Genomic DNA, 51,481 nt, shown 5'->3' with positions numbered 1-51,481 from the left:
GTCCTAAAAAAAATAAGTAAACAAAATACACCTTACCGTATCATAATCATAATATATACAAACCAATTTCCCTCTTCCTCTCTCCCTCCTTTCCTCAGTAAGCTTACGAAACTTCTTCTTCGCTTCTTCTCTGCAAATGAATCCCGAGAAACCTCCCAAACCCTTATCTTTTTACCCTTTTTCACCTTCTTCTCCATCACCAAACTAACGTTTCCGTACACAACGAACAAAATCAAAGCAATGGGTAAAGCTTCCAAGTGGTTCCGCAGCATCCTCGGCTTCAAAAAACCCGACCCCCATAACCAACCTTCTCCTTCTTCTTCAAAACCAACTTCCCATAAAGACAAACGGCGTTGGAGTTTCGTCAAATCGTACCGTGAAAAAGACTCCTCCACGAACAGTAGTAATGCGAAGTTGCCGTCGTCTTCGCAGCAACAGAAAGACTCTGTTTCCTTCGTTGAAAGGAAAGGTGACAATGAAGTAACGGATCCTAGCAAGCACGCCATCGCTGTTGCTGCCGCTACTGCCGCCGTTGCCGAAGCAGCCGTTGCGGCTGCTCAAGCTGCCGCTGCGGTGGTTAGGCTCACTAGTAACAGTGGTAGGTGCGCGCGTGAATCGGCAGCGGTTTACGTTTGCAACAACAATAGCTATATAGCACACGATGAGTCATCCGCCATTAAGATACAATCTGCATTTCGTGGATACCTGGTTAGTTTTTTTTTTTAATGAAAATTTTCCGGGATTAACAAATGATAACGTTTTAATTGCTTGACACGTGTCCTTCTTCCTCAGCTTAATCACCCCCACTTACGGTTCCAAGGCGTTGAATTCGTTGAACATTGCTGTGATTGCAAAAACCCAAAATTCTTTTTCCATATTTTCATATTTTTTTATTCAAATGGCCATAAAGAAAAAGAGCAAAGCACGAAAACGTGTTTTGTTCCCATTACTTAATTTAGTTATCTGCAAGATTCACGTTTTTACACAAATCGTGTCGTTTTCAAGTTCATCTTCCTTTCCCATCAAGTAGATAGCAAAAGAAATTACCCACCAAGCTTCCATTTTCATACATCTGAGTTGTTTCTCTTTATATGTATATGTATTGCCATGCTTTACTTTGCACAATGCGCACCCTTCTCCATAAAGAAAACTACCCTGTTTGATCTCTGTCAGTATCACCTGCAAGCTTTTACCTTACTATTTCATAGTCATGGCGTTTTCAAGCATTTAATTGTTTTTTTTTTGGGGGGGGGGGGGAGGCGGAGAGCATAGTTTTTGAGGTTTGGTGATTTGAGTAATTTGATACTATTTCTGGGGTTTTTTTTAGGTAGTCTTTCATTTTATAGTACTACTGTAAGTATAGCAAGTTTAATAGAATTATTTGAGATTGGGTGGTAAATAAAGTGGATTAGTTAGTTTATTGGTGTCTAATTATTGAAAAGCTTTGAAGGGGTTACTCCCCCCCAACTACTCTGTTGCCAGGGTCAATAATTATGCAATAATTTATTATCTTACTGAATAAAGGATCAACCCATTTGTCAGCATTTTCTGATCACAAGACTTTGAATGCAATTAAACTTTTTTTTTTTTTGAGAATTTGGACGACTTGGTTCTTTGCCTATCCTTTTTTTGAGGGTGGTTTTTTGCATATATTGGGTTGAACTTTTCTGGGTAATTGCAAATTTTGATTTCTGAAAGGGGTGGGTCCAAAACCAGTGAAAAAGTTTTTTGTGGGTAATACTGAAGATATATGTGGCAGAGCTTTTAACATAGATAAAAGGGTTATGATTTGGTATAGTTTTTCAACCTTGTGGGTTGAAAAACTCCATTTATCTTTGTATCCAATATATATTTGTTTGAATTCATTTGTTATCTAGTAGTCACATTGAGTTTCGATCTAATCTCAAAACCAGGAGGTGTCACTTAACGGGTCGAATTTCGTACCATTTGATCCAACAAATGTTTATGTTTATCTAAAGTAACCCTAATGATTTTGTATGATTTTTCTAAAGTAACCAAAATGACTTTGTATGACTCTTTATGGAGATGATATAGAAAGCTTGGTGGTATTAGTTGGGGTACCAGAAGTGGAATGCAGAACCCTTTAGCCATGGTCAGAGCATTATTGGGAAGGCTTGTACTAGGGGTCTGGGGTGGTAGGGCGGCTAGTGTGAAGTCCTTTTCCCATTTCATATTACATCAGAATTTTGAATATTTTGGGAAATTTTAGTACCACTTGTATACTACTACGACTTACCTATTATCTTCATGGCGCCAGTGACCATTTAAAATTTTCTTGTTGCTAGTACTTGGTTTCTACATTTACCATGGCGCCAGATTTTTAAAATTTCGTTTTAATTAATTAGTTTAATAAATGATCCATTGTGGTCCTTCTACATTGTTTTTTGAACCTTGGGTTGCTACATACTAGGCCTTTGTGAACGCCCTTTATTCATGGGCACCTGGTTCCTTCCCTTTTCAGGTGCTTTTATTTGTCTCTGTTGCTTGCATCCATAGTCATTAGCATAATTACATAAAGCTCTTTACTTGATAGAAAAATGGAAGATTTTGCTTGAGTGATGCCCTTTGTATGTTTCTGTTGTTTGCCTGATTATACATTTTTTCATTAATGTAACCTTTGAAGGCAAGAAGAGCATTGCGAGCACTAAAAGGATTAGTGAGACTCCAAGCATTGGTTAGAGGTCATATAGAAAGGAAGAGAACTGCAGAATGGTTAAGAAGGATGCAAGCATTATTGAGAGCACAAGCACGTGCTCGTGCTGGCCGGGCCCAAATTTCCGAGTCTTCCCAATCAAGCTGCAAATCGTCTCACTTCCATCATCCGGTAAAAGCCAGAATCTGTTCTTCCTTCCTGTGTTTTTCCTTGAAATTTCTCACGGGGTATTCTTTTTGCCAAAATACACCTGCTTCATGTACCATGGGCTCCTTTACTTTATACCTGTAGACAACTTTCAAAGCTCAAGAAAGAATTTAAGGCTTTTAATGAAGTCGGTTGATGCTGGATAAAAGTCAACTTTGTAGGAATTATGACAAATGTGATGCAGCAATATATCAATAAATATATGCTTAAATTTAATTTTCTTTGAAGAAAACATGGTCATGGTGGACACTAAAATGACTGGTAGCTACTTTATTGCGAAAATTATGGGACCAATTGAGTTATTTTGACGAAATGACACTTCCTGCACTTAAATCTTTAACATGGAAACCTGTCATTTTCTTTGATGTATATATTGCTTGCCACTAATCGTAAGCTGCCATTTTTTTATGTTTATCTTTTGAGTGGTATGATCTTGAAGCTTGTTGCTGAAAGGAAATTTTTTGAGAATAATTATCAGCCATTGCTTTCATTTCTATGTTGATTGACATGATTGGATTTATTGCATGGACATACTTTTCTTTGTATATTAAATTGATGTAAACTTGTCTATTTTGCAATTGTCGGTGACCATGAAATCTCTTTTTTTGTATAGGATCCAGCAACCCCTGAAAAATTTGAACATGTTATTCGATCCAAGGGTACAAAATATGAACAATCATTAATGTTGAAGGTATGTTCTTCACATGTTTGATCTTTATGTGTATCGTTTGCCATTGTATATTCGTGTTTAATTAACTTGATTCAACAATATCAGAGAAATGGATCAAAGTCAAGTGGAAGGACTGTTGATAATCAAGAGAAATTACACTCAGGTTGGTATCGCCGTGTTGATGAGCAAACATGGGTGCATTCAACAAGAATTGGTCCTAATGATGATGAAAAGAATGACAAAATCCTTGAAGTTGACACTGGGAAACCAAATTTCATCTCTAAACGGAGAAACCTCTTTCATTCAACACATCTTTCTCTGAATTCTGATTTATATAGCTGTAGTTTCACTAATTCGAGAGACTCACACCAAACAGCTCCTAGTCCTTCATCTGGTGAAGTTCAGTCTTTAACTCCATTGATGCTGTCTCACTCTGAAGCAATACAGGAAAGCCCTTTCTGCGGTGCTGTTGATGATAATAGTCCACAATTCTATTCTGCATCATCAAAAGGAGCTAGTTCCAAGAGAAGCCCCTTCACTCCTGCTAAGAGTGATGGCACTAGAAGCTACCTAAGTGGTTATTCAGACCATCCAAATTACATGTCTTACACTAAATCGTCAAAAGCTAAGGTAAGGTCTTTCAGTGCTCCAAAACAAAGGCCTCATTATGAAAGATCTAGTTCAACAAAGAGGTACTCCATTCATGGTTTTGGTGAATTGAAATCAACTACACAAAGGTCTGCCATGCATGCAAACTTCGCCAGCAAAGCTTACCCCGGTTCGGGTAGGTTGGACAGGCTAGGAATGCCCCTTGGGTATAGATACTAAATAATGGTTTTACCATTTGGCTAAGGAATGTTATGTAGTTTATGTTTAGATGTTAACGATGATGACTCTCACCTACCCTAATGTATCCATCCTTTAATGTTTTAGTGCATGTGAGTTCCCAAGTTAAAAAGAATAGTAGCTGCTTTACAAGAAGTTAAATTATGAAAAATATGATATGGGGTTAAATCATAGTTTTGTCATTTCATCCTTTTTCTTATATTCCTTTTAATTAAAGGGTGATTAAACTAATGCAAAGCTTTAGTCGCTAACAAAACTCAAAAGGGTAGCTATGAACTCTAGTTGTGAAAAGCCATTTTAGTGAGCTCATCATTGTCCTTTTCAAATAGCAAAAGTCATATTATGGCTATGGGATTTATAATTATGAAGCAAGAGGGGGTGGTGAAGGTGTGCCCCCACTTGGATTATGTGGGGTAAGGAGGTATATGTACGTGAAGATATTGGGGGGTAGGGATGTCGGCGGTGGGTGGAATAGATGTGCTAAGCTGACCTAGAAAAACTGAAGATACCAGTCAGGTTACGGTAATACGGTATGTATGAAGAAGTCAAAGATAAACAGTACATATTGTCTTGAAATGTCTCTATTGGGCTGGCATGTAGGTGTCAAGGTATTATTCAAGAAGTATATAGGTGTTGATCTTCTCTTTCATCTCTCACGTGTTTTTTCTATTAAAATTATGAAACATATATATATATATAGGCATAACTATAAATTTGGGCTCTAAATGTTAATTTTTTTGTTAATTTTTTAATTAATGTGATGTTTGAATTCAACTTTTAAAATTTAATTGGGTGGAAAACCTGAATTGCCAATCCCTTCATCATACAATTTTTCCTTATATCTCTATCTTTTGTTATATCCCCATTTCTATGCAATCTACTAATTTCTTATATGAATTAGACTTCTTCAAAGGTTGACTTATTTATTAGGTCTGAAGGCTGGTTCGAAATTAGGAAGGATTTAGGTTAAGGATGGCAACAAGACGAGATAGGTTTTTGCTTGCCTCGACCTTGGCCTGAAACTTGATTAATTTGCCTCGACCTTGAATCTTAAGAAAAAAAATCAGCCCAAATCTTGAATTCGAAATTTAATAGCAAACTCGGCTTAACTCTGACTCAAATTTAATTTGATTGTTTCATTTTGAAGCAAATAAGTTTATTTTAATATATATTTATTTATTGAAATAAATAACTTAACATATTTATATATTAAGGGTATTTTTGTAAATATCTCGAGTTAGGGTGGATTTACTTCAAATTCGACTTGCTTAGCCTAAACCTGATTTTCCAAAAAGATTGACTCTAACAAATTGGGTTGGATTGAAACCTGTGGGATTTGAATTATTTTACCATCCTTAATTTGGACCAAAATATTAAGCTCCAAAAATGGGATTAGTCAAGATAATAAGCTTATTTAAAATATGAATCGAGCTTAAATATTCAAGGTTTGAACTCATTTTCTATATTTGTAATATATTATGTAATTTATAATGCATAAAAAAAATTAAATCTATAATAATATATATAATGCTAGTATAAAATTTCAATAAAAAAACATATTAAAATTTAAAATTAATAATATTGGGAAACTTAAAATAGACATAAATTAACTATTTCCATGTTTTAATTGATTCCATACTTTACCAACCGAATAATGCCTTTGTATGTTTCCATATTTGACAGCAGCTACTAACTACTTCGACAAAACGTTCATTGCAGTCACAGAGAGATATGATGAAAGCGGATCTCCTTTATGGACACCCCACTAGTCCTCCATTTACTATAAAAGAAAATCTAGGAGTGGTGATACATGCCGTAATCCAAGAAATGAACACAGGATGAAACCCCATAGCAGACAAAACAGTAATCATGATAAAATGTTTAAATGAATAAAGCATTATTGTTTTTAATTTTAATTATAGACATGTATTATTTTATAATAATATTTTAAAATTGAATTTTAAACTCATATTTTAAGTTGAATTGAGTTTGAACAATTATGAACCTATTTTAAGCAGGCAACGATGATGTAATATGAAGTAGGTCAAAAGCAGAACAAGAACAATTAAAATGGTGAACTTTTGCACAGTTAAAACAGAGAAAGATGTAATATGAAGTAGCCCAAAAGAAGCCCTCCAAGCTGGACTACTTTTATGATCATGCACATGCTTCATACCTCTGCACCAAAAAATGATGAACCAGACATTAGCTAAAAAATTTGTACAGGCACATCACACTGATATACAGAAGGGTTTAGAGATGCACACACCTGGGGAAGGTTTAGTCCATTTTCCATTAATCCAGTCTTGGTGTAGCCTCAAATCAGAGTGTTTAAATTCCATTTTCTCTTGGTTGTCCAAGTAGACCTCATATTTAGAACCACCAGAAAGGACCTGTATAATCACACCCATACACCACCCACCTTTGTACAAAGCATTAACGTTATCAAACATTTTAAACTGGTGAGGCACTGGAATATGTGGTGGAGGAGGCCTAATGTGCAAGCTATTCATCTCTTTCTCTAAGAAACCTGTATCACCTTCGGTTCCCAAGGTCTCATACCGAATGAGGTACCTATTATTCCCCACTGGTTTAACAATAGTTGCAGACCACCAAGTTTGGTTAAAATCATCTTCATCATTGGCCACCTCAACAAGTTGTCCCTCACCAAACACTTCTTCTTCTATTGTTATCTGACCAGACCCCTCCAATATGTTACCAGTCCCTGATTTGCTTGCTTCTGCATTGTCAGCCTCAGACTCCAGTATCACACCTTTGTTAGAATCCATCTCCGTCACTTTCTCCGTTGAATCTTCTGCCTATTCCAAGAAACGAGAAAGAATTGCATATACTCAAGATTCAAGATGAAAAGACTCAAGAAACAAGAAAAACCCAAATAGAGTTTATACCTCCACAGCTAGCTCAGATTCATCCAATGGCTGTATCCAATTCCCATTAAACCAGGTTCTATGAAGCCTCAATTGATTCACTCCAACCAGTAAGCACATTGGTGACATCTGAAAAATATAGGTGTCATCATGCAACACTATAGCAATCTTGCCTTCGTACCAGCCGTCACCGCAATAAGCCTCCACTATGTCACCCACCTTGAACTTTCTTGGTGGCAGTGGAGGGGGCAGAGGGCGTATATCGACGCTGTTGTACTCCATGAAGGGTTTTGTCTCCCTATTTCTTTCTTGGAAAAGATCGGTGCAGTGGACCACGTACCTCTTGTGGTTTGTTGAAGTAGCGCGCCGCTCGATGATTATAGCGGTGTACCACGCACGCGGGCAATCATCGTCTTGGGGGTTGACCTCAACTATGGAACCTGGTTGCAGGTACGGTGGATCTTCTGTGGCAGGGGCGTCGATGGCCTTGCCATTTTCTGACATATTCCTTCTTTTGGCGGGTGACTGAGAAATAGAGAATGATGAATGAAACTGCCAATCAATGCTTATATATATATATATATATTCTTTGAACCAACTGTTGGATTGACTAACGGTGCATGAATAATCATTTAATTCTTTTATTTTGTTTTCAATTTTATATTCGGAATAAATTCTTTATGAATTAAGATAATTTAAAATTGGTTCAAATATAATAAAATTACTAATAATATAATTATTAATATTGTTAATTGCTTATACAACTTCACTATTTTTCTGTCCCATATTATTATTTATTCATTTAAAATAAATTTAACTAATTTAATTCTAATCAGGTTAAAGTTATGAAGCTTCAGTGTACGGGAATCTATAAAAAATTAATTTAATTAGCTCGTTTAGTGGGAGCCCGATGACTAATTAATTTAATTTCACCCCAAACTTTAATTATTTAATTATAATAATTAAATAATAATTCAATGAGATTCATTTATTTTTTAAGTCATCTCTTGTATATTGTGAGAAAATGCATTCACTGCGATCTATTTCTCTAACTCATTGCTTTTAATTCATTCGCTTTGGTTCAGTTTGCAAACCGTTTAGAGTTTGTATCGAGCCAGCGGAGGAACCAGTTAGACATATATAATTAGACTCAAATAATTTGTAATTAGGTTCTAACTTTTCGCATATTAATTACAATATTATTTAGTTATGTAGTCATTCCACTAAAGTACCATGGTTGAACCATTACGAAAGCTGCTTATTAAGAGCTCGCCAAATGACTTTATCATACGTGTGTTGTTCTTATAGGATATATCGTTCTTCCAATATGACATTATTTTATCTAATGATAATCCTATCTTCTTTCACGAAAAAAATCAATGACTAACCTACAATAATTAAATCAAATTTAGACCAACACCATTACTTTCTATCATGTAATGCCAAGCATCTTCAAATAATACTTTTGGAAGCCTAGAAATAAGAGTTAAGTGATCTTCAAGTTGGGTTATTGTGAGAAAGAATATGACATATGATTTAAGATTTACATCAATTTTCTTCCAAGATGAAACTAAGCATTAAGAGAAAAAACATTAACTCGATTGCTTCATCTTTTACTGACAAGAAAAACTAAAACACTAAAATAGGAAATCAACGTCAAAATCAAATTTGAACAGGTAACAACAAAGTAATGTAGCCAAAATAGCAGAAAAAGAAACCCTCCAAGCTTGACTACTTTTATGATCATGCACATGCTTCATACCTCTGCGCCAAAAAATGATAAACCAGACATCAGTTAAAAAACTTGTACAAGCTCATCACTCAAGAACACATATCTACTGATATACAGAAGGGTTTAGAGATGCACACCTGGGGAAGGTTTAGTCCATTTTCGATCAATCCAGTCTAGGTGTAGTCTTAAATCAGAGTGTTTAAATTCCATTACTTTTCCGTTGTTATCAAAATGGACCTTATATCTAGAACCACGAGGAAGGACCCGTGTAATTATACCTTTCCACCACCCACCTTTGTACAAAGCATCAACGTTATCAAACATTTTAAACTGGTGAGGCACTGGAATATCCGGTGGAGGAGGCCTAATGTGCAAGCTATCCATCTCTTTCACTAAGAAACCTGTATCATTTCCGGTTCTCAAGGTCTCATACCGAATGATGTACCTATTATTCTCCACTGGTTTAACAATGGTTGCAGCCAACCAAGCTTGGTTAAAACCATCTTCATCAATATTGGCCACCTCAACACGTTCTCCCTCACTAAACTCTTCTTCTTTAGTTTTCTGATCAGACTCCTCCAATATGTTACCAGTCCCAGCTGTGCTTGTTTCTGCACTGCCACTGTCAGTCTCCCACTCCAGTTGGTTAGAATCTATCTCCATCATTCTATCTGTCAAATCTTCGTCCTGTTCCAAGAACCAAGAATATTAATTAAAGGAGAAACCCCAAAGAAACAAGAATAGCATATACTCAAGATACAAGATGAAAAGAATCAAGAGACAAGAAATACCCAAATAGATTTTGTCACATATAAATTTAATGGCGGTATCCAATCCCCATTAAACCAGGTTCTATGATGCCTCAGTTGATTCACTCCAAACAATAAGAACCTTGATGAAATCTGAAACATACAGTTGTAATTATCCAACATTAAAGTAATCTCCCCTTCGTACCAGCCGTTCTGGTAATAAGCCTCCACCATGTCACCGGCCTTGAATTCTCTTGGTGGCAGTGGAGGGGGCAAAGGGCGTATATCGACGCTATTGTACTCCAATAAGAGTTTTGTCCCGCTATTTTTGTCTTGGTAAATGTCGGTGAACTGGACCACGTACCTCTCGTCGTTTGTTGAAGTAGGGCGCCGCTCGATGATTGTGGCGGTGTACCACACACGCAGGCAATCATTGTTTTCGTGGCTGACCTCAACCACGGAACCTGGTTGCAGGTAGTCAAGATCTTCGGTGGCAGGGGCGTCGATGGCCTTGCCTTTGTGCGACATACTGCTTTTGGCGCGAGACAGAGAATGATAAAAATGAAAAGAAAATTTACTAACTAAAAATATTAATTCACAACAACTTTATCTTTCACTCTTTATTACTTTTTATTTTTATAAAATTTTAGTTTTAAATTATATCATTTAATAATTAAATTAATAGTTTTAATAATTGACATAACATCGATGGTTTATAGATGTAATTAAAATGCTTTAAAATTTGAGAACCAATTTAAAAAGAGTCATAATTTAGAGATGTTCAATACAATTAAATCTTACTAATATGTAGGTGTTTATGGTATACTTACAATAAGATTTGAATACTTTTGAACTCTCACGAGATAGAAATAAGTTTTTAGTTTGCACAAGTGCTTCGTAATGAAAAAAATGATAGTAGGAAAGGAGTCCGAGAGAATCATAAAAATTGTATGCTTCACTAACTAGTCTTCGATATCATGCAAGTTGGATGTGAATATCCACATTTATATTTTTATTATTTTTTTAATATGTTAAAAGAAATATAAGTTTTTGTAATTGCAATTATTGAAGATGCAAATCAAAGACCAAACCCTTTCTTTTTTTCTTCTTCTCATTCACTCCACATGTCTTCTCTCTTTTCAATTTGTAGATCTATTTTGTGGGTATCTTTATTATCTTCACTAAATGATTTCACGAGTCGATTTGGACTCGTGTTGTCTTAAGTTTTATATTTTTTTTGTTTGTTTTTCCATTATTTAATAAGCTTTCAGCTTTAGAAGTTTTTGTCTGCTCTAGTAGCACGTTTTTAGTCTTGCTTATGCATGTAATCTTAGTTTTACAAGTGATTTTAGGGATAGTTTTTTTGTCATCCTCTCTAGTTTGGTGAATGCTTGATTCTTTTGTCGATTTTTGCTCCCTGCTTTAGAGCATCTGGAGTTAATTTCCTTATCGTATTAAGTGCTTGTAATCACTCTAGATATGTTGTGCTTGAGTTATAACAAAGCCAATTGTCAACATGTCTTGATATTCTATTGATGCTAAGGCTAAAGCATTTGTCATTCACCATCTACGACGAATGTTTGTTATTTTTTCTCCCTTAAATTGTATGGTTCCATTCATTGAATAAATCAATGAATTTACCTTTCAAAACAATTGTTAAAGAAATATGAATGTCCAGGTTTAAAAGATGGATATATTGTAAATCTACAAAACTAATGTACATAAAATAATAAAATAATTTAAAAATAAGATATTTCTTATAGATTAAATTAAATAGTTTAAATTATAATAAAGTGTAATTAAAGATAGACTTCAAACACTTATGAGATTTAATAAAGGTAAAAGAATAAATTTATCTTAAAATTTATGTAAATATCTTAAATGTTCAGATATTTAAAGTCGCTGCAATATATTAAGGGAAGTGCTCATTTCTTCCAATACCGCAACAAAATAGCAACTTGTCATATTTGATAGATTGACAATATATTGAGTTGTATCTTTAGGTTGTGTTGATATCATGGAATGCTTCAAACCCATCAATGAATGTAACATTTCAAAACTTTTGATGTCAAAATTCATATCATATTGGTGATCGAATAAATAAAATTTCGAGTACAAGTGTCGATTAAATGTGGATTATTTATCGATTAAATAATACATCGGGGAAGACATCTAAAATTGAATTGAAACACCAATAGTAAATAAATTATGAATTAAGTTGCAAGAAAAAGAGAATGGGCATGCCAAATGTGTGAAGGAAGGAAATGATGAAATTAATGGAAAAAGACTTGATGCAATGAAACCAAGACTTGAAAGTAATTATACCATCATTTTATAGTTTGTTAAAGATTAAGTATTAATCTTAATTTCTAAAAGAGACATAAAAAATATGAGAACTTAATAAATAATCTGGTATTGGTTAAAGATTTTTAAAATTTCGGTTAACGGTTAATTCGGTTCGAAATTGATTCATTAATCGAACTTAATAAATAATTTTATATATTATATGTATTAGATTGTTACTAATTTAGTCACATGAACATTATCAATCTATTTTTTGATATGTTTTATATTTATTTTATTACTAATTTTGATTAATTTGATTAATCGATTGAAACTGAAATTACGCATTTAGAACTTTCAAAACAAAAAGAAATTAAGCATTAAGAGAAAAAACATTAACTCGATTGCTTCAACCTTTTACTGACAAGAAAAAAACACTAAAATAGGAAATCGACATCAAAATCAAATTTGAACAGGTAACAACAAAGTAATATGAAGTAGCCAAAATAGCAGAAAAAGAAACCCTCCAAGCTTGACTACTTTTATGATCATATGCACGTGCTTCATGACTTTATCATACGTGTGTTGTTCTTATAGGATATATCGTTCTTCCAATATGACATTATTTTATCTAATGATAATCCTATCTTCTTTCACGAAAAAAATCAATGACTAACCTACAATAATTAAATCAAATTTAGACCAACACCATTACTTTCTATCATGTAATGCCAAGCATCTTCAAATAATACTTTTGGAAGCCTAGAAATAAGAGTTAAGTGATCTTCAAGTTGGGTTATTGTGAGAAAGAATATGACATATGATTTAAGATTTACATCAATTTTCTTCCAAGATGAAACTAAGCATTAAGAGAAAAAACATTAACTCGATTGCTTCATCTTTTACTGACAAGAAAAACTAAAACACTAAAATAGGAAATCAACGTCAAAATCAAATTTGAACAGGTAACAACAAAGTAATATGAAGTAGCCAAAATAGCAGAAAAAGAAACCCTCCAAGCTTGACTACTTTTATGATCATATGCACGTGCTTCATACCTCTGCACCAAAAAATGATGAACCAGACATCAGTTAAAAAACTTGTACATGCACATCACTCAAGAACACATATCTACGGATATACAGTAGGGTTTAGAGATGCACACCTGGGAAAGGTTTAGATCAGTTTTCATCAATGCTGCCTTGGCGTGGCCTTAAATCAGAGTGTTTACATTCCAATTTATCATAGTTAGCTAAAAAGACCAGATATTTAGAATCGTCAGGAAGAACCTCTGCAATCACGCCCTTCCACCACCCACCTTTGTACAAAACTTCAACGTGATCAAACATTTTAAACTGGTCAGGCACCGGAATATGTGGTGGAGGAGGCCTAATGTGCGAGCTATCCATCTCTTTCTCTAAGAAACCAGTATCATCTTCGGTTCTCAAGGTCTCAAACCGAATGAGGTACCTATTATTCCCCACTGGTTTAACAATAGTTGCAGCAAACCAAGCTTGGTTAGAACCATCTCCATCAATATTGGTCACCTCAACATGTGCTCCCTCACTAAACTCTTCTTCTTTTTCTTTTGTTTTCTGATAAGACTCCTCCAATATGTTACCAGTCCCTGCTTTGCTTGCTTCTGCATTGTCAGTCTCAGACTCCATTATTTTCTCTGTTGAATCTTCTTCCTATTCCAAGAACCAAGCATATTTAGTAAAGGAGAAAGAAACCCCAAAGAAAAGGAAAGAATTGCAATATACTCAAGATTCAAGATGAAAAGAATCAAGATACAAGATACAAGAGAAACCCAAATAGAGTTTATACCTCCACAGCTAGCTCAGATTCATCCAATGGTGGTACCCAATTCCCATTAAGCCAGGTTCTATGAAGCCTCAATTGATTCACTCCAAACAGTAAGAACATGGATGACATCCGAAAAATATACCTGTCATCATCCAACACTTGATCAATCTTGCCTTCGTACCAGCCGTCGTCGAAATAAGCCTCCACTATGTCACCCACCTTGAACTTTCTTGGTGGTTGTGGAGGGGGCAGAGGGCGTATATCGACGCTGTTGTACTCCTTGGAGAGTTTTGTCCCGCTATTTCTATCTTGGTAAAGATTGGTGAATTGGACCACGTACCTCTTGTCGTTTGTTGAAGTAGCGCGCTCCATGATTATAGCGGTGTACCGCGCACGCGGGCAAACATTGTCTTCGTGGTTGACCTCAACTATGGAACCTGGTTGCAGGTACGGTGGATCTTCGGTGGCGGGGGCGTCGATGGGCTTGCCTTTTTGTGACATATTCCTTCTTTTTGCGGGTGACAAGAGAAACAGAGAATGATGAATGAAAATGGAGAAATGTGATTCGTATCTGAGTTGATGTGAACTGCCAATCAATGCTTACACATATATATATAGTCTTTGAGCCAACTGTTGGATTAACGGATAACGGTTTATGAATTAATTGTTTAATTCTTTTATCTTTTCATTTTTATATTCGGAATAAATATATTAATTGTTCTAAAAATAAGTAGTTCTTTTAATATTTTTATAGTATTAAAATAATATTAAAAATTATTCTTGATAAAAATAAAAGAAAAATCTTCTTGAAAAAGCTAAATTATTCTATTCATATTGCCTAGCAAGAAAAGAAAGAAAAAAAAATTTCTTCATCATTTCTCCTCCAAATTGTAAGAAAAAAAAATCTCCATAGTTTTTTACTTTATCAAGTATATTGATAGAAGCTTATAAAATTAAGTGAAATGTGTATGTTTTTGGATGGAAAATGGTTGAGAGACGATTTCTAACTTGTTAGAAATGTTATAGTAAGTTTCGGCCAAAGTGAAGGAAGGAAGAAAATATTGATCACTTTGTTTAAAATTATATCAAATGATAGCTTGTGAAGCGACGAATATTTTGGTGAAAACGGAATAAGAAATAATTAACCGAGTCGAAAGTTATGTGAATTTCAGATTAGGAAACTGTGAAAAATATACTTATTTTTGGATGATCAAATTTGGTTGATTTTGGATGCCTTATTTTGAATCGATTGTTACCATTGCCCCAATCTTGTTGGTTTGGATATTGGCAGAGTGCCATTATGTTACCATTGATGGATACATTTTGACATGTCCATATCTGTATATCTAAGCCATGAAGGCATATATCTCACCCCTTCAATATGCTTTTCCACGTCCAAGAGTCGGGTGATCATCCCTGCACGTCTAGAAAAATTTTATTAGATCAGTATTTAGTTAAGAACGTAGCATGAGCCACATAATGCAGCCTTGTGAGTATTCATCAGGCTTGTTTGCAAAGAAGTGCATCGTTCACTACTTCAGCTTAACGGATGTCCAATCCATCCTTTTGTTTTGGCCAATACAATTGATTCGAGTTACACATGTGAAGCTTTCTATTATTGATGTCATGGCTCCACCAGATGTCCCTAATAATTTCGTGAATCTGGTTAGTGACTGACTTAGATGCTTTTGTGCAAGAGGGTGAGTAAATTGGTGTTGCCGATAGAGTAGACTGTATTAAGACTAATGTATCACTGGGTCACAGAAGTTTCCCCTTCCATCCTGGAAGTTTCTGCTGCAATATACGTTCTAAGGTGGATTGGAAAAAGAGCTTTCGTTGATTAAATTGACCTAACTGACATCCAAGATATTTCCCAGGCCTATCAGTGCAATGAACACCTAATATGCCAGTAATCCATTTCTTGTTCTTTGCTTTCCCGAATTTGCTAAAGAAAATCTCAGATTTGATATAGTTCCCATAACCCTGAGCATTTCCAGTATTTCTTAATAATTTCTTTCAAGGCTCTGGTCGAGTGGATAATGGCATTGAAGAATAAATAAGCATCATTAGCCAACAACAGATTGTTCATCGAAGGACAATCTTTGCTCAGTCTAATCATTAGCCAACATTTGATGTACGTTCAGCTTGAAGAAGTATGAGGATAGCGAGTCGCCTTGGCGAAGGCCACTATACAGGTTAAGGTTGAACTAAATTTATCATGATAAGTGAATATTGAAATATCATTATACCTTGCTTTTATTGATATTTGTATTATATTTTGAAAATATGAATAAATTTGTCTATGATGAAACTAAGAATTAAGAAAAAAACATTCACAAAGATTGACTCGATTGCTTCAACCTTTTATTGGCCAAAACAAAAACAGTAATATATGATATCTACATCAGAATCAATTTTTGCACAGTTAAAACAGAGAAAGATGTAATATGAAGTAGCTAAAAAGAAACCCTCCAAGCTTGACTACTTTTATGATCATATGCACATGCTTCATAACTCTTCATCATTGGCCTCCTCATCATGTTCTCCCTTGCTAAGCCCTTCTTCTTCTATTGTTACCTGACCAGACGCCTCCTGTATGTTACCAGTCCCTGCTGTGCTTGATTCTGCACTATCAGCCTCAGACTCCATAATCCCAGCTGTGTTAGAATCCGTCTGCTTCGTTTCGTCTGTTGAATCTTCTTCCTATTCCAAGAAACCCCAAAGAAACAAGAATTGCATATACTCAATATTCAAGAAAGCTCAAACACAAAAAGAATCAAGAGACAAGAAATAGGCAATGGACAAGAACTGCTTATACCTCCACAGCTAGCTCAGATTCATCCAATGGCGGTATCCATTCCCCATCACGCCAGCTTCTTTGAAGCCGCAACCGTTCCTCCACAAGTTCTAAGCGCTTTGACGACTTCAACTGACAAATATAGTTGCCATTATGCAACTCTTCAACAATCTCCCCTTCGAACCAACCGAATCTGTAATAAGCCTCCACTAAGTCACCCACCTTGAACTTTCTTGGTCGGTGTCGAGGGGGTAAAGGGCGTATATCAACGCTGTTGTACTCCCTGATGGCTTTTGTCCCCGTACTTATGTCTTCGTAAAGAAAGAGGAGTTGGACCACGTACCTGTCGTCGCATGTTGAAGTAGCGCGCTCGACGATTACGGCGAGGTACCACGCACCCAGGTAATCATTGTCTCGGGGGTTGACCTCAACTAAGGAACCTGGTTGCAGCAGGGATGGTGGATCTTGGGTGGCGGGGGCGGTGGTGGCCTTGCCTTCTTGTGACATGTTCCTACTTTTGGCTGGAGACTGAGAAATATAGAATGATGAAAATGGTGAAATGTGATTACGAGGCTGAGCTGATGTAAACTGTCAATGAATGCTCTCTCTCTCTCTCTCTATATATATATATATTCATTAAACGAACTGTCAACTAACAAATAACGGTTTTATTTTTATTTTAAATATCAGTAGAGTATAAGAATTAAAGCTGAAATTTGATCATTATCTATAAAAAAAATCGGAGAAAATAAAATAAAACACGTGCCAAGATTCCAAGGATTGCTCGATCATTTATTTTTCATTTGCATTATTGACCAGTGATCAACTTTTGGTCAGAGTGTATTTTTGTAGGTAAACTCAAGAGAATCACCAACAAAGCTTTTAGGTGAAAAAATTTAATAGAAAATCATCACTTGTATGTATAAAATAATAGTGGATGAGCTCTTTAGGCAACACCTCACAGGTATAAGAGGAATTTAAGTATGACCAAGTTTTTGGTGTTCATCTTTTTCTTTATCACTTAGTTTAGTTGCAACTTATCAAATATTTGAATTAATTTGTTTTTCTGAAATTAATACGAGTTTCACCCTTGACACACTAAATAGTGATCCTTTGTTTAATTTTTATTCAAGATGGAAAGATCTTTAGTGTCTCGACCCCTATGCTGGATTGAGCCAACTATGCTTGCTAGAAAGCAAGGTTGAAGGCATTCATAAAAACTATTTATGAGAAGGCATATGATGATTTATCATCGCAAGCTAAAAGCCTCCAACTAGTGATGTTTCAAGTGCCGATACTTCAAAGCCAGAGAATACTTGGACTACTGAGGAAGAGAAGCTAGAAAATGCCAAATCCCAAGCCTTACATGCCATCTTATGTGGTGTAGATATATAAGATTTCAAAAGGATCTCAAAATGTACTACTATTATAGAAGCTTAGATGATCTTTGAAACAACTCATGAAGAAATCAAACTTTGTTAAGCGATCCAAGCTGCAACTGTTGACTACTAATTTCGAGACACTCAGGATGCAGAAGAGTGAAACTCTTGGTAAGTTTTATGCTAAATTATGTGGTCTGTCTATCAAACTTCTGCTTTCGGAGATGAATAGTCCAAGTCAAACATAGACGGAATGGAAATTGATAAGCCCATTGGGCCATTACAAGTACATTTTAAATGAACCTAGATGAGTCTAAGAAAGAAATTCCAGAAGATAAACGAACATTTCCCTTTTAAGTTGTTAACCTGGTTAGAACCGAAGGTGACGCTACTATTGAAGATCTTCAAGAACAATTGATTTTACTCACACAAACTTCAGTAGAGCATTCAAGAAAATGTATAAATACTCGAGCTTTCTATGGAGTAAAAAGACAAAACCCCAACCAAAAACAATAAAAGATGTGTTGAAAACCTATCAAGAACATTGTTGAAGAGCTCTTGTATTAGTCTATAAATAGGATGTTGGTTGAGTTCCTCATTAGTCGTTTGGAGTGTATTTAAATACTCCTTGTTTATGTATTTGTATGGGGAGATATCGAATGTAAAGTGAGATATTTGGGGAAAGTGATTTATAACAATTTGGGCTCGACTTTGATTATCCCATTTGGAGAGGATAAATTGGGCTTTAGCCAATAGTTATACCTGATGGATTATTATTAACTAGAATCATTTTCCTAGTGAGACTCCATAGACAATCGATTAGTGAATCTGAACAGCGTTAACAACTACTATTTATTGGTTCTCTCCTTTATCACTTTGAATCTTTATCGATTTTTATTTTGGAACAAAGTGCAAACCGAATTCTTTTTCATTTAATTACATAAAATAAAAATATTTTGTCAAAAATAGTAATAACTAAACGTATGAAATGTTTATATCATTGTACTACACGTAAGTTATATATTTAGTTTAATTATATGCTATAATTTGATCATTTTAGTCTCTCTATTTTTAATTTTAAAACTTTAGTCATGATTAAACAATAGTCAATAAAATTATTAAGTTAAATTCTATTATTGTCCAAATTCATAGGTTACAAACATATTATATTATGTCTAATGTCATGTCAATTTGTTATTTTCATATGATACTCTAAAAAAGACATGTCATTTAAGCTAATAGATTTAATGGCTACCATTTGAGTTGAGACTGAAAAACAGTTACCTCTTTTAAGCAGGCAACAATACAGATTATATCAACAAAAAAGAAAAGAAAAGATGTCTTATTGAGTAGCTATGATCATGCACATGCTTCATATCACTGCAGCAAAAAATGATGAACCAGAAATCAGTTAAAAAACTTATACATGAACTTCATTGAAGAACACATATCTACTGATATATATATATATATACACAAAAGGGTTTAGAGATGCACACCTGGGGAAGGTTTAGTCCATTTTCCATGAACCCAGTCTTGGTGTAGCCTTAAATTAGAGTGTTTAAATTCCATTTCTTCATGTGTAGCCAAATAGACCTGATATTTAGAATCATTAGAAAGGACGTTAATAATCACACCCTTCCACCACCCACCTTTGTACAAAGCTTCAACTTGATCAAGCATTTCGAACTGGTCAGGCACCGGAATATCAGGTGGACGAGGCCTAATCTTCACGATATCCATCTCTTTCCCTAAACCAGTGTTATCTTCGGTTTGCACGGTATCATACTGAATCATGTACCTATTATTCCCCACTGGTTTAACAATAATTGCAGCAAACCAAGCACGGTTAAAACCATCTTCATCATTGGCCACCTCAACAAGTGCTCCCTCACTCAGCTCTTCCATCTCCATCGTTATCTTTGTTGGCTCTTCTTCCCTTTGTACTTCCTATATGCCAAGAACCAAGCATATATTAAAGGAGAAACCCCAAAGAAACAAGAATTGCGTATACTCAAGATTCAAGATGGAAAGAATCAAGAGACAAGAAATACCCGAATAGAGTTTATACCTCCACATCTAGCTCAGATTCCAGCGCTGGTGGCATCCAATACCCACCAAACCAGGTTCTATGAAGCCTCAATTGACTCACTCCAAATACTAAGCACTTTGGCCACTGATACTCACTGTGAAACAAAAAAACATAGTTGTCATCCTTCAACTCTACGACAATCACCCCTTCCCACCAGCCGTTCAGGTGATAAGCGTCCGCGTTGTCACCTATCTTGAACTTTCTTGGACGTTGTGGAGAGGGCTGAGGGCGTATAAAGACGATGCTCATCTTCTTTAAGGGTCTTGTCCCGGTATTTTTATCTAGGTAAAGATCGGTGAATTTGACCACAAAATGGTTAGAGTATATTGGAGTGTCGCGCTTGATGATAATGGCGGAGAACCATGCACCCCGGTAACCAAATCCACGTGGTTTAATCTCAACTCTAGAACCTGGTTGCAGGTGTGGTGGGTCTTCGATGCCGAGGCCGATGGTGTACTTCCCTTTTTGTGACATTGTCCTCCTTTTGGCTGGAGATGTGAACAGAGAAAGATGTAAACTGCCCATGAATGCTTTTTATATATTCATTGAACGAACTGTTGGATTAACAAATAACGGCGCATGAATTGGTTTGAGAATCAATTCAATTATAACGTATATAGTTTATTAATAGTATAAGTATTAATATTTAGGTTGTTTACATCAATGTTTTCCGGACCGAAAATTGGTGTTCTAATTAATTCGACTACTAACATATTTTTTAAAAAAATAGAAGAGGTTAATTAAAATTTACAAAAAAAAAATTCCAAAATTTTTGGGGGTATTGTAGCTTGCTAGTACTGCTATTGAACTTTTCAAGCACAAGTTTAGTTGTTGCAAGCTCATTTTGGGTCTTCACCAGGTTGTCAAGTTCTTCAGCTATCAGGGATTCTTTAGCCTCAACTTGTTTTATCAATTTAGAATTTTCCTCCTTCAAACGAATGTTTTCATGCAACAAGTTGACATTTACATCACTGACTTGTTCCCATTTACCCAACATGATCTTGTAAGTCTTTAGAAATTCCTCATTAGATCCATCATCTGTGTGATTTATTACTTGTCATATATTATTCCCAAATAAAACTTACTAATAGTTGTTGAGCTAATTTTAGAACATGATGTATTATGAGTTTTTTATTTATATTATTTCAATAATTTTTATTGTTTTATATGGGATTTTTAGTAATTCTTCAATTAATCTCATTAACTTGTGATACTAATACAAATAATATAAATATTTAAGAATAAAATTGTACTTGCAAACAAGGTCAAGCGTAAACATTGAAAAATATTAATTTGATGGGATAGCAAACAAGGTCAAGGAGTTTCGAGATCAATGCTTGGACCAGTGTCATCTGCGATAGCATCGATGACTAAGAAAAACTGTCATGATTGTGTTGGCAAATTTTAGCAACAAATATATTTAGATTGTATTTTTCGTACCTGATTGAGATCCTTGCCAGCCCGTCTCTTATATCCAAACTCCACTTAGCAAGAGATTGTAGACATTTTTTTAGATTAGATCGAATCAATCATCATCCCTTATGGATTGGATCAACCCATGTTGTTGAAGGAAGGATATCCAGTTGATTTAAGTCCTATCTCATGCTATTAAACGATATTATTTGTGTTGTTTATCGTGCTTATTTAGAGGGATAATTTATTGTAACAGGTTGAGTATGTTAACAAGTCTCACTAACTTATATATTGTGAGAACTTGTATAGGTTTTCTATAGATTGAGAGCACTTTATTTTGTTCAATGAAGAATATTTGTGTGAGTGCATTATTTTGACTTAGTTAGAGTCTTAAATTTTCAAAGAAAAACTTAAGAGGGAAAAAGTTTAGATCTTAGATAAAAAAAAATGAGAAGTCTAAACTAGTGAGTGTTAAAGCTTAGAATCACTTGTTATACGCTAAGATGGTAAATATTCTCTCTCGGCAAACCCCCGTAGATGTTAGGAAACCAAGTTGGGTAAACACCTTTAGTATTATTTATTTTGTATGCACATGAAGGAGTTGAAATTGGTACGAGCATTGCTTGAATCTATCTTAAAATATCAATTTGGACTCAACATCAATAGTGAGAACTCTTAAAATGAGAATCATGAGAACCAAAATATTTTTAACTCTTAGATTGGATTTAAGAATTTATCTACCTCACCAATCTTTACTTTTCTTTTCATCGTGTTAATATAAGTTTAATAAGATATAATCTCTTACTTTCAAATTTAATTTTTTTTTAAAGAAAAAATTGACAACATATGAAAAGATTAAGCAATTTGGATATTTGATATTTGTTTTTATTTTCTGAAAAAAGTTTAGATTATTTCACTCTAAAAGCTTTAGGTAATTGATATCCGATTGTATTGTTAGAAAAACAACAGTTACTGAATTTTTGCACAGTTAAAATAGAGACAGATAGTGTCAAAAAAGGAAAGAAACGAGAAAAGATGCCATATTAAGCAACGGTCCAAGCTTGACTACGTTTATGATCATGCACATGCTTCATATCACTGCAGCAAAAAGTATGAATCGGACATCAGTTAAAAACTTGTACATGAATATCACTGAAGAACACTTATCTACTGATATACAGAAGGGTTTAGAGATGCACACACCTGGGGAAGGTTTAGTCCATTTTCCATCAATCCAGTCTTGGTGTAGCCTTAATTCATCGTGTTTAAATTCCATTTCTTCACGTGTAGCCAAATAGACATGATATTTAGAATCACCAGAAAGGACCTTAATAATCACACCTTTCCACCATCCACCTTTGTAGAAAGCATCAACTTGATCAAGCATTACAAACTGATCAGGCACCACAATATCCGGTGGACGAGGCCTAATGTGCGAGGTATCCACTTCTTTCTCTAAGAAATCAGTGTTATCTTCGGTTTCCAAGGTCACATACTGAATGAGGTACCTTTTATTCCCCACTGGTTTAGCAATAATTGCGGCAAACCAAGAACGGTTAGAACCATCTTCATCATTGCGCACCTCAACAAGGTCTCCCTCATTATACTCTTCTTCCCTTTGTACTTCCTATATGCCAAGAACCAAACATAAATATTAAAGGAGAGACCCCAAAGAAACAAGAATATTGCATATACTCAAGATTCAGGACGGAAAGAATCAAGAGACAAGAAATACCCAAATTGAGTTTATACCTCCACAGCTAGCTCAGATTCCTGCACTGGCGGTACCCAATACCCATTAAACCAGGTTCTATGAAGCCTCAATTGATTCACTCCAAACACTACGTACTTTGGCGACTGATTATCACTGTGAAACATAAAAAGATAGTTGTCATTATTCCACTCTTGAAGAATCACCCCTTCCCACCAGCCGTACTTGTGATAAGCGTCCGCGTCTTCACCTTGCTTGAACTTTCTTGGACGTAGTGGAGGGAGCTGAGGGCGTATATGGCTGACGCTGAACATCCTTAAGGGTCTTTCCCCGGTTTTTTGGTCTTGGAAAAGATGGGTGAATTGGACCATGAACCTCCTGGAGGGTATTGGAGTATTGCGCTGGATGATAGTGGCGGTGTACCATGCACCCTGGTAACCAAATTCGGGGGGTTTAATCTCAACTGTGGAACCTGGTTGCAGGTGTGGTGGGCCTTCGGCGTTGACGCCGATGCCGCATTTCCCTTTTTGTGACATGCTCCTCCTTTTGGCTGGAGATTGGGAACAGAGAAAGATGAAAATGTCGGAAAAAATAATTCGAGAAATTAGGTTAAAATTTCCGATATTTACTGATTTATGTTATTTTAGGAGAGGGAAAGAAAAACGTGTCTTACATGGCGTGTCAGTGAATTGTGATATTATCATTGAGGCTTAAGTTTGATTCTTTTTATACCCATTTTAATATATATATTTTTATTTTATATTGTTTTAAGCTTTTTAGTTAATGTTTATAATTTTTAAAATTTTTATTTTAATTTATTTTTAATTAATAAATATTTTATTTATAAAATCAAATAATTATTGCAAACATAATTATTTTCAGTAAATATAATATTTATATGTATAATATTTATTTTAATCCATGTAAATTGACATATTATATATTTTTGTATGTGTATTTGAAATATTTCACATATAAAAATATTTGAAATATCATACCCACAATGTAGATGAAAAACAATAATATTTGAAATATTTTACATATTTGAAATAATTATTTGAATTTCTAATATTAGAAATCACCATACCCCACAATATAGGTGGAGAAAATAAATATTTGACATATAAATATTATATATAAAGAAATATATATCTAAAGAATTAGTTGATATTTTTAAAAATAATTACATATTTATTATTTGATTTTATAAATAAAAGAGTTATTAATAATATATATATTAATTATAAATATTAATTAAAAATAAAAAAAGCTTTAAACAAAGATGAATTGAGAAAATACATATTAAAATGCTTATAAGAGGAATTGAAATTATAATATTTTTATTATTATGTAGGTTGTTTACATCAAAATTGTCAAACCGATTTGAAACATCATATTGACAATCGATCAAGATATTGTTCTAAAATAAGGTAAAATTCGATTGATCTAAGAATTAGTACAAACCAAGCTAAAAAATTAGTTAAACTGGATTTTATAGTGTTTAAAATATTTTTTAAAAAATATGATTTTTTAATAATTTATTTGATTTTAACCAGATCGACTAGTCCGATTGAAAATCAATGGTCTAACCAGTTCGACCACTAGTACGGTTTCAAAAACATTGGTTTATGTATATTAGGTAATTGTTTATAGATTGGACCGGGAGATATACTTCATAAAATACTAAGACATATTCGGATATTTCGAGCTTTTGAAAGACAAAAGTGAGTTAAGAGGACGTAGAAAGTTATGCTTAGAACTGATCATGAGTCGGGCTACTTGCCCGGGCCCAAAAGCCTACTCGAAAAGTGAGAGGGTTTGGGTAAAAATTTAGGCTCAAAAAATGAGTTTGGACAAAAAAAATAAGGTCTATTTCCTAAATAGGCAGGGCCTCGGGTAGGATTTTTTGGCCTGGGCCCAACCCGGCCGGGCCAGATTAGCCTAAACTTTTTGTTGTTGTTTTCTTGTCATTTCGATATTATATTGTTACTATTTTTTTGTTGTTGTTTGAATAGTGTATAATTCTTGTTTTATTGTTAATTTTACTACTGTTTTATTCTTCTTTAGTATGTTTCCAAATCGTAGAGTTTTGCATAGGATTCACCTATGGTTTCCAAATCTTGCATTGTCAAGGTCTTGAATCTAATGGTCAGCATCTGCATTTTAGACTACTTGACAGAATTTTTTCCTTCATGTGTAGTCCGTAGGATATCTCAAGCCGTTTTCTTTTTAATAATAAAGCTTGTTTTCTTTTTAATCAAATCATCAAGTTAGTGATCTGCCATAAATTGATGTGTTAATTTTAATTTTTACAAGTAGATTTATGAAATTGCTTCTTTTTCCTCATTGAAAAACCTAATGGTTGATTAAGTGTTGTAGGAAAGCAGTTAACTATCAAACACAAGTACTCCATAATACGAGAGTCTCTCTTTCATCTTGGTTCTAGACTCTTTCATACCCTTTCTCTACTAGCATATAAACGAGAATTTAGAAATCTTTTAGTGAAGATTGGAATTGAATTATAAATTTTAAGAGGTCAAAATATAATTTTATTAATTTTTTATTTCTAACACTTTTGAAAGAATAACTCATTTTATCTTGAAAGAGCTTAAAATATTCAAATATGTCTTACCTTTTTACCAAGTATATCTTTTGGTCCGATCCATAAACAATTACTTAATATATGTAAATTAATGTTTTGAAACTGGATCGGTGGTTAAATTGCTTAGACTATCAATTCTCGATTTGACCAGTTCAAATAGAATGAATTATTAAAAATAGATTAAAAAACTTTAAATATTACAAAATCATGTTGAATCAATTCGCACCAATTTACGAATCAATTTATTTTTCCTTATTATAAACAACCTACATATTAATATTTATATTATTAAACTATATTTAAAAATATTATTAACTATAATATAATTGAATTGATTTTTAATCTAGATGAAAATTATAAAAAACTAAGACTCAGAATCAGAATCACATTTCACCAGTTTCATCCTCCTCTGCTTCTCTGTCTCTAGCCAAAAGGAGTATGTCAAAAAGAAGCAAGTATGATCTGGACTCTATCCCCCAAGACCCACCATACCTGCAACCAGGTGCCCTGGTTGAGATTCAACCCCCCGAATTTGGTTACGAGGGTCCTTGGCACATCGCCACTATCGCCCAGCGCGCTACTCCAATACACTCCAACAGGTTCGTGGTCCGATTCACCCATCTTTTCCAAGACGAAAAAACCGGGAATAGACCCTTAAGGATGTTCAACCTCGGCGATATACGCCCTCACCCCCCTCCACAACGTCCAAGAAAGTTCAAGAATGGTGACCACGCGGACGCTTATCACAACAACGGCTGGTGGGACGGGGTTATTGTTCAAGAGTTGAAGAATGGCAACTATCTTTTTAGGTTTAACAGTGATAATCAGTGGCCTAAGTTCGTAGAGTTTGGAGTGAATAAATTGAGGCTTCATAGAACCTGGTTTAATGGGCATTGGATACCGCCATTGGAGGCATCTGAGATAGCTGTGGAGGTATATAAACTCTATTTGCCTATTTCTTGTCTTTGATTCTTTTCATCTATCTTTTGTGTATGAGCTTTCTTGGATCTTGAGTATATGCAGTTCTTGTTTCTTTGGGGTTTTTCCTCTAATATATGCTTGGTTCTTGGCATATAGGAAGTACAAAGGGAAGAAGAGCCAACAAAGAAAACGATGGAGATGGAAGAGTATAATGAGAGAGCACTTGTTGAGGTGGCCAATGATGAAGATGGTCCTAACCGTGCTTGGTATGCTGCAATTATTGTTACACCAGTGGGGAATAAAAGGTACCTTATTCAGTATACGACCATGAGAACCGACGATAACAGTGGTTTCTTTGGGAAAGTTATGGATACCTTGCACATTAGGCCTCGTCCACCTGATATTGAGGTGCCTGACCAATTTGTAATGCTTGATCAAGTTGATGCTTTCTACAAAGGTGGGTGGTGGAAAGGTGTGATAATTAAGGTCCTTTCTGATGATTCTAAATATCATGTCTATTTGGCTACACATGAAGAAATGGAATTTAAACACTCGGAATTAAGGCTACACCAAGATTGGATTGATGGAAAATGGACTAAACCTTCCCCAGGTGTGCATCTCTAAACCCTTTCGTATATATATATATATATCAGTAGATATGTGTTCTTCAATGAAGTTCATGTATAAGTTTCTTAACTGGTTTCTGGTTCATCATTTTTTGCTGCAGTGATATGAAGCATGTGCATGATCATAAACATAGTCAAGCTTGGAGCGTTTCTTACTATGGCATCTTTTCTCTCTCTCTCTCTCTCTCTCTCTTTTTTTAAGATACAATCTTTCTCTATTTTAACTTTGAAAGAATTCAGTACCTCTTGTTTTTCTGGTTCTTCGGTACTTCATATTACATCATTGTTGCCAGCTTAAAATTGATTTTGATGTCCTTATGTTGTTGTTGAATTATGGTTAAAAGCATTTTAGCTAGTTTAGTTCTGACTATAGTTGCTATTATTTTATTTCCATCAAATTAATAATTTTCAATGTTTACCCTTAACCTTATTTACAAAATAGGATGGTAAACATTAACACCTCATACCCGACCTGAATATCAAGTCAAAGCACTGAGATATTACATTCTTTATTTATCAAATATTTTTTATAAACTTTCATAACTTTTCTATATAAAAAGACAATTACTACTAACACATAGTATTTATCTTTTTATATCGAAAGATGTAATAAATACAATTAGATAAAATATGATCATATCGGAAGAATGAAATTTATCCCAAAGAGATTAAGGATATATGAGAGTAACACAATTATAACAAGATCATTGGACAAAATGATATATAATAAGGAGAGTTCAGTCATGGTATTATAGTGGAATGACTTAATGATTAAATAATGTTGTATTTAATAGGTGAAGAGCCGACACTTAATTGTAAAATATTTAAACATTAATTATATATGTCCAATCAATCACTCTACTAGCTAGAAATAACTCAAAACGAATTGCATGTTGTTCAACGGTGACAAAATAGCATTGAAATCACCATTATAAGCCATTAGGGGTGAGTATTCGATCGATTCGAGTCGAATCGAGTAAAAAAAATTTGAGTTAGTCGAGTTGACGAATCCTATTTTAGCAACCAAACCCAATCCGAAATTTTTTTAATCGAATCGAATCGAGTCAAAAAATTTCGAGTTGAGTTAACGAATCCTATTATTTATACTCAATGTTGCGTTTATATGGACTGATTATTTAACTAATAGACAAAGTACAAAATTATTTAACTACATAAACAATATAATGGTTTTGCCTTTTAACTTAATGAGTAAACATTTATCAAAATGACGTAATTTGCCTTTTCTTATTCAGATCTTCGAATAACTCGAATTGTGTAATTCATATTCGAGTTAAGCTGAAAAACTTAATTTTTTATTCGAGTTTATCCGAATAACTTAATTAACTCAAATGACTCAAATTATTTAATTCAAAATTTGAATTTTTATCAAGGTTTTTGAATCAAATCGGATTTTGCTCACCCCTATAAGCCATTAAAATCAGTCTTCGAAAGATGCCCTACAAGATTATCTCTCCATGAGATTGGTTGTTCAGTGGATGGATCGATCAACTTATTGCTATCCGTAGTCTCATCTTTATCTCTAAATCGAACCTTTTTGGGGATCAACCTTTCCACAGATAAATCTTCATTGGCAGCGTTTTCACCAAGACAATGTACTGTTAGTGTAGACAATCACATCTATGTCTCGATCTTATAAGAGTCATTTGCTTCGATACCTAAGACAATGTATCTCTCCAATTGGACTTCATAGACATCATAATAGTTTTTCAATCAATTTGCTCAATTTCGATTAAACTACGGACTGTTTAGATTATATACTAATATAAGTTGTCTTATCGCATTATGATCCAATCATATAATGCAACTTAATATTAATTAAACATTAGATAATCAAAAAGTTAATATTTGCTTATGTTTTGTTTTGCATGCAAGAATCGTTAAGGGCAAATACAAATGATATTAATGAGTAATGAATTTTTTTTAAACCATTTGATTCAAAAATTACTAGTGTGGAATGATAAATATACTACACTTAGGATACCAAATCCTAACAACTAATACAATCAAATTTTTATAATTAATATAAGGCTCCGTTTGTTTCATTGAAAATGGATTACGGAAAATGATTTCTAGAAACGATTTACTTTTCGGAAAAGCTAATATTTTACGGTGTTTGAATGAATCTGCGTAAAATATTTTCCTGAAAATATTTTATAAAAGTTTTTCAATGAAATAAACATACATTTGAGACTTATTTAAAAGAAGTAGTGAATTGATTACAAAGTGATGTTAAGGTGAAATTATAGTAAATAATGAATCTTCATGATATTAAGGTAAATTGTAAAATTTGTGAAATTTATAATTAAAATAAGAGAAGTGATATGCATGAAAATTTGTCATGTGAAATAAGATATTATAATGAACTATTTGATTAAAGTGCTTATATGGTGAAAAATAAATTACATAGTAATAGGGACTAAATTGAAAATTATGCAAAAGTTTAAGTGTGAAACAATTTAATATGTGAATATGGTAATTATGATTAAAGCTTAATGAATGTGTTATGAGAGAATGAAATATGCATAAAGTATTGTAAAAGTGAAATTGTGGAAAATATGAAATTTTATGATGACAATGACTAAATTGTTAAACTTGAGAAAATATGTAGATGAAATAATAGAAATGAAATACATAGAAATTTGATATTCAAACAAGATATTGAGATAAATTATGTGGTTAATGTGTAAGAAGAAAGAAAACTAATTTAATATGATTAATTAGTGAATAATGAACTTTTATGACAAAAAGGGACTAAATTGAAAAGTTATAAAAATTTATAAAAAAATATTTGATAAGTAAATAGTGTAGTAAAGAATGTAACATCTCGATGCTTTGACCTAATGTTCGAGTCGAATATGGGGTGTTACGTTTACCATCCTATTTTGTAAATAAGGTTAAGGGTAAACATTGAAAATTATTAATTTGATGGAAATAAAATAATAGCAACTATAGTCGGAACTAAACTATGAAAGCTAAAATGCTTTTAACCGTAATTCAACAACAATACAAGGACATCAAAATCAATTTTAAGCAGGCAACAATGATATAATATGAAGTACAGAAAAACCAGAAAAACAAGAGTTACTGAATTCTTTCAAAGTTAAAACAGAGAAAGATTGTATCTGAAAAAAAGAGAGAGAGAGAGAAAAGATGCCATATTTAGAAACGCTCCAAGCTTGACTATGTTTATGATCATGCACATGCTTCATATCACTGCAGCAAAAAATGATGAACCAGAAACCAGTTAAAAAACTCATACATGAACTTCATTGAAGAACACATACCTACTGATATATATATATACACAAAAGGGTTTAGAGATGCAGACCTGGGGAAGGTTTAGTCCATTTTCCATCAATCCAATCTTGGTGTAGCCTTAATTCCGAGTGTTTAAATTCCATTTCTTCATGTGTAGCCAAATAGACATGATATTTAGAATCATCAGAAAGGACCTTAATTATCACACCTTTCCACCACCCACCTTTGTAGAAAGCATCAACTTGATCAAGCATTACAAATTGATCAGGCACCTCAATATCAGGTGGACGAGGCCTAATGTGCAAGGTATCCATAACTTTCCCAAAGAAACCACTGTTATCGTCGGTTCTCATGGTCGTATACTGAATGAGGTACCTTTTATTCCCCACTGGTGTAACAATGATTGCAGCATACCAAGCACGGTTAGGACCATCTTCATCATTGGCCACCTCAACAAGTGCTCTCTCATTATACTCTTCCATCTCCAGCGTTTTCTTTGTTGGCTCTTCTTCCCTTTGTACTTCCTATATGCCAAGAACCAAGCATATATTAGAGGAAAAAACCCCCAAAGGAACAAGAACTGCATATACTCAAGATCCAAGAAAGCTCATACACAAAAGATAGATGAAAAGAATCAAAGACAAGAAATAGGCAAATAGAGTTTATATACGTCCACAGCTATCTCAGATGCCTCCAATGGCGGTATCCAATGCCCATGAAACCAGGTTCTATGAAGCCTCAATTGATTCACTTCAAACTCTACGTACTTTGGCCACTGATAATCACTTGTAAACCTAAAAAGATAGTTGCCATTCATCAACTCTTGAACAATCTCCCCGTCCCACCAGCTGTTGTTGTGATAAGCGTCCGCGTGGTCACCATTCTCGAACTTTCTTGGACGCTGTGGAGGGGGATGAGGGCGTATATCGCCGAGGCTGATCATCCTTAAGGGTCTATTCCCGGTTTTTTGGTCCTGGAAAAGATGGGTGAATCGGACCACGAACCTGTTGGAGGATATTGGAGTAGCGCGCTGGACGATAGTGGCGGTGTGCCACGGACTCTCGTAACCGAATTCGGGGGGTTGAATCTCAACCAGGGCACCTGGTTGCAGGTATGGTGGGTCTTGGGGGATGGAGTCCAGATCATACCTGCCTCTTTTTGACATACTCCTTTTGGCTGGAGACTGAGAAACAGAGAAGGATGAAAATGGTGAAATGTGATTCTTATTTTTTTTATATGTTTCATCTTTGTATTCGAGATTAAAAATCAATTCAATTATATTACAATTAGTAATATTATTAAATATAGTTTAATAATATAAATATTAATATGTAGGTTGTTTATAATTATTTCTGAATTAGATCGAAAATCAACCTATACATAATGAAAAATAAATTGATTCGTAAATCAGTACGAATATTTTGAACAGGATTTTATAATATTTAAACTTTTTTTATGTATTTTTTAATAATTCATTCTATTTTAACTGATCAATTTGAGAATTGATAGTTTAACTAATTTAACCACCGATCCAGTTCCAAAAACATTGATTTACATATATTAGGTAAATGTTTATGGATCAGACCAAAAGATTGTTAGTACAAATTTCCAGTGAAAAAAATCTCGAACACACGAACGAAACTCGAACAGAAAAAGAAGAAATAGGACAAGGCTCCAAAGCGTGTATCAAGTCACTATCTTTAAGGTTATATTTGCCTTCACCTATTTTCGGTGTGCAAATAAATTCCAAGCAAATTAACCTCGAGGATACAATGAAGCCGATGACTATTTGCGTTTTGCACTGACGAGAATAGCCCACTACACACTGAGCAATATATGACAAAAAACTCAATTTCTATAAAGGATTTCTGCAGTAATACTTTATAACATAATCTAATAATATTAGAAAATGAAGGAATGAAAGAAAGAATATTAGAATTTTTTGGTGTGTTTTCCAAATGAAATCACGTTCCTATTTATAGGAATTTTCATCTCTTCATATAGACATCTTTCATCAATAGGTGTCTTTCTGAATAATAATATCTTAAAAATAAACACATAATTATTCATTTAATATTATAACTATTCAAATAATATTATTTAAATAGTTATAATTCTTTTTCAAAAAATCAAATAATATAACTTTTGATTAATTACACCCATTCATTTATAGTTATTGGAACACTATAAATATTTGACAATGTTCCAACAATCTCCCCCCATTTTCAAAATATTTTGGATTTTGATATTATTGGAAATCAATTTGCATAAATGAAGGTATCTTACGATTGAACCTTCACTTAGCGAAAGCATGTTAAAGTTAATCGAAACTGCATGGTAGACTAAGCTTTGAACCAACTATTCCATTTGATTGACCGAACACATCTCACATAATGATTTCAACACCTGTCAATGCATAGTATCTAGGGGCACTATTATGGTCATGTGTCTATGTCCTCTTTTCATGAGTGGAATCATAGCTAAGCCCTTGAGCTCCTAGAAGCGGCCACACTTCCACTCACATAGATAGATCCCATCAAGAGTGTTCCCGTAATTATAACACTGTAACATATTTATGTTATGGGTCCATTAAAAGTACATTATTCATCATTCCCTTATTATTACGGATACCTAGCACTTTAATCTTAGGATGGATTTATTTATAGTGCTAACAGTCACATACTAATGATGTACTTTGTCTTATTGAATGGAAGACTTGACGTTATATCAAGCGTTGAGTCGAGTTTCCAACATAGGTGACTCTAATTAATGAGCTTGAGTCTCATCCCTTTTGAGGTCCTTTTTTACTGCATCTCTAGTAAGACTTTTTGTCAAAGGATCCGCCAAATTTTCACTTGACCTCACATAATAGTGATCACTCCATCAAAGATTAATTGTCGGACATAACTATGTCTTAATCCAATGTGTCTAGACTTTCCATTATATACTTGGCTATATGCCTTTGCTAGAGTAACCTCACTATCACAACGGATAGAAATAGGTAAAATTGGCTTAGGCCATAAAGGTACATCATAAAGCAAATTTCTTAACCATTTTGCTTCTTTAGATGCAACGGCTAATGCAATAAATTCCGCTGCCATGGTGGAATCAATAATACATGTTTGTTTCTTGGAACCCCAAGAAATGGCTCATCCACCAAGATTGAAGATCCATCCACTAGTAGATGCATGATCTTCCAAACTTCTAATCCAACTAGCATCCGAATACCCTTCTAAAACTAGAAGATATCTATTATAACACAATCCATAGTTAATAGTTTTCTTTAAGTACCTAAGGACTTTATTCAAAGCTTGCCAATGCAAACTACTTGGATTACTTGTGTACCTACTCAATTTTCCAACAGCATATGCAATATCTGGTCTTGTACAAGTCATTATGTACATAAGACAACCAATTAGACTTGTATATTTCAATTGATCAATTTTCCTACCAGCATTAGATACTAATTTTATTTAAGGATCCATGGGTGTAGATGCTGGTATACAGTTGAAAAGATCAAACTTTTTAAACACATTTTCAATGTAACGTGATTGTGATAAAGCTATAGTGCTTCCATCTCGAGTTATTCTAATCCCAAGAATAACATCTGCTACACCCATATCCTGCATAGCAAAGTTGTTTGACAAGAATTTCCTTGTGTTTTCTATTTGTTCCTAATTCGTGCCAAAAATGAGCATGTCATCTACATATAAGCAAATTATGACACATTTTCCATTTTTCAAATTTTCTATATATGCACTTATCAGATTCATTTATTTTATAGCCATTAGCTAAAACAATCTTGTCAAACTTTAGGTGCCATTGTTTTGGTTCTTGTTTAAGTTCATATAAAGATTTAACAAGCTTACATACCTTATGCTCTTGTCCTGGAACAACAAATCCTTCTGGTTGCTCCATGTACACTTCCTCTTCCAATTCACCATTTAAAAATGCAGTTTTAACATCCATTTGGTGAACAACCAAATTATATATAGAGGTAAGTGATATTAAGAGTCTAATTGTAGCAATTCGTGCTACTGGAGAATAGGTATCAAAGTAATCAATACATTGTTTTTGTGTAAAACATTTGGTTACCAACCTTGCTTTAAATTTATCAATGGTGTCATGAACCTTCATTTTCTTTTTGAAGATCCATTTACAACCTATTGGTTTGGAACCTGGTGAAAGATCAACTAAGATCTAAGTTTGATTTCCCATTATTGAATCCATCTCATCATTTATTGCTTCTTTCCAAAAAGCAGAGTCTTGAGATTTCATTGCCTCTTCAAATGCAATAGGATAAGATTTCATATTATAACAACAAGACTTTCACATTTTCCTTCTACAAGAAACATAATGAAATTTGGTCCAAAATCTTTGACCTTTTTAATCATCTAACTTCTTAATTCTTGACAAGATTCATCATTATTATCAATTTTTTCCAATGAAATCTCATTCTCATTTGAAGAATGAATCAATTGTTGTGGTTGTAATTGTCTTGATATAAAATTAAATCTATTTTCATCAAAAATAGCATCTCTTGATTCAATAACAGTATTAATTGAAATTGAATCATTTGGTTCAATTACCATGAACCTATATGCCTTGCTATTATGTGCATAACCTATAAATATGCATTCAATTCCTCTTTCACCTAACTTTTTACGTTTAGGTGTTAAAATTTTGACAATAGCTCTACAACCCCAAACCTTCAAATAATTAAGGTTTGGTTGCCTTTTCTTCCATTGTTCATAGGGGGTTATTTTAGTTTCCTTATTAGGAACTCTATTCAATATATGACAAGTTGTTAGAACAGTTTCTCCCCAAAAACCTTGTCCAAGACCTGAATATGATAATATTGAATTTACCATTTCATCAAGACTCTATTTTTCTTTTTAGCTACACCATTTTGTTATGGTGTGTAAGGGGTTGAAACTTAATGGATAATTTCAATGGATTCAAAATAACTTGGATTATAATATTCTCCACCTCTATCCAATCTTAAGCACTTGATAAATGATTCACATGAAGTTCAACTTCATATTTATAAACTTTAAATTTATCAAACGCTTCATCTTTTGAATGCAATAAATATACATAACAATATCTAGAACAATCATTAATAGAAGTAACAAAATATTTCTTTCCACCTAATGTAAGAGTATTATGCATGTCACATAAATCACTATGTATCAAATCAAGCAATTTTGTTTTCCTTTTAACCTTAGGGAAAGGGTTTCTTGTAATTTTAGTCAACATACATGTATTGCATTTTCAATATTATTATTAAAAATAGGAATTAAATCTAACTCATACATGTCATTCAATTTTCTATAATTCAAATGACCTAATCTATAATGCTACAAACAAAAAGATTCAACCATATAAGCATAAATAGTATTTTTATTCTTATTAATGATATTGAGTTTGAACATACTCTCATACATATACCCTTTCCCCACAAAAATTCCTCCCTTAGACAAAATAAACTTATATGCCTCAAAAACAAGTTTGAAACCAAACTTATTCAACAGACTCCCAGACACTAAATTCTTCTTAACTTCTGGTACATAATATACATTATTTAAGGTTAAAACCTTTCCAGAAGTGAATTGTAGTTCAACAGACCCTTTGCCTTTGATTGCTACGATGGAAGAATTTCCCATGTACAAGACATTGTCATTTTCACATTGTGTGAACTTTGTGAACATGCTTTTATCTTTGCACACATGTTTGGTTGCTCCGGTATCAATCCACCATGTATTATCATCTTGTGCCATATTAATTTCAGATATCATTGCAATGAACTTTTCGTTATTATCAGCCTTAGAAGATGATTTATTCTTTAAAAATCGACATTCATTCTTGAAATGTCCCGACTTTCCACAATGATAGCATGAGCCCCTTTTTTTTGAACTTAGGTGCTTTATCAGTCTGTTTGAACTTTCTCTTGAATGTTTTAGTAGTTTGTACTTCCTCCGTAACATGCACTTTGGCATTTTCAAAATTTAGGTTCAGATCTTGTTTTCGATATTCTTCTTCAATACGAAGATGATTTGCCAAAGCCTCAAGAGATATTTCCTCTTTCTTATGTTTTAGACTTCTTTTAAAGTCTTTCCAAGATGGAAGAAGTTTGTCTATTATGGAGAATACAACAATCATTTCATCCATTTTCATATCATATTGCTTGAATTGATTCAACATCTTTTCAATATCACGGAATTGTTCCATAACAGAACGACCATCAACCATTTGATAATTATTGAAATGACTGACAAGAAATTTCTTACTTGTAACATCTTTAGTCATGTATCTTGTCTCCAATTTGTCTCATAATTCTTTAGCGGTGACCTCGTTTTGGTAGGTGTCGAACAAACCATCAGATAAACCATTCAATATGTGGCTCATGCACATGTAATCAGCATTGTCCCATTTTTTCTTTCTCGGGTTGCAGCAACAGATTCATTATCATTCTCTTCAAGTCTTAGAGTATCCAAAACATAAGAAATCTTCAAAGCTGATAATAAGAAGTGCATCTTTTTCTAGCATCGTCGAAAATTGCCACCATCAAATCGATCAAGTTTGACAAAGTTGGAAGCCAACTCCCTTAGTGTTCCACTTTCATGTGTTGTGGTAGTCATCATGAATTATATAACCTTAAAACTGCTAGTACAAATCTCCGGTGAAGAAAATCTCAAACACATGAACGAAACTCGAATAGAAAAAGAAGAAATAGGACAAGGCTCCAAGGGGTATATCAAGTCACTATCTTTAAGGTTATATTCGCCCCCACCTATTTTCAGTGTGCAAATAAGTTCCAAGCAAATTAACCTCGATGATACAATGAAGCCAATGACTATTTGCGTTTTGCATTGACGAGAATAGCCCACTACACACTGAGCAACGTATGACAAGAAACTCAATTTCTATAAAGGATTTATGTAGTAATACTTTATAAAATAATCTAATAATATTAGAAAATGAAGGATGGAGAGAAAGAATATTATAATTTGTTGGTGTGTTTTCCAAATGAAATCACATTCCTATTTATAGGAATTTTCATGTCTCTTCATAGAGACATCTTTCATCAACAGGTGTCTTTCTGAATAATAATGTCTTTAAAATAAACACATAATTATTCATTTAATATTATAACTATTCAAATAATATTATTTAAATAGTTATAATTCTTTTCAAAAATCAAATAATATAACTTTTGATTAATTACACCCATTCATTTATAGTTATTGGAATACTATAAATATTTGAAAATGTTCTAACAAAGATATACTTAGTAAAAAGGTAAGATATATTTGAATATTTGTAAGCTCTATAAAATGAGTTATCCTTTCAAAATGTTGAAATAAAAATAATCAAATTAATAAAATTATATTTTGACCTCTTAAAATTTATAATTCAATTCTAATCCTCACTAAAAAGATTTCTAGATTCCCCTATATATGCCAGTAGAGAAAGGGTATGAAAGAGTCTAGAACCAAGATGAAAAAGAGACTCTCATATTATGGAGTACTTGTGTGTATTTATACTAAATTCTAAAGTTATTGAGGAGGTTATCCAAAGATTTCCCAATCATTAATTTTTTAGTCTACATCATTAAAAAATGTCCAACAAGCTAAATTGCGCATAACTCGTTGTGTTTGATAGTTAACTGCTTTCTTACAACATTCAATCAACCATTAAGTTCTTCAATGGTACAATTGGTTATTTTGGATCGAAAAATGAGGAAAAAAAAAGGCGATTTCGTAAATCTACTTGTAAAAATTAAAATTACGTAAAAGTACTAAAAATACACTAAAAACACTTGAAAACAAGTTCATTAAGAGATAAACAATGTCTAATTTGACAGATCAATTTATGGCATATCACTAACTTGATGATTTAATTAAAAGAAAACAAGCTTTATTATTTTAAATCTAAATAAGAAACATATATATTTATTATTTTATTTGTGGTTTATTTAATAAAATTTGTTTATTTATTTTAAACAAAATTTTAATTGTTCAACAATTACACTTAAGTACAAGTATCTTATAGCTTTCCAAAAGCACTCACACATTTTGAGTATAAATATAATTATGTATTATTTTAAAACAATTTTACACAATAATAATAGTATTTCAATTTTATGTGATATATTTTAGTTTTAATTTGTATATTATTTTATTATTTTATTTTTAATTATTTGAAAAAAATTACTATAAATAATTTCCATACATCTTGACCTATTGAATTACATAATGTTGGTTATAAACTATTTAAAATAATTATTTGATATATCGTTTATGGAGTTTTTAAACTTCACAAGCGAGTTGAGGTATATGAAATAATTTTCCAACTTTATATACTAATTTTAATTAAATTATATAATATTTATTATTAATTACTTCTATTTAACCAAAGATCAACAAATGATAATGATAAGTACATATTTAATATTAAAAGAGAATAATCATATAAATATAAAATACATGACTAATTATATAAGGGAAATTATTTGGTACACAGTTAGTGGAGTTTTTAGATTCTACAAATAGGGTTAGGCGGTTGGCAAATGTCTTATAGGGGTATAGTAAATATTAAAAAAAAAGACACGTGTCAATTTTTCAAGGTTGCTTGTGGAATAAAAAAAAGTAAAATGTGGTGTTACTAATCCATTATATAAATTTATATAATATGTTTATTTTTCTCTTAATCCTATCAATCAATAATCTATCCATCAATGTTGAAGCTGTGAAAAAGAGACCTAGGGTGTTTGATGATAAGGTTGTGCATAAGTCGAAAAACGGTAATGGGTTAGCTTTTCAGTTAGAGAATCAATTTGTTTCGTCTTTTTCTATATCGATAGACTTCAAACTTGGAGCCTGTCGAGAACAATGATTTGCATCGCTTGGAATTGTTAGGGTATGGGCAATGCCCGATCAGTCCTGGTCCTTAAGGACCTCATTTCTGCTCACAAGCCTAATGTCTTATTTTTTGTCTAAGACATTTGTTTCATCTAATAAGTTGGAAAAGAGTTCCGTTAGTTTACATTTTGATTCTTGTTTGTGTGCTGACCGCCTAGGCTGAATCAATGGACTTGCTCTCCTATGGGATAAAGAGACTAATGTAATATCCCTAACCTAACACCCCTTGAGATGGGAATAGTGTTATTTCGAGATTGCACGTGTTAGGATTTTCAAAAGAAATAAAATAGGAATTATTTGTGTTAGTTGAGAAAGTAGTTGAATACCGGAGAGAATTAAAAAGACTTGTGTATGGAGAGAAATTAATGTGGGATATAGACTAAATCGTAAGAGTATGAAAAGTGTTAGAGAAGAAGCGTGAAAATCAAAAGTATAAATGATTAAATTGAATTGGAGGGAAAAATAAGAAAGACTAGAAGTGTAATTTTACCAAAGGTATATAGTAACTCAAGGTCAAAATTGTAGATATTTTCAAGGGGTAAAATGGTATTTCCTTAATTAGATAATTATGGGAAAATCTTACCTATGTAGACAAAATCTCCACCTTGGATTAAATTGAAAATTGAGAATAAATCTCCACCATTGGATTAAAATGATGATAAATAGATTTTGATATAATATTTTAATGGTTTATTTATTAAATTAATAAGATATTTTGATGGAAAAGTGTAGAAAACTCTTTCTTCTTCCTTACCATCATTTCATGAAAGGAAATGAAACTTTTCTTTCCAACTTGGTCCTTTCCACCATTTTTAACCAAACCAAGCTTGAAAATTTCAAATATTCCCATAGATTTTTAGTAAAATCAATAGAGCAACTTCATAGTAAGTTTAGTTTCTTGTAAAAACAACTAATGCTCATATTGGAGGAGAGAGAATTGCGAAGTTAGGGTTTTGTGTAATAGTACAAGGTAAGGATGATAAAGTTTCATCATTAATCTATTGATGTAACACCCCTCGCTCAACTCGATCACCGAGTTTAAGTTACAGAATGTTACATTTGTTACCGAAGCAACTACAGACGAAAATATCAAAAATAATTCATTTAAACATACAAACATTTCACAATTACAGTCATAGTAAGAAAATTAGACTTTTCAAGATTCAATCAAGCTTACGAGGACTTGATTGCTAATTCGAACATGAAATAGGGCCAAAGTGTAAAATTTTGAAACTTTGAAACAAGTATCTATACCCCTGAAAGGTATTGATACCAAAATTAGCTTCGATGTTTGAAAAATTCATCTTTAAACCACAAGTAATTATACTTGACTTATTGTACTGATACTTTTTAATGAGTACTGATACCAAGTTCTAGTATCGATATTGTTTTACGATTTTGTTTATTTTGTAAAAACTAGTCAAAGTATAAATGTATCAATACACTTGTAAAGTATCGGTACCCTAATGTGGGGTATCAATACTTTAGTCCAATATCAGTTCTGTTTTGGCATTTTTTTTGTTGAAAAGCTATTTGAAAAGTGCCAAGTACCGATACCTTCATCTAGGGTATCGATACCTTGGAGCCAAAGTGTCAAAAACTCCCATTTTGGTCCCCTTTCATGCCCAAACCAAAAACATAAGCATTTGGTGCATTGAAGCACTTTAGTAACCTACATTAAGACCATTCCAAACATACACACCAATCCATCATTTAACATATACCAAAATCATTCTAAATAACTTGTCTTAATTTGGCACCAAAATACCTCAAACATCTTAATATAAGTATAACCTACCTATCATTCTTTCATTCATTCGCAATAACATATAATACTATGTAACACCCCCTAACCCCAAACCATCACCGGAATAGGGTTACGAGGCATTACCGGACATATCTGATAATTTACAATAATTCTTAAATAAATATCAAACATATTAAGATAAAATCATAAATTCATATAAAAATTACAAATTGACTTTTTTTTATAAAAATTTCGGCAGCATTTCTACTTACTTTTACACTAAACCTCCTGCAAATAAAACTATAAATTTTTACAAACATAACCAATTCAGCCAATTCAACCAATTCATTTCACATTCTTATTTTCTATTCTAAATGCATTCTAATCAAACTCAATTAATTCAATATCAATTTAAATTTATCAATGTACTAATTAATTTGGAATGGATAAATTTCTTTCATTAAAATTCTTAGATTTATAATACTAACATTTTTAGCTATTATATTCATAACATAATAACGTTTATACACATCCTATGTACATGCCACATTCTAAAAGAAAATATACATCACCAAAATTTGCTGAAGTCGGGTCTGGTTTTGGATATTGGCTCAATACTTGACTTCTACAACCTGCGCACGGAAACAACCGTACGCTGAGTATTTTTATACTCAGTGGTATTACTATAAATTAAACTATTTAATAATAATAAATTTTCAAATATTGACCATAATCTTTATAAATCACTTAAAAACCAAATATACATATTCATATCTCATTCCATAACTTTTAAATATATATATATATATATATTCATTCTAATTCAATTCATAATTTAACTCATACATTCTTTCTCGTATTTTTCTATAGTGACAAATCAACAATTTCATTTTCAAATTTTTATTTCAATTATTTACCCTATTAACAAAGATCGGACTCTGACAGATACGCGGATTCCACCCAAACACACCAGATTATCCAACCTAAACACACCCGGAATTATTTAAATCCTCCATAACACACCATGCCATTTGTATCCAATCTAGTCCGATAAGTTAATAGGGTATTATTTTACTTTTCCAATTTCGAATTCATTTCCACAGCAATCTCAAATACTCAAATAATTCAAAACATCTATTATTTCAATTCACATATATTTCAATATTTACACATATTCTTACTTAATTTCAAATGTTATCACTTACCTTACTTTAAATGCCTCATGAATACAATTTCAATATAGCATTTATTAAATAGATTAAGTTATAGTAATACAAACCCGGAATACGCGTTTACTCCTCAACGATCTTTTCTTTTCCTTTGGATGCCGATGCCTCGTTTTCCTTGTTAGCTACGAAAATAATAATTATTTTCACTAATAATTACAATCATTAATAATAATAATAATAATAATAATAATAATAATAATTAAATTTTATTCAATTCCTACTTATTCCCAATTTAATTTTAACTAAGCTTACTTATTTTTTTTTCTAACTTAATTCACACTCTATTTCTACTCAAATTTCTTCTAAACTCAAATTTATCTACTAATTTTTCAGCATTTTTTTCACAAATTTCAAATTTCCTCAATTTAATTCCTAAAATTCAAAACTTATAGTTTAGTTCACAATTTAATCCTTTTATCAACTCTAACTAGAAACTCTATCAAATAAACCCTCAATTCCCTCATTTATTCAATATAAACCCTAATTTAAGGCTTTTTATAACTTAATCCCAACTATGTAAAACTTACAACTTAGTTTACAAATCAATCTTTTTATCTATTCTAACTAGAAATTCTATCAACTAAACCCCTAATTTAACAACTAGTTCAAAATGAATCATGTTCAAAAACCTATGAACTTCCATAACCTCCACTTAATTTCAACAAAACTTTGTTTTAAAGCTTCTAAAACATCAAAATGAAGAGAAAAGGGCTAAATTTAGCTTACCAATTAACTTGAAGCTTTAAAATCTCAATTTCCCCTTTTCTTTTTCTTTCCTTTTTTCTTCCCCTGTTTTTCGTCGCTTTCTCTGTTTCTATTATGTTCTTCTTTTGTTTCTTTGTCTTTTTATTTTACTTACTTTACTTTATTTCTTTTATTATAACTAATAATATTAATAAAAATAAAAATCTTTTACTTATTATTTAAGCATATATTTATTTTTATTACAAGTGTACCTATGTAATTATTACTATTACACTTGTCTTAATCTTTACCATACATTTGTCATCTATTTAATTTATATAATATAATACAATATAATATATTATATTATATAATAGAATAATATATATAAAACATAAAAATCTAAGATTTTATCACTTTTACAAATCCCATTTCTTATTAATAGCTTAATTGCCATTTTAATCCTTTTTATTTTTATTAATCTATAATTCAACTTTTACCCTAGATCACTTTAGTCCTTTTCTTAATTTCTCTTAATTAAACTAAATTCACCCAATTAATACCTAATTAAACACACAACTAGTCTAGTAAATATTTCTAATAATTATTTTCGAACTCAATTTACTAAGACGGAGACCCGATAATATACTTTTTTTTCCGATGCTTGTGAATTTTGGGTCATTACATACTATGTCATTTTGATATTCAATTCATACCAATGCACCATCAAATAATTCATGTCATATAACTGCCAAATTTTCCATACAAGTAATACTTATATCATTTAACAATCTACCATCGTATTCACATTATCATATAAGCATTACCAATTCAAAATTCAACATTCATCAAGATTCAAACCAAGACTACCATTCAAAATAACATATATTAGCCCTATATGCATGTCACATAACTGGACATAAAACTATCAAAAGCTACCAAATCAAAGGTTGGATAGTGTGATCTTCGAGTTAATCCGATTGACACATCCCACAAGCTAACAATTACAAAAAAAAAAAAAAAAACAACAACAACAGAGTAAGTATTTCGAATACTTAGTAAGTTCATAAGTAATGAATAACAACTTACCTCAATTTTACACATAAATGTAATAAATTACTCAACTTGATAACAGGCCTATACATGGTAATACATTTAACAAAGTGAGTCCCTCATAAAACATATTATATGACAATATAAACATTTAACATTTCAAGTCAATGATATTCATATGAAATTAACAATCCAATTACTATTTTTAGTATCCTTTCAACATTTAACCATCCATATATATTTATCATATGATTCCATTTTTTTTATTCTCGTTTTCCATTTTACCAATTAGCCCAATGAACGCTAGTAAATAAATTTGGATACACGGGTAAATACACCACACCAAAGAGCATTGTAGTGCTAAACAGAGAGCACTGAAGTGTCAAGCAGAGAGCACCAGATGCTAAGCAAACAGCTTCGAAGTGCTAAATAGAGAGCACCAAAGTGCAAAACTCGTACAAGCGCGTAAAATTACCCTATTGGCATGCCAATTGTTTACTATGTTCACACGGGCATTAATATGGTATTCTACCCCTTGAAATCATTGTAGTGTCATGATGTACATATCATCTCATCTTAAAAACATTTCGTATCCACTCGATACATCATATATGCCCTTAATTGCCACATACGCCATACAATTTAGTCAATACAATCCCAAAAATCATTAAATTCACATCAACTCAAATAAAAAGTAAAATAAAATATTAAAAACAATAACAAGAACTAATATAGTAAGTTCCATATGAACTTACCTGTCAAAAACAACACACACGTGAGGGCTAAACTACAATTTTTCTTTTTCCTTGGTTATCCCCGGTTGATTTAATTCACGATCTATCTAAAAATTTATTTCAATTTATCAATTCCAAATACCTTATAACATTTAGTTATATGCATATGACATTATAAAATTTTATTTTTAGAAGTTCTCAAAATTTTTAGATTTTATTCAATTTAGTCCCTAAAACCGAATTTGTCATAATCTTTCAAACTTGAACTTCGATTATGAAACTAATCTCAATTTCATCCTTCTACAATCCTCTAATATCTATCTTTATAGAAATTCCATGCTAGTTTCGAATTATTCACACTTTAGTTTCTATGTTCAAAACTAACAAATTTCACTTTACAAACTAGTCATTTTTCATATCTAAGCTTAAAATCTAACAATTTAGTACCAAAAGCTTCAAATTCAACAATGGTAACATTTGAAAAATTTAACAGTTTTGAATAATAAAACAAAAGTTAGCTAAATCGAGCTTCTACGATCTCAAAAATATAAAATTTACTTTGAATCCCTTATCATGCTTATGGTCGAACCTTTGGAGCTTAAAAATACATCCACCAATCGTCCACTACACTTAAAAAATGGCCTATTTTCCATTTAAAACCTTAATTTATTTACTATATAAATCTTTTAAACCTTTGGCCAATTAAAAATTTATAGCGATTAATTTTTTCACTTTTCAATTTAGTCCTTATAACTTAACTAGCCATCAATTCAATAAAATTAAGGGACCAAAACTCAATATACCTCTAAATTAGACTTGTAAATATTAAATAATAATATTTATGGGCCCAGACATCAGAAATGGGGTTCTGAAATCACCGTTTTCGACACCACTAACTTTCAGACGGTTACAGTTTATCATTATTTTAATATTAAATTTTGTGCATATGTGTTATGTTGATTAAGAGAGAGAGAAGAAAGGTGAACTTCAATGTGTTGACAAAGGGGGGAAATAGCTAAAGAGTGAAAGAAGAAGAAGAAAGCTCATCCAAGCATTTGGTTGTAAGTACCTCAAAAGTTTTACCTTTACCTAATAAAACCTAAGTAAAAATTTTGTTAAATTTGTCATGTAAATATTTATGAGATTAATATATAAAATAACATGTTAATAATTGTTATGAAATTGATCTAAAGTTAAAAGTTGATATAAGTTTAATTTAAATAACAAAGTGAATAGATTATGTTTCTTGATGTAAGGACTAAATTGCAATGTGTATAAAAATTAGAGGACTGAAATAAAATATTATAATAGAAAGGTTAAATGAATTTTTAATTATATTAAATTATATGCCAAGTGAAATTTTGATGATTATTGAATTTCATGAGATTAATGACTAAATTGTAAAAAGTATAAAGCTTGCATTGTTATTAATTGTTTAGTGAATGTGATGATTTTAACATATTAAATCTTGATGTAGACAATATTTGAAGTAGGATATAGATGGCATGTCATTAAGAAATCTTATGTGTGCCAGCAATAGTGGCATTTTGATGCAATTCAGCAATACCGCACTTCAGTGCGAATGATAATGACACTTCGATGCATTTCAGTGACTTTGCACTTTGGTGCAATAGCAGTGTACGCACATTTGTTCTAGTGATTCAGTGTTCTATCCACATATCCTTATGTCCTATTAAATCTATATTTGGGCTAAAATGAAACGGTAAGTGAAATTTATTAGTGAATTGATGAGTAACATATAATAAATAGTTTTGAGAATCTTAATGCTTAATGTCTACTTAATTCCATTTTAATATATCATAAACAAGGTATTTATATGTTTAATATTGATTACTTGCAAAGGCAAAGCTTAATTCTTGACTATTTACTAAATTTTTACAAGCTTAATGCATTATTTTTTCAATGCGTAGGTAAAGGCTCGACTTAAAGCTTTAGAGTGAAGTTATCATCTTAACTCATCTCATCATATCTTGAATATTTTGTTAGCTCTGTGACCTTGGTTGAGCTTTATTTGGAATATATGTTGATTTGATGGCGTTTTATGTTTTATAATGTTTAGAAATATTGGGGAATGATTGGTAATGGTTTTGGCTTGATTTTAGGTGTTTCGGACATGTTTTGGGGGCCCTTGCACACTTATTTCTCAACAAGTCAGGCTTGTATGAATACAAGTAGACAGAATGCCCCAATGAACAATTTCAAGGCACTTGTATCGGTACAAGTCATGGTTGTATCGGGACAACTAGTACAGATCACCTAGTTTGGCCTGTTTTGCTCTAAAGAAGTTCCGAATGTGTTCCAATTGCAACCAAATTTTGAAAATAGCTTGAAAATGACTCGGACCACTCCAAATGAGCTTAATTTGGTTAAAAATGAATTGAATTTTGATGATGTTCAAGTTTAATGCTCTTAGTGTCCAAGTGTGACACTCGTTGCTCGGGTTAGCCCAAGTAAGGAGTGTTACAACCAATATCTCAACAATCAGTTATAGAAATTACATTGCTGCAACTGTGGCTGATGAGTTGTTGGGTAAATAGCGTCTCACGGGATTCTACGGTTCTCCCGAGTCTACGCGTAAAGCTGCTAGTTTTGCTCTTCTTTGTTCTCTAGCAAGTACTTCAGAGTTACCTTGGGTATGCATTGGTGATTTTAACAATCTCCTTTCTCTTAATGACAAAAGGGGTGTAGGTGATTACCCGACTGCTTGGCTTGAGGGGTTCAAGGACTGCATTTTGGATTGTGAGCTTGTTGAAATTCCATTAACTAGGTTTCTATTTACTTAGGAAAGAGGTCGGGGGTCTGCTGCTTTTGTTCGGGAACGCCTTGACAGAGCTTTCTAATCAAGGGCGGGCGGCTTTATTTCCTTTTCATAGTTTGTTTAATTTAGCTTGTTCTTATTCTGATCATAGTCCAATAAAACTGCATGGTTCAACGATGGCTCCATTATGGCGTGTGAATACAAATGGCTCTCGCTTGAGGGTTTTATGAGGGTGATTCAGGAGAGTTGGAGATGATCGGATCTGAGTGAGGTTATGGATAAGGTGGCTTGTTGTGCTGCTTCTTTGCAAGATAAGAACCGCTCCTCTTTATCACATACTATCGGCCGATTGAACGATTTAATGCGGAAACTAGAGATATTGTCTCTAATAATTAAACTTTCATCCTTTAATGTGCAAAGAGACAGATTATAGATACGACAACAGAGAAAGTAAATATTGATCTCAGCACAGACAAAAATGCAAAGCCAAAACCTTTAGCTAAAACTATAGGGAAAAACTGAAAGATATTCTTGTATTTTCTTCAAGTAAAATCGCTTATAATATATATTTAGACCAAGCTGTGTATAAAATGTCAAATCACATAACAACAGTGTATAAAATAACTCGAAGTCTAAAAACTAACCATGTACGTATGTATGTATATATATACACATAGGCACGTAACAACACCAAGAAATTAACAAATGTAAAAAATGTAAAGGAAACCAGAAAAGAATCAGTGAACGATATGTAATAAAGGTCTGCTTAGTTCCCACAGTGCCATTTTGATGTAGGAACACAGCTCAGGTAATGGCACCAGCTGCAATGGTCATGTCCATTCTCTCCTCTAAACAGCATTACCAACCCCACTGTGAAACTGTCATCATTCGAAAAAGGAAAACAGAGGAGATTAAACAAACGGGACCAGAATTATAAACACGAGCTGCTAAACTAATAATGTAGGGTTGAGAGAACTTACCCAACAATGAGTAAAACCATAGCGATCACCAAAAATAGGTATTGGTATGCCTTATGCTTAGATGTTACACGAGCACCGGCAGGAAGATGTTTACGTCCCACCCACCCGAATTGGGGACGAAGCAGCAAAACGAACCCGAGGAGAAAACCGGTTAAGAAACCTCCAATATGCGCAAAGTTGTCGACGTGAGGAAGAATCCCCACTGCTAAGTTAATGACAATGATGACCATGAGTGTGATCAGAGCTGCAGCCTACAAATTAAGGTAAAAAATCAATATCCTCTATTACTTTTCAAGCCACATGAAAAAAGCAATCACCTATAACCCTGGTTTCCCTTCATTGCATTTCTAAGTAGATAGGAACCCGAGGCAACTAATATTACCTTATTTGTATAGATAGTCCAATTAGTCAGCAGCTCCGACAACATTGCTCCAAGAAGGCCAAATAAAGCACCAGAGGCACCAACAGAAATGCTACGTTGAATGAAAAGAGACGATAGTACGCTACCACCAAAACCGGACAATAGATAGATAAGCCCAACACGTACTGCCAGGATAAAGAACATATGTCAATTAAAAAACCAACCAAAGACTGACAAAACGCTTATAAATGTTACATATTCTAGAAATATTATACAATTGCAAAAGGGAACAGATAACATACTGAATCCAAATTGTTGCTCAAGGCGAATTCCAATGAAGATCAAGCTCAACATGTTTGCAAGCAGATGAATAACACCAGCGTGCAGCCAGATGCAAGTGATAAGCCTCCACGCTTGATTGCCATGCACTACCTTGTCCCAGTTTAAGGCTCCCAATTTTTCCAATCTGAAGAAGGAGAAAGAACAACATAAAATTACACAACTCGCGATTATCAACGACGACATGGCATAATTAAAAAAAGGGTTGCTAAGCCATAAGGATATAACATGTTCGACTTCATTTACATACCGAATGACAATAGCCAAAACCGAACTTCTACCCAGTTACTATCAGAAATATTAGGATTTGCATTAGACCATACAAAAACAAAAATAAAGCTACAAATCAACTAACTTCATTAACCAGTCCTTGATTTCCAGACAAAGTTCATTACCCAAATTAACAAAGCAACTAACTTAAGTTCCTATAAAACCATTAATCCTTAAATTAACAAAGCAACTAACTTCATTACCCAGTCCATGATTTCCAGACATGCCATTTTTTAACAAAGCTCAAATTTGACTCAATTGATAGCTCGACCGAGTTCGAGTCTTTCTTCAAGTAGTTTGCAAGCACCTTTACACCCCTACTATAGACAAAGCAAACCATGACATTTCATATTGAGAATTCCTATTGCTGCTAAATGAACAAGGAAGAGCAAATCTAATAATAAATCAATCAAATCAGACACAAATTTCCAATAGAATCAAAATAAATCACAGATTGATATATCCTTTAGCATGATCCAAGGATAATCCTATAGAAGATCAATTGGGAACTGCAGTTGAATCATCAAATAATAACTTCCTACATGAACAACTTCTAAAAGATACCAACAGTCCATATCTAAAACTTGCAAGCAATTTTTTTCCCCTTCTTTAGAATTGAAAGCTGCAAAAGGACCCTCAACTTCAATTCCAACCCAATTTCCCATCACATTAAAAAAAAAAAAAACTGAACAAAATCTCAGAAAACCAGAGACAGCAAAAAGAAGTGAAATTTAAAGATAGGGGGAACATGGTACATACGTATTAGAAGAAGGACCAAAGAGAGGATTTTCTTTCAAAGGTTCAAAAGAAAGCCTGCCAAGGAACCTAGCCACACAACCACCTTCAAATCCCTGATTGTTCCTAGGACAGTTATTAACATACATCACCACAACAAAAACAGCAACATTAGCCACTACAAACATTGGAACAAGCCATGAAGTCCATTGTTTTTCATTATTTTCCACATAGTATGAAGAAGAAGATGATTGGTTATAGCTATTCCCCCTGTTCTTCACATTACTTCCTCCTCCTCTTTCAAGATCCCCACTTGCCATTTCTCCTTCAAAAACCAAAAAGTCCCTTCCTTTTTGACTCTTTAATGAACGAAGTTGTGATCTTTTTTTTCTGGGTTTTCTTGGGGGGATTGAGTTGAAGTTTATATGAACTCAAAAGAAGAGTGGCTTAAAAGAAAAATTGATGACTAGAAATGGGAAGAAAAGGAGAAAAAATAATTGGGTTTTGCTTTGTTTAAGTAATTGGTGTTGTTAAAGCGTTGAAGTTAAAACATGGGAGTGGTTTTCTTTCTAAATTTTCGCTTTGGTTTTTAGGATTTGGAGCACAGTCTGTCTCTTTCTATTGTTGGGGGATGAAGCTTCTCGGTAGTTTTGTCAGTAAAGCGGTGGGGGTTGATAGGGTAACCTAACTCCTCTATTTTTAATGCAATAAATAATATATGGAAGTACTCTATATGAAATTATTAACATACCCCTATCTTCAACAAAATTTAGACCTGTTTTTGGAGTAACGATAAAATTAGCCCTTAATTTTTACATCTTTTATCAATTTGATCCTTATTCTTTTTAAAGTTAAATTTAGTCAATGCTAACTAAAACATTATTCTTTTAAAGATGTTAATGTGCCAACTTGCATGACAGTGCATGTATATTTTATTAAAAATCAAGATTCAAAAATTATAAAAGTTCAAA

At 32.9% G+C, this 51,481-nt stretch overlaps 8 protein-coding genes and 1 long non-coding RNA gene across 9 annotated transcripts; 2 read left to right on the top strand and 7 right to left on the bottom strand.

Moving 5' to 3' along the window:
- The first annotated feature begins 69 nt into the window (after positions 1 to 69).
- Positions 70 to 4,568, top strand: LOC105789146 (protein IQ-DOMAIN 22). The gene is made up of 4 exons (XM_012616394.2): positions 70 to 708; positions 2,645 to 2,845; positions 3,495 to 3,572; positions 3,657 to 4,568. The coding sequence occupies exons 1-4, from the start codon at positions 241 to 243 to the stop codon at positions 4,377 to 4,379; spliced, it is 1,470 nt and encodes a 489-aa protein (XP_012471848.1). The 5' UTR covers positions 70 to 240; the 3' UTR covers positions 4,380 to 4,568.
- Positions 4,569 to 13,230: 8,662 nt separating this feature from the next.
- On the bottom strand, positions 13,231 to 14,356 carry LOC105789907 (protein AGENET DOMAIN (AGD)-CONTAINING P1). Its single transcript, XM_012617212.2, has 2 exons — positions 13,877 to 14,356; positions 13,231 to 13,740 (listed from the first exon to the last, which is right to left on the bottom strand). The coding sequence occupies exons 1-2, from the start codon at positions 14,354 to 14,356 to the stop codon at positions 13,231 to 13,233; spliced, it is 990 nt and encodes a 329-aa protein (XP_012472666.1).
- A 2,007-nt stretch (positions 14,357 to 16,363) lies between these two features.
- Positions 16,364 to 17,159, bottom strand: LOC105789729 (hypothetical protein). The gene is made up of 2 exons (XM_012617094.1): positions 16,674 to 17,159; positions 16,364 to 16,558 (listed from the first exon to the last, which is right to left on the bottom strand). Exons 1-2 carry the CDS (start codon positions 17,157 to 17,159, stop codon positions 16,364 to 16,366), a joined length of 681 nt encoding a protein of 226 aa, XP_012472548.1.
- Positions 17,160 to 19,403: 2,244 nt separating this feature from the next.
- Positions 19,404 to 21,120, bottom strand: LOC128034586 (protein AGENET DOMAIN (AGD)-CONTAINING P1-like). The gene is made up of 4 exons (XM_052623187.1): positions 20,922 to 21,120; positions 20,103 to 20,611; positions 19,531 to 19,981; positions 19,404 to 19,411 (listed from the first exon to the last, which is right to left on the bottom strand). Exons 1-4 carry the CDS (start codon positions 21,118 to 21,120, stop codon positions 19,404 to 19,406), a joined length of 1,167 nt encoding a protein of 388 aa, XP_052479147.1.
- Positions 21,121 to 22,462: 1,342 nt separating this feature from the next.
- On the bottom strand, positions 22,463 to 23,821 carry LOC105789906 (protein AGENET DOMAIN (AGD)-CONTAINING P1). Its single transcript, XM_012617211.2, has 3 exons — positions 23,289 to 23,821; positions 22,740 to 23,163; positions 22,463 to 22,634 (listed from the first exon to the last, which is right to left on the bottom strand). Exons 1-3 carry the CDS (start codon positions 23,781 to 23,783, stop codon positions 22,627 to 22,629), a joined length of 927 nt encoding a protein of 308 aa, XP_012472665.1. The 5' UTR covers positions 23,784 to 23,821; the 3' UTR covers positions 22,463 to 22,626.
- Positions 23,822 to 26,287: 2,466 nt separating this feature from the next.
- On the top strand, positions 26,288 to 27,505 carry LOC105789905 (protein AGENET DOMAIN (AGD)-CONTAINING P1). The gene is made up of 3 exons (XM_012617208.2): positions 26,288 to 26,782; positions 26,927 to 27,380; positions 27,498 to 27,505. The coding sequence occupies exons 1-3, from the start codon at positions 26,288 to 26,290 to the stop codon at positions 27,503 to 27,505; spliced, it is 957 nt and encodes a 318-aa protein (XP_012472662.1).
- A 1,313-nt stretch (positions 27,506 to 28,818) lies between these two features.
- On the bottom strand, positions 28,819 to 31,840 carry LOC105789728 (protein AGENET DOMAIN (AGD)-CONTAINING P1). Its single transcript, XM_052623174.1, has 3 exons — positions 31,346 to 31,840; positions 30,746 to 31,199; positions 28,819 to 29,012 (listed from the first exon to the last, which is right to left on the bottom strand). The coding sequence occupies exons 1-3, from the start codon at positions 31,838 to 31,840 to the stop codon at positions 28,819 to 28,821; spliced, it is 1,143 nt and encodes a 380-aa protein (XP_052479134.1).
- A 10,032-nt stretch (positions 31,841 to 41,872) lies between these two features.
- Positions 41,873 to 43,382, bottom strand: LOC105789904 (uncharacterized). Its single transcript, XR_001132370.2, has 3 exons — positions 43,302 to 43,382; positions 42,626 to 42,697; positions 41,873 to 41,978 (listed from the first exon to the last, which is right to left on the bottom strand). It is a non-coding gene; the product is annotated as an uncharacterized LOC105789904 (long non-coding RNA).
- Positions 43,383 to 48,333: 4,951 nt separating this feature from the next.
- On the bottom strand, positions 48,334 to 51,189 carry LOC105789144 (RHOMBOID-like protein 2). The gene is made up of 5 exons (XM_012616393.2): positions 50,535 to 51,189; positions 49,469 to 49,632; positions 49,188 to 49,351; positions 48,806 to 49,056; positions 48,334 to 48,703 (listed from the first exon to the last, which is right to left on the bottom strand). The coding sequence occupies exons 1-5, from the start codon at positions 50,828 to 50,830 to the stop codon at positions 48,592 to 48,594; spliced, it is 987 nt and encodes a 328-aa protein (XP_012471847.1). The 5' UTR covers positions 50,831 to 51,189; the 3' UTR covers positions 48,334 to 48,591.
- Between the last annotated feature and the right edge of the window lie 292 nt (positions 51,190 to 51,481).

This window comes from Gossypium raimondii, chromosome 2 (genome assembly GCF_025698545.1).
Source record: "Gossypium raimondii isolate GPD5lz chromosome 2, ASM2569854v1, whole genome shotgun sequence".
Classification (NCBI taxonomy): domain Eukaryota; kingdom Viridiplantae; phylum Streptophyta; class Magnoliopsida; order Malvales; family Malvaceae; genus Gossypium; species Gossypium raimondii.
The sequence above is the reverse complement of the archived record's forward strand: the minus strand, read 5'-3'. Positions and strand labels throughout refer to the sequence as shown.

What these genes read in the sequence shown, in the direction of transcription:
- LOC105789146 (XM_012616394.2), top strand. Translation starts at nt 241, where the DNA reads ATGGGTAAAGCTTCCAAGTGGTTCCGCAGCATCCTCGGCTTCAAAAAA. An exon ending in CGTCTCACTTCCATCATCCG is followed by an intron (nt 2,846 to 3,494) that starts GTAAAAGCCAGA and finishes TTTTTTGTATAG; the next exon opens with GATCCAGCAACCCCTGAAAA. An exon ending in AACAATCATTAATGTTGAAG is followed by an intron (nt 3,573 to 3,656) that starts GTATGTTCTTCA and finishes CAACAATATCAG; the next exon opens with AGAAATGGATCAAAGTCAAG.
- LOC105789907 (XM_012617212.2), bottom strand. Translation starts at nt 14,356, where the DNA reads ATGTCACAAAAAGGCAAGCCCATCGACGCCCCCGCCACCGAAGATCCA. An exon ending in AATCTGAGCTAGCTGTGGAG is followed by an intron (nt 13,741 to 13,876) that starts GTATAAACTCTA and finishes TTCTTGGAATAG; the next exon opens with GAAGAAGATTCAACAGAGAA.
- LOC105789729 (XM_012617094.1), bottom strand. Translation starts at nt 17,159, where the DNA reads ATGTCACAAGAAGGCAAGGCCACCACCGCCCCCGCCACCCAAGATCCA. An exon ending in AATCTGAGCTAGCTGTGGAG is followed by an intron (nt 16,559 to 16,673) that starts GTATAAGCAGTT and finishes TTCTTGGAATAG; the next exon opens with GAAGAAGATTCAACAGACGA.
- LOC128034586 (XM_052623187.1), bottom strand. Translation starts at nt 21,120, where the DNA reads ATGTTGGGTAAATGGGAACAAGTCAGTGATGTAAATGTCAACTTGTTG. An exon ending in GCTTGAAAAGTTCAATAGCA is followed by an intron (nt 20,612 to 20,921) that starts GTACTAGCAAGC and finishes TCACATCTCCAG; the next exon opens with CCAAAAGGAGGACAATGTCA. An exon ending in AATCTGAGCTAGATGTGGAG is followed by an intron (nt 19,982 to 20,102) that starts GTATAAACTCTA and finishes CTTGGCATATAG; the next exon opens with GAAGTACAAAGGGAAGAAGA.
- LOC105789906 (XM_012617211.2), bottom strand. Translation starts at nt 23,783, where the DNA reads ATGTCACAAAAAGGGAAATGCGGCATCGGCGTCAACGCCGAAGGCCCA. An exon ending in AATCTGAGCTAGCTGTGGAG is followed by an intron (nt 23,164 to 23,288) that starts GTATAAACTCAA and finishes CTTGGCATATAG; the next exon opens with GAAGTACAAAGGGAAGAAGA.
- LOC105789905 (XM_012617208.2), top strand. Translation starts at nt 26,288, where the DNA reads ATGTCAAAAAGAAGCAAGTATGATCTGGACTCTATCCCCCAAGACCCA. An exon ending in CATCTGAGATAGCTGTGGAG is followed by an intron (nt 26,783 to 26,926) that starts GTATATAAACTC and finishes CTTGGCATATAG; the next exon opens with GAAGTACAAAGGGAAGAAGA.
- LOC105789728 (XM_052623174.1), bottom strand. Translation starts at nt 31,840, where the DNA reads ATGTCAAAAAGAGGCAGGTATGATCTGGACTCCATCCCCCAAGACCCA. An exon ending in CATCTGAGATAGCTGTGGAC is followed by an intron (nt 31,200 to 31,345) that starts GTATATAAACTC and finishes CTTGGCATATAG; the next exon opens with GAAGTACAAAGGGAAGAAGA. An exon ending in ATGGACTAAACCTTCCCCAG is followed by an intron (nt 29,013 to 30,745) that starts GTCTGCATCTCT and finishes CTACACTAACAG; the next exon opens with TACATTGTCTTGGTGAAAAC.
- LOC105789144 (XM_012616393.2), bottom strand. Translation starts at nt 50,830, where the DNA reads ATGGCAAGTGGGGATCTTGAAAGAGGAGGAGGAAGTAATGTGAAGAAC. An exon ending in TGAGCAACAATTTGGATTCA is followed by an intron (nt 49,352 to 49,468) that starts GTATGTTATCTG and finishes TTATCCTGGCAG; the next exon opens with TACGTGTTGGGCTTATCTAT. An exon ending in ATGGTTTTACTCATTGTTGG is followed by an intron (nt 48,704 to 48,805) that starts GTAAGTTCTCTC and finishes GAATGATGACAG; the next exon opens with TTTCACAGTGGGGTTGGTAA.